Source organism: Mus caroli, unplaced genomic scaffold (assembly GCF_978045245.1).
Source record: "Mus caroli unplaced genomic scaffold, Mus_caroli_1 scaffold_8, whole genome shotgun sequence".
NCBI lineage: Eukaryota > Metazoa > Chordata > Mammalia > Rodentia > Muridae > Mus > Mus caroli.
The window spans coordinates 104,150,062-104,222,150 of NW_028227263.1; the positions used below are offsets into that span (position 1 = coordinate 104,150,062).

Consider the following 72,089-nt stretch of genomic DNA (forward strand, 5'->3'; position numbering starts at 1 on the left):
CTTTTCCTATAGTTCAAGACATAGTATTCTTAGCTACTTAATTCAGCACTATGTCTGCCTAAGTGCCACCATGCTTCCCACCATGATACTAATGAACTCTCTGAATAACTTAAAAACCCAGGATAGCCAAAACTATTCTCAACAATAAAAGAACTTCTGGTGGAATCACCACCCATGACTTCAAGCTGTTATTACAGAGCAATAGTGATAAAAACTGCATGGTATTGGTATAGTGAAATGCAGGTAGATCAATGGAATAGAATTGAAGATCCAGAACTGAACCCACACACCTATGGTCACTTAATCTTTGACAAAGGAGCTAAAACCATCCAGTGGAAAAAAGACAGCATTTTCAACAAATGGTGCTAGTTCAACTGGCAGTCAGTATGTAGAAGAGTACACATCTATTCATTCTTATCTCTTTGTACCAAGCTCAAGTGCAAGTGGATCAAGGACCTCCACTTAAAACCAGATACACTGAACACATGGGCACAGGGGAAATTTTCCTGAACAGAATACTTATACTCTAAGATCAAGAATCAACAAATGGGACCTCATAAAATTGCAAAGCTTCTGTAAGGCAAAGGACACTGTCAACAGGACAAAATGGTAACCCACAGATTGGGAAAAGATCTTTGCCAATCCTAAATCTCATAGGGGGTTAATATCCAATATATACAAAGAACTCAAGAAGGTAGACTCCAAAGAACCAAATAACCCTATTAAAAAAGGAGGTACAGAGCTAAACAAAGAATTCTCAACTGAGGAATACTGAATGGCCAAGAAGCACCTAAAGAAATATTCAACATCCTTAGTCATCATGGAAATACAAATCAAAACAACCCTGATATTCCACCTCACACAAGTCAGAATGGCTAAGATTTAGGACTAGGGTGGGAGCAGATGCTGGCAAGGATGTGCAGAGGGAGAAGTACTCCTCAATTGTTGTGGGATTGTAGTCTAGTGCAACTGCTCTAGAGATTCATCTGGCAGTTCCTCAGTGGACTGGATGTAGAATTGCCACTCCTGGGCATGTACCCAGGAGATGCTCCAACATATTGCAGGGACACATGCTCCACTATGTTCATGGTAACCTTGTTTATAGTGGCCAGAATCTGGAAAGAACCCAGATATCCTTCAACAGAGGAATGGATGCAAAAAAAAAAAATAAATAAATAAAATGGTACATTTACACAATGGAGTACTACTTAGCTATTAAAAACAATGACTTCATGAAATTCCTATGCAAATGCATGGAACTAGAGATTACAACAGTGAGGTAACCCAATCACGAAAGAACACAAATAATAAATGGATGTTAGCTGAGCGTGGTGGTGCATGCCTTTAATCCCAGCACTCAGGAGGCAGAGGCAGGCAGATTTCTGAGTTCAAGGCCAGCCTGGTCTACAGAGTGAGTTCTAGGACAGCCAAGGCTACACAGAGAGACTGTTTTGAGGAAAAAAAAAAGTTATATGATGCTGGTCTGGTTAGAAGTTGTCTTAGGGATTCCATTGTTGTGAGGAGACACAATGATGAAAGACCTTTTTTTAAACAACAGGATTTAATTGGAGCTGCCTTACACTTTCAGAGGTACAGCCAATCATCACCTGTGGTAAGCAAAGTATTGTCCAGGTAGACATGGTGGTAGAGGAGCCAAGAGTTCTACATCTCAATCCAAACGGAGGTAGAAGACCTTTGTGACATAAAGCATACAATAGAGCCTTCATTCATTGTAGAAAGATAATCGTTTTAACTGTGATGTCATCTCTCACCTCATGAGATGAATCTGCATGGAAAAGCAATGCTCTCCAAGTCTCATAACTTGATTAAGGTTCTCAGAACCTCGTATTGTGGAGAGAGATAGGTGTTTGACATACCATATCCTCTGATCTCTATATTATGTGGCATTTCTATCAAAGCAAATAAAAAAATAGATGAATATGATAAAAATTCTGAGCAGAATTACTTTCATGGGCATCTGCAGCTGCCTCCTTGGAATGTCACCAAGCAATCTTAGGAAAAATTATTTTTTAAGGGGAGCCATAATTCAAGATGACATATCTTCCTTCCTTTAAAAGATGTAATATTTCCTCTATCAGTGATTTCCTGATTTGCAAGGGGAGAAAAATCTCATTTCTGTTTAGGATTTCGTTAAGGTCAGTTCATTCATATTGCCAATGGGCTGTCACATGCTCACCTGTGTATGGAAATGCATCATCTCCCAGTCCTCAGGTAATGGAATTGGTTTGTTCTTGTATCTTTAATCCTATTACCGCTGCCTTTTGTATTATGTTCATGTTTTAGTTTTATATTTATTTATTTTCTTTTTTTTTTCAAGACAGGGATTCTCTGTATAGCCTTGGCTGTCCTGGAACTCACTTTGTAAACCAGGCTGGCCTGGAACTCAGAAATGCCCGGCTCAGTTCATGGTATTTTTATAATTGAAAATCAAATCTCAAGCCGAAATTTTTAGTTAACTAACAGTTTCCTCTTCATACGTGGAATAGACTGAGTAATGAAAGTGACACCAGCTGCAAGGCTGTCAAGATTGGGAATTTTAAGCATAGCATGTGGGGTAGTTTGATTAAAATGTTGCCCATAGGTCCATGTATTTAAATTCTTAGTTATCAAAGTGGCAATATTTGAAAAGATTAAAAGGATATGGAGTTGTAACCCTATTAGAGGATGTGTGTCACTTGGGGTAGGCTGTGAAGTTTGAAAATCACACAGCAGATGACGTTATTCTGTGTGTGTATCTGTCTGTCTGTCTCTGCCTCTATCTCTCTGTCTTTCTCTCTCTCTCCCCTTTCTTTTCCTATAGTTCAAGACATAGTATTCTTAGCTACTTAATTCAGCACTATGTCTGCCTAAGTGCCACCATGCTTCCCACCATGATACTAATGAACTCTCTGAATAACTTAAAAACCCAGGATAGCCAAAACTATTCTCAACAATAAAAGAACTTCTGGTGGAATCACCATCCATGACTTCAAGCTGTTATTACAGAGCAATAGTGATAAAAACTGCATGGTATTGGTATAGTGAAATGCAGGTAGATCAATGGAATAGAATTGAAGATCCAGAACTGAACCCACACACCTATGGTCACTTAATCTTTGACAAAGGAGCTAAAACCATCCAGTGGAAAAAAGACAGCATTTTCAACAAATGGTGCTAGTTCAACTGGCAGTCAGTATGTAGAAGAGTACACATCTATTCATTCTTATCTCTTTGTACCAAGCTCAAGTGCAAGTGGATCAAGGACCTCCACTTAAAACCAGATACACTGAACACATGGGCACAGGGGAAATTTTCCTGAACAGAATACTTATACTCTAAGATCAAGAATCAACAAATGGGACCTCATAAAATTGCAAAGCTTCTGTAAGGCAAAGGACACTGTCAACAGGACAAAATGGTAACCCACAGATTGGGAAAAGATCTTTGCCAATCCTAAATCTCATAGGGGGTTAATATCCAATATATACAAAGAACTCAAGAAGGTAGACTCCAAAGAACCAAATAACCCTATTAAAAAAGGAGGTACAGAGCTAAACAAAGAATTCTCAACTGAGGAATACTGAATGGCCAAGAAGCACCTAAAGAAATATTCAACATCCTTAGTCATCATGGAAATACAAATCAAAACAACCCTGATATTCCACCTCACACAAGTCAGAATGGCTAAGATTTAGGACTAGGGTGGGAGCAGATGCTGGCAAGGATGTGCAGAGGGAGAAGTACTCCTCAATTGTTGTGGGATTGTAGTCTAGTGCAACTGCTCTAGAGATTCATCTGGCAGTTCCTCAGTGGACTGGATGTAGAATTGCCACTCCTGGGCATGTACCCAGGAGATGCTCCAACATATTGCAGGGACACATGCTCCACTATGTTCATGGTAACCTTGTTTATAGTGGCCAGAATCTGGAAAGAACCCAGATATCCTTCAACAGAGGAATGGATGCAAAAAAAAAAAATAAATAAATAAAATGGTACATTTACACAATGGAGTACTACTTAGCTATTAAAAACAATGACTTCATGAAATTCCTATGCAAATGCATGGAACTAGAGATTACAACAGTGAGGTAACCCAATCACGAAAGAACACAAATAATAAATGGATGTTAGCTGAGCGTGGTGGTGCATGCCTTTAATCCCAGCACTCAGGAGGCAGAGGCAGGCAGATTTCTGAGTTCAAGGCCAGCCTGGTCTACAGAGTGAGTTCCAGGACAGCCAGGGCTACACAGAGAAACCCTGTCTCAAAAAACCAAAAAAAAAAAAAAAAAAAGTGGATGTTGGCCCCAAAGCTGGGAATGCCCAGGATACCATTCACAGACCAAGTGAGGCTCAGGAAGAAGGAGGACTAAAGTGTGGATGCTTCAGTCCTTCTTAGAAGAGGAAACAAAATACAGAGACAACATGTGGAGCAGAGACTGAAGGAATGGCCATCCAGAGATTGCCCTACCTGAGGATCCATCCCATAAACAGTCACCAAACCCAACACTTCCCAGGCTGGGAAGTGCTTGTTGACTGGGGCCTGATATATCTGTCTCCTGAGAGGCTGTCAGGATCTGAAAAATACAGAGGCTGAAACTCACAGCCAACCATTGGACTGAGCTCAGGGTCCCCAATGGAGGAGTTGGAGAGAAGACTGAAGGAGATAATGGGCTTTGCAGCCCCCTGTGAGGAACAGCAGTGTCAAACAACCAGAATCCCCAGAGCATAAACATGGAGAAACTCATGGCTCCAGCCACATGGGTAGCTTTATTTGGCATCAGTGGGAAGAAAGGTGCTTGTTCCTGTGAAGGCTTGAGGTCCCAGTGTAGGGGAATGCTGGGTACATGGCATAGAGGGTTTCAGGGGGTGGAAGTGGTGGGAAGGGAACCAGGAAAGGGGATAACATTTGAAATGTAAATGGAGAAAATAGCCAGTAAAAAAATAAAATAAAGTTAAAAAAAAGAACGAATGAAAGAAAGAACGAGCGAACAAACGAAATGAAAGAGTTAAGGAAGGAAAAAAAAAGAGAGAATATCATGTTTTATATTTATACTATGTCCTGGAGGGGAAGGGGATAACATGCATGAAGTCAGCAGACAGTATTACACAGTGGGATAAACTCGAGGAGTCTAAAACAGTGCTGCACAATTTAATATTGGACTGCTCCCCAAGACAAGAGGTGACGTTTACAACTTTTTCATATTAACTACAAATATTTCTCACTTCACAAAGTTAAAACAAAGTGCAGAACCTTAAGAAGATACTGTAGAAACTAAGCATTTCTGTGTTTACCATCTTGCCAAGAAGGTTTCAACACACAAGCCCATGCTCCAAATACTTGTGCAAATGCAGCCCCAGAGCAAAGTTACTCAGAGGTCACCTCCATGCTTTCTCTGGGAGCAGCTAAGCCCACACCCAACCTCACCAGTGGCCCTGTGGAGCTGTGGTGCACTGTTCACACCCGGTCCCAGGGAGGACTCACCATACTCGCTCCAGTTGTTCAATCGCCTGCCCCTTCCCATTGGAAGCAGCTGCCATATACTCACCATGTCGAGAGGTCAGAGCTCGCCTAAATTCCCCTCACAGCACCCAGCAGTAGCACAGAGAGCAGGACACACAAACCTCTCAAGCCTCCTCAACTACAGCATGGAACCAGCAGCACAGTACCAGGAAGCACCCGCCTCCACTTCTGACTGGCAGGTCAGACTGAAGTCCTTGATTGGCCAGCGAGTCTCGAGTGACATAAGCAACTCCCTTCAGGTTAGAGTGTGATGAAGGGATATGTTATAATGATTCCTGGCCCATGGCCAACCCTTTTCCAGATAAGTAGGGTGAGAGTTCACTGAAGGGATAAGGCAAGGTGGTTGCTGTACCAGGCTTCCATTCCAGAGCTAGACCTTTTCCAGATCTGGAGAGACTTGCATTTCAGTAGCACACGTGACTTCCTTCTAACCCCCTATCCTTCTTGCTTCCAGCACTTCCCCTTCTCCCTCCTGTAATCAAGGCAGATAGCTTGTAGGGCCCATTATTTAACTTGCAGTGAAATAAACAATCCAGCCCATAGGGGAAGGGCGCCTAGAATATTAACAATTGAGGAGATTTTTAGGAAACACTAAGATTTTTGTTCTGTGGTTTCATGGTCAGGTCAGGTAAACTGCAGCTTTGTTTCACCTGGTAGGCATCAGACTTTACACAGCCCCGGGAGAAAAGCAGGAAACTGAAGACAAACTCTACACAACACTATTGCTATCCAGCACATCTTCCTTAGTGGGAAGAGGAAAAAACCCACAGCTGTATTAATAAAGGTATCCTAATGGACAAAACTGATAGAACGGATCTCTCCATATATGTAGTAAGTGGAGTAATTGGAATGGCTTGCAAGGTGTGTCCAAGTAGTCCAACAATGGCTGCCTGCAAATGGACAGATGTAGAATACCTTTGTGCTTCAGTCCATGTGGCTGGATGTCTTGGCTGGTCTTCAGTATATACCAGAATTAGGAAGAAGTAGGCTCTAATGCAGGTTTTAAAAAAGTGAACTTGTAGCCGGGCGTGGTGGCGCACGCCTTTAATCCCAGCACTCGGGAGGCAGAGGCAGGCGGATTTCTGAGTTCGAGGCCAGCCTGGGCTACAGAGTGAGTTCCAGGACAGCCACGACTACACAGAGAAACCCTGTCTCGAAAAGCCAAAAAAAAAAAAAAAAGTGAACTTGCTAGCCAGAGGTAGGATAGCCAATTAAGTCCCGTTTAGAGCATTCCCCTGTGTTCCAAATCCAAAGTTCCCAAATTCTTCCAAACAAAAGCATGGTCAGGCCTATCACTGCAATACCCCAGCCCCTGGTACCAACTTCTGTCTTAGGGTTTTACTGCTGTGAATAGGCAACAAGACCAAGGCAACCATTATAAGGACATTTAATTGGGGCTGGCTTACAGGTTCAGTCCATTATCATCAAGGCAGGGACATTTACCAACATCCAAGTGTGCACAGGAGACTCTGGGACTTGCCTTTACTAGGTGTGATGGTTTGTATATGCTTGGGCCAGGGAGTGGTACTATTGGAAGTTGTGGCTGTGTTGAAGTAGGTGTCTCACTGTGGGGGATGGGCTATAAGACCCTCATCCAAGCTGTCTGGAAGTAGGTATTCTGCTAGCAGCCTTAGATGAAGATGTAGAACTCTCAGCTGCACCTGCAACATACCTGCCTCCAAATAATACCAGATACACTGAATCTAATAGAAGAGAATGTGGGAAATAGCCTCAAACAGATTGGCACAGGAGAAAATTATCTGACGAGACCACCAATAGCTCAGGTCCTAAGATCAATGGTTGACATATGGAACCTCATGAAACTGAAAAGTTTCTGTAAGGCAAAAGAGACTGTCAACATGACACAATATCAACAGATAGATTGGGAAAATATCTTTACTAACCCTACATCTGATAGAGGTTTAATATCCAAAATAGGTAAAGAACGTATGATGTTAGACTGCAAAAACATAAATAACTCAATTGAAAAATAGGGTACAGGACTAAACAGAGAAATCTCAACAGAGGAATCTGGAACTGTCAAGAAGAAGCACCTAACATTCTTAGTCATCGGGGAAATGCAAATCAAAACCATTCTCTAAGATTCTCTGCCTTATACCAATAAGAATGGCTAAGATCAAAAACTCAAATGACAGCATATGCTGGCTAGGATGTAGAGAAAGAGTAATACTCGTCCTTTGCTAGTGGAATTGCTAACTGGTACAACCACTCTGGAAATCAATCTGGTGGTTCCTCAGAAGATTGGAAATAATTCTACCTAAAGAACCAGTCATACAGCTTCTAGGGATATATCCAAAAGATGCTCCACCATACACCAGGACGCATGTTCTATTCTGTTCATAGCACCCTTATTTGAAATAACCAGAAGCTGGAAACTACCCAGATGTCTGTCAACTGAAGAATGGATACAGAAAATGTGGTTATAATAATAATATATCTTTGGGCTGGAGTGAGCGGGGACTGAGCAAGCTGAGCTGATTGGAGTGAGTGGGGCTAGCCAGAGCGAGCAGGGTTGACTGTAGCAAGCAGAAGTTCTAAATTAAATCCCCAACAACCACATGAAGGCTCACAACCATCGTTATAGCTACACTGTACTCACATACATAAAATAAATAAATAAATAAATAATCTAAAAAAAAAAAAAGAAACAATCCTATTTATTCACTGAAACAACTCTACCATTCATTTGTAGTTCTGAGGAAGTGTTCTGAACAAGTGTTTGGTCCTTAGAATAACACAATCCAAAAAAGAAAAATAATAGCAGTATATATAGCGGGGTGTGGTGGTACACACCTTTAATCCCAGCACTCGGGAGTCAGAGGCAGGCGGATTTCTGAGTTCGAGGCCAGCCTGGTCTACAAAGTGAGCTCCAGGACAGCCAGGGCTATACAGAGAAACCCTGTCTCGAAAAACCAAATAAATAAATAAATAAATAAATAAATAAATAAATAAATAAATCATAGCAGATTCTACATCAACTGATGACATGTGGTAAAGCTGCTCATCTAACCATGGTTCACCTTTGCCCCCAAAGGAGAAACCAGCTCACCCTTGACAAGCCTTTAATATCCATCATCGACTTTAAGGAAGGGTTCTGATATGGGTGAGGACTGCAGCTTCAGAGATGGAACAGCTATCCCAGAATGGATTTCCTTCCTTCCTTCCCTCCTTCCTTCCTTCCTTCTCTCCTTCCTTCCTTTCTAACTTTCTTCCTTTCTTTCTTTCTTTCTTTCTTTCTTTCTTTCTTTCTTTCTTTCTTTCTTTCTTTCTTTCTTTCTAGATTTATTTTATTAATATGAGTATACTGTAGCTATTTCCAGTATGCACACCAGAAGAGGGCATCAGATCTCCTTACTGATGGTTGTGAGCCACTTTGCTGGGAATTGAAGTCATGACCTTTGGAAGAGCAGTCAGTGCTTTATCCACTGAGCTGTCTCTCCAGCACCCGGGTGTTCTTCTTCTTTTTTTTTTTTTTATTGTAAATTTGAGACGTATGTAAGTGTGATTTCAAACCATAATTCGTGTTGTAAATCAGAGTCCAGCCGTTTTTGTTGTATGATTTTGGTTTTTGTGAAATGTAATTGTCCTTGTACAAAGTGCTCATTTTTAATAATGAACTCCTTTAAAATCACTATCAGTGATAAAGGAAATTTGCCTTGATGTGTGACATACACACACATACACACACACAAAGTATCTAGGTAATAATATATATATGAGAATGTGGCTATTGTAGGTTTTCTAGCAGGCTTGTACTGCCATCCTGCTATCTAGTATTAAGGTAACACTTCAGGCTTCAGATCAAGTGTCTTTGATCTATCTCAAGAAAGTTACTTAGTTTTAATTAAGTTACTCTCTATTTTTTTGTTCTACTGCTTTTAATCTAGCATTCCTCCTCACCATAGTCTCCTTATCTAAGTCTCTTTTATGTGAATTAAGAGAGAAAGACAGGGGGCTGGAGAGATGGCTCAGCGGTTAAGAGCACTGACTGTTCTTCTGAAGGTTCTGAGTTCAAATCCCAGCAACCACATGGTGTTTCACAACCATCTGTAATGAGATCTTGATGGCTTCTTCTGGTGTGTGTGAAGACAGCTACAGTGTACTTAGATATAATAGTAAATAAATCTAAAAAAGAGAAAGACAAAAATAATTTCTACTTTCTTCTTTATGCTAATTTTTCAAAGAGAGTACATAGTCATTACTGAGCACATTATAATTCTGTGTGATAATTAAAGCAAAATTATACAAGATACAAATGCTCTGCTACAGTATTTTCCTTTTTATTTTTAAACACAGAAAGTATTTTTTAAAATCTTACTCTTTGACCGGCTTGGTGGCACACGCCTTTAATCCCAGCACTTGGGAGGCAGAGGCACGCAGATTTATGAGTTCGAGGCCAGCCTGGTCTACAAAGTGAGTTCCAAGACAGCCAGGGATATACAGAGAAACCCTGTCTCGAAAAACCAAAACCAAACCAAACCAAACCAAACCAAACCAAACCAAACCAAACCAAACCAAACCAAAACAACCCCTTCCTCTTCTTACTCTTTATTTCCTTTAGAGGCTTCACTTTATTATGCCCCTTTACAAGCCACTTCTACTTATTCCTCTTTACCACTCCTACACATAATTTTTATTCCTTTGACAAACATTTTTGTTGTTGTTGTTTTTCAAGACAGAGTTTCTCTGTGTAGCCTTGGCGGTCCTGGAACTCACTCTATAGACCAGGCTGGCCTGGAACTCCGAAGTCTGCCTGTCTCTGCCTCCCAAGTGCTGGGATTAAAGGCTTGTGCCACCACTGTCCAGCCAAAGTTTAAAACTCTGTTCTCTGGGGAATACAATGTTATGAGCATGTATTATAAACTCTGAGGTCTAGAATTTCAGCTTCTCTGACGCTGCCATTCTGCTGCACACTTCTGAGGCTGGGATGGTGCTATGCCTGGATTCTCTCATGCAGCTCCCACTTCTGGAAATCGTGGAGAATCTTGATCTCGTGCCTAAGGTTGTACCTCAAGCCTAAGCTGGATCTCAGGGCTAAGCCTGTATTTCAAGCTTTATGTTTGTACGCCAAATATTGGGAGAATTTTGCGATCCCATTTGAGGGTAAATTAAGACATGGCGACATCAATATATTTTTAAAACTGTTGCCCTTCTGCTGGGGTAGTCTCTCAGCTAAATTGACTTCCCAAATGTGCGCGCGCTTTCTCTCTCCCCCTCACCCCCAATCCCCGCATGGTTCTCACTACCTAACAACCTACTCCATTCTGTCTCCCTTCCTTCTCCTTTTCTATCAATCTGTATCTCCATTTGTCTTCCTGCATCTCTCTGTGTATCTTGTTCTGCCTGAAAAGCCTGGCTGTATTTCCTGCCCCAGCTCCAGATGCCAGCTCTTTATTACGCAAAAAGCCACATTCCTTCATTTTACAGGCAGGTAAGGAGGTGCCAATCATATCCTGCTAGCTAAGTACTTTTAGGTGCTGTTTCTTTGTTACCAAATCTGGGCTAGTGAAACAAAGTATACATATATTCAAAGAGAACTCTTGGCGCCTCTGTGCAAGTTATTTGCTGGAACACTTCAATCCCCTAGTACTCAAACTTTTTGTGGCTTGTCTTCTCTCTATTCTTGTGCTTATTGGCTATCAGAACTTGTCACTAGACAGGTGTTAACTGCTAATAATAGGAAGGGACATTGCTGTGTTTTCCCACAGGACTAGCCTAAGCCTATTTGGGAGCTGGGGGCCCACAGTGGGCATGGGGGAATAAAGGGAGTGAGAGAAAACCCACAACCCTCCAGAGTTCCAGTGCTCTGGGCGGTTGGACTCCGAAGACTGCTGCACGCTTTCCACAGGGCCCTGGGTGGGGTGTCTGGCTGTGGAATGCTACAGACAAGGGGCAGTCCTAGGTCTCTGGGCCTCAGAGGTCAGAGATAACAAGTTCTCAGTCTCAGGCATCCCTGACACCGCTGGACACCTCAGATGAGCTGAGAACAAAATGGGGGTCCCGGGGGCAGCTCAGTCATCCCCAGGGCCTAAGGAAGGAGAGAGCAGGAAAGCCTTCCGGTGGGAGTTTAGACGCTGCTCTTTAGGGGAACGCCTATCCCATCTTTTAAGCATGATGGTCCTGAAAAACCCACAACCTGAGGACTCCCCCACGTTCTGACTCAGGAAAAGCGACACCCCAAATCACTCACGATACCTTTTCTGGGGTGTGATGAGCGTCAGCATCGGGCGCCATAAAACCAGCGTTCGGTTCATCTCGCAGCGCCACTTGTGCTTACTAAAAGTGGCCCACTAGGCACTCGCATTCCACGCCCGGCTCCACGCCCGGGAGCCGGGCTTCTTACCCATTTAAAGTTTGAGAATAGGTTGAGATCGTTTCGGCCCCAAGACCTCTAATCATTCACTTTACCGGATAAAACTGAGTGTGTCGGGAAGAGCGAGAGGCCAGCTATCCTGAGGGAAACTTCAGAGGGAACCAGCTACTAGATGGTTCGATTTAGTCTTTCGCCCCTATACCCAGGTCGGACGACCGATTTGCACGTCAGGACCTCTACGGACCTCCACCAGAGTTTCCTCTAGCTTCGCCCTGCCCAGGCATAGTTCACCATCTTTCGGGTCCTAATGCACTTATCGTGAGTGATTAATGCAAACTGCAAGAGGACTTTTTATTCCAGACCCGCTCTGGACCCCACAGTAGTACACTATGACAGAGGTGGAGGTCCGTGGACCAAATGTGGAATTGGGACAGCTTTTATGGGGTTACAACAAAGCCGGAGATTTGCAAAGCTATCATGTCATAGCATCAAGAGCCAGTCGATTCGAACCACTCCATAGTTTCAAGGCCAACCATTTTAAATCATAAAGCCTGCACTCCAGGGGCCAATCAGTTTCCTAAAGCCTGGGAGGTCCACATTTACAAGGGTTCCTGGGCAGGTTGGCAAAACGCACTTTCAGTGTGTAGTATTTCCTTCTATGGTGCAAGCGGTTTACAGAAACTAGATAAGCAGTTAGTCAACTAATCTCCTGTTATCTTACTAGGCCAGGATCATGTATTCACAGCGGGGCCCTGGAGCAGCAAGAAGTGTGACCTTTTACCTATACTCTGGCTGGGAGCAGGGTCTGGAATTTGTGGTATTTAGGGCTTCTTAGGAGGCTGGAGTTGGGGCTGTATTTTCTATCCTTTCAGGCCTTGATGAGCAGAGACAGTCTATGGTTTTAGAGCTTTATTGTAGAAGGGCAGGAAGAAAGAAAGAAGGTAGAAAGAGGGAGAGGCCGGCCACGACCACGTGGAAAGTGGGGGGAAGGGAGAGAGAGAAGGAGGGCTAGAGATGAGAGTAAAAATGGTGAGAGCTTAAAGAAAGAGAGGAAGGGCCAAGTAGCCCCTTCTATACTGGGCTGGGCTACCTTGATGTTGCTAGGTAACTGTGGGGCGGAGCATACCTGGCTATAGTCAGGTAACTGTGGGTGTGGAATCTAGCCAGAATGCCAGGAGCTTAGGGCTTTATCTGTGTGACAGTCACAGAATTATGGAGTTGGGGGCTCTGTGGTGTCAGGCACCTGTCTCTGGGAATGTGGCTCACTGTTCCATCCCTTGTAGAGTTTTCTACTGGGTCTCTACTGGGTCATTGGAATAAGCCTCATTCAACCAAATCAGGCTGCTTTCATGGCCCCATATTTGGGTTCCTTCCACGAATGTCTGACTCCACCCCACTGACTGGAAAGATGGCCCAACTCTTATTGATTAGTCAAGGATGGAAAAGAGAAGTGTAGTGGTGAGTTTAGCTACCCTGCTTTGGCTCCTGGTGGGTCGTACTCCCAGCCATCCACCCAGGATCTCTTTGGATTTGAGAATGAAAGACACACACACACACACACACACACACACACACACACACACACACACGTCAATTTATGATGTGCCATGACTAGCTCAAAGACTGGGTACTCTTAAACCTTCCCCTGCTAGCAAATGCTCTTCTCCAGTACTACGGAGACTCCTAAACCTTCCCCTGCTATCCCATGTCCAGTCAGGGAAGTGACCAATGGCCACTTACCCAAATTCTTACATGGCTGGTTGACTTTCTCTCCTGAAGCTCTTATATCCCATCCTTCTCCCAGGAGTCATGGTGATTCTCTGTCTTCCTTCATCCCAGTTCCTAGCCAATGCAAATCTGGAGGTCCCACCTCAGTCTACCTGCCAACTATTGGCTGCTGGCTCTTTATTGAGTGATCAAACCAAGTAGGGAAAAGGACCTTCAGCATTTGGACACACAGATTCCCAATTTTGGGGGCTGGATTAATTCAACGTGTTGGAGCCAATCCCCAACACAGAAGAGATGGCATTACCAATGAAACAAGAAGATCTTCTAGAAGGAGATCCATAACCTAATGGCAGCTGCCCAGGACATGTGCCTCACTACAGGCTTTCCTTTTCTCTTTTCCTATCACTGTCTTTGTTATCCTTCATTCTAACTCTGCTTCTGCTCAGCCTCTTCCTATCCCTCCCACTACCCACTGGAGATGATTTGCTAGGTTCACTTACAATGAACCCAATAAAATAATAGGAACCCAAGACTTCCCAATGGAAGAATGTTGGACCAGGATTGAGATTCTCCTATAACCAGAATCCATCACAATTCTTAACACTTTCCTCCATTTTCTTAACAAAACATAGGTGATGCCTCCAAAAGGCCTCTACCTCTGCAGGTTGCAGGTATTGGAGTTGCAGAATTATACCACTAAACACAGTGGCACCATGCCTGCCAACCTTAAAACTTATTTTCAGCTTTTTATCAATTATTCATAGGAAGAGTGATGGCAGATAGGAGTTGTAGGAGTAGTGGCAGAGTAGCAGGTGAATTGGATATTCCTGGTTGTCAACTTGACTGTATCTGGAATGAACTAAAATTCAGAACTGGAGGGCTCACTTGTGATCCATATCTTGAGTCTGGAAGACACAAGATTCTGATCCAGATCGTGGCATGGAGATCTTCAGGCATAGGGGCCAAGAAAAATTTAGGCCTAGGCAAGGTAGTACATGCCGTTAATCCCAGGAGACTGAGGCAAGGAGATCTCAGAGTTCAAGGTTAGCCTGTGACAAAACAAGTCCCAGATTCAGGCATTGGAAGAAGGAAGACTCACTCTTTGTTGTCTGGTTGAACTTACTTGGAAGCACATCTGTTGGAACCCACCTCTTCAGGATTCCAAGTCATATAGAAGACAAAGTCAAACAAGCCACATGAGATTAAGCAACTACTAGATTCTTGGATTTCCCATTCACAGCTGATCATTGTTGGGTCAGTTGTACTATAGACTGTAAGTCATCACAATAAATTCCCTCAATACACAGAGACATTCCATAAGTTCTGTGACTCTAGAGAACCTTGACTAATACAGCAGACTTACACATCATGTGACATCTTGTCTCCACCTCCAAACCAATCTTTACTCACATTAATATTCTTCAACAGGAAACTCAAACTCAGATAGAGGTTTAAACCACCCCTTGCTGATAACAATACCTCCACTAGACAGTTAACCTCCTTTCCTAACTACCCACCCTAACTCCTCCCGATGTTTGTGCATTTCTCTCTCTTGTTCATTGTTGGTAGGTGCTGCCATTAACATCCCACTTCACAAAACCCATGGGTCCTTACCTATGAGGAAATTACAAAATGAGTCCTTTCCTCAGCCTACCATTCCCCTTTGTCTTGAATGGCCCTCATCAAGATTTCACCCTAAATATTCACATAATATCACTGTCACTAAGCCAGTATGTGCTAACCCTCGTACACTTCTGTGGTGCCAAACACTATCAGTTCCTGCATCAAACGCCCTTTTCAAGGTTTCTGTACTCCTGTGCTAATTATTCCCCAGCTTTATCTCTATGAGATTGAAGCTGGGAGGAGACCAAGGAAAATGAGAGATCTTCATCCCTCTACACTGCAGACTAGGTGTTCCAGTCTCACTGGGTGCTACTGCAACTGCTGGATCTGCACTCATCCAAACACACCATTTGCCCAGTGACTTCCAATACAAAATTGGCCAGTTGATGGACTCCACTAAGAACATTCTTGAATCCTTTAAATGACAGATAACCTCCATAGTGGGGTTTGCAATCCAGGACTCGAGGGCCCTGGACTAAGATACTGCTGAACATGGAGGGACTTGTGTTTTGTTGGGGGAGGAATGTTGTTTCTTTGTTCTATCTGGGCTAGTGGAACATTATATATGTATCCTCAAAGACCTCTGATAGGATCCAAGGAATGCTACTTGTCCCACACCTCAACACCCTGGTACTTAAATATTTTTTGTTTTGGCTTCTAACCCTCCTTGTTCTTATATTGGCCATATGAGACCTGCTGCTCCTGGCATACTGCCTTGTCAAATTTTTTAAATGGCAGATAAATAACATTGCAAAAATCATTGACAATCAGGTTCTTTTTCAATATCAGATGGCCCTAGCATAGAGGCAGAGGAATATGGTGATACCTCATCATTATAAAATAAAACAGAAGGAAATGTCAGCAGGCTCTGCTGCTATGGGCAAAGTCTGACATTATCAGAAAGCCTAGAGCTCAGTGAAAAATAGTGAACTCCCTTGTTCAGCAAGGCATCCTCTTATCAAACCGGGGGATCCAGGACTCTACTCCCTCCCCATTCTAAGGAGGTATTTCAATAGCTTAGCCTTCAGCCAATGACCTTTGTCCACCATGAGCATTCCTAGACCCTTTTCCCCAAATTATAAAACTCTTGATCCACCCTGAAAAAAGTTGATTTTCTCCTTGAAGCTGATCCCATTCTATCATTTCCATTGGTACTCACAGGGCCTCTGAACCCCAAGTCTTTTGGCCCTACTCCATTTGCCCTGGTGACCTGATATTCATCAATGATCCCCGGGGGCAGGGGGACCATGGTTGGATTCAAACAACAATTAAAAGATCAAAGCTAAGAATAATAGGAATGAGAAGAGCAGTGGTGGCACACGCCTTTAATCCCAGCACTTGGGAGGCAGAGGCAGATGGATTTCTGAGTTCGAGGCCAGCCTGGTCTACAGAGTGATTTCCAGGACAACCAGAACTGCACAGAGAAGACTTGTCTCGAAAAAACAAAACAAAACAAAACAAAACAAACAAAACAAAACCCAACAACAACAACAAAAACTAAAAGAATAATAGGAAGGAAAGACTATGAAGAATGCCAGATAAAACACTGAGAAAGTATTTAACAAAATCATAGAAGAACATTTTCCTAATCTTAAGAACATGCTCTTAATCTTAAGAAGAAAGCTTTCTTCTTTCTTTCTCTCTCACTTTCCCTCTCTCTGTCTTGCTCTCTCTCTCTCTCTCTGTTTTATGAGATAGGGTTTCTATGTGTAGCCCTGGCTATCCTGGAACTCACGAAGTAGACCAGGCTAGCCTCGAACTCAGAAATCTGCCTGCCTCTGCCTGCCAAGTGCTGAGATTAAAAGCGTGTACCACCACTGCCCAGCTTCAAAGCTTTTTTCTTACAAACATGGGTTTAATTCATTTAGCACTAAAAGGGTAGAAGCCTTTACTTTTTCATTTTGTTTTTTGTTTGTTTGTTTGTTTTTTGTTTTTTTTTCAAGACAAGGTTTCTCTGTATAGCCCTGGGTGTCCTAGAACTCACTTTGTAGACCAGGCTGACCTCGAACTCAGAAATCTGCCTGCCTCTGACTCCCAAGTGCTGGGATTAAAGGCGGGTGCCACCACCGCCTTTTCTTTTTCTATGTAATAAAGATTCAAGCTCATTTTTCATCCAGAATGAGTGAGTTCTTTTTGCACCAGTGCTTGGTATTTTGCTCCATATGCACATGTAAGTATGGGTGTGTGTGTAAGTATTAAATTGTGAGAATGTATGCATGTGTTGTGTATGTGTGTGTGTGGAAATTGTGAAAATGCATGCAAGCTGGGCCCAACTGAGTATGAATGGAAATGTATAAATGAATAAATGAGCATGCATGAATTTGTATATGAATTTATGTGAGATTATGATATTTGCTTATGTAAAAGTTTTTCCTTCTTCAAATGTTGTTCTCTTCTCCTGGTTCAATAGAAGTTTTTCAAACTTCCCCCTAGCCTGACCAGCAAGAGGCACCTGGACAATAGGGAAAAGGCTCTAGCAATTAATCCTTTACTTAATCTCCTGCTGTTTTAGGATGAAGTGCTAAATGCTTGAGAGTGCAGTCTCTGGCCTCAGAGAAACACAGAAGGCAGATTTGCTACAATAGCATAGTCACTTAAACTTAAATAAGTAGACTTTTTATTATACAGCAACCCTAAATTTCTCCTAAGACAAAGTCTTACCCTCCACCTAAACTCTTTCCCTTCCGCGGCTTCAAGAAGAACAAAGAAAGAAGAACCACCCCACCCCACCCCACCCCTGCTCAGGCTGGCCCAAGGAAAGGAAGTTAAGTACTCCTTGCATCTCCATACACAATTGCGATCAAATGCTAGGCTTTAGGCGCTGAGACACCAATCTTTAGGCGCTGAGACACAAAGAATGGTGTGGCAATGATTTCATCCATTATATTTAATTAACATGGATTAATTTTAACATTTAAATAAAATTTAAATGACTACTCTTCTGAAATGTATTTTGTGCCTGATGTCAAGACATGAGTTCTTATCTGGCCTTAACAAAATTATGTAGCACTTGGGGGCAAATATCAAAACAAGGAGTGCTATACTGGAAGCCAAGACACAGAAGACTTCCATAGCCACCACGACCTTCCCCTTTGTGCTATGATAGACAGGGAGGAATGTGATCCAAACACAGAAGAATACCTGCATGCTGAATGACAGGAACTTGGCCTCATTGAATGTGTCAGGCAGATTCCTAGATAAGAAGGCCATGGTGTAGCTCCCAAGTGCTAAGGAGCAGAGGTATCCCAGGACACAGTGGAAAGCCGCTGCAGAACCCTTGTTGCACATAATGATGATGTGACCATGTTCAACATGAGCATTTTGATCAATAAAAGGTGGAGAGGTAGCCAGCCATATTCCACAGATAATAAGTTGGATCAGTGTGCAGATGGGAATAATGAAATTTGGGGCCCCTGATACTATTAACCACCTCACCATTCTAGCTGGAGAAGTGACCTTGAATGCAGTAACCACTACAATAGCTTTGGCTAACACTGTGGAGAGAGCCACAGTGAACAAAGTTCCAAATGCTGTTTGCTGCAAGATGCAGGTAGCTGTGTTGGGCTGTCCTATGTAGAGCAAGCAACTGAGAAAACAGATTATGAGTGTCAATAGCAGGGTGTAGCTGAGAACCCGATTATTGGCCTTGACAATGGGTGTGTCTCTGTGCTTCACAAAGACTACAAGAACCAGAGCTGTGAGTACAGAGAAGCACAGGGCTGTAATGGTGAGTGCCATTCCCAGGGGTTCTTCATAAGCCAAAAAGCTCACAGATTTCTGGAGGCAGTGGTTCTTCTCTGAGTTTGCATAGTGACTTTCTGGACACTGCACACACTGATCCATATCTGTTCAGAAGGGGAAGTGACTGTAAATTAATTTGCAGGTGTCACCTCCCCCCTAAGCTATTAATTATCCCCATCTCATTGATATGCTTCCTGGATAACCTTCCTTTCTTTTCTGAAACAAATACTTATGTTCTCTGTGAATCATTTCCAACCTATGCAGCCTTCTTTACCTATTGTGACCAAATCAGAGGAGTCCAATGCTTTCCTGCTTTTGTCTGCTGTCCCTTAATTTGTGACTCTGTTGCATGTAGTTTATAGGTCATAAGATTACAGAATAATACTGTATAAAACGACTTGGATTCTGACATGACCTTAGAAAAATCTCTAATTTGTGGATTAGTAATTTGTTTAATGTGGACCATGTTCTTTGATGAACCTTCTTAGAGGCAAAGGGGGGAGCAGTATGTGGGGGTTCTTGGAGCAGAGATGAGGAAAAGGGATAACATTTGAAATGTAAACAACTAGATGATTAACTTACAAAAAGAATTTCATTTCTTTATTTCTTTTTTTTTAAACAGATTTATTTATTTATTTTATATATGTAAGTACACTGTTGCTACTACCTTCGGCCAGACGTGAAGAGGGCATCAGATCCATTACAGATGGTTGTAAGCCACCATGTGGTTGCTAGGATTTTAGCTCAGGACCTCTGGAAGAGCAGTCAATGATTTTAAACACTGAGCCATCTTTCCAGCACAAGAATTTAATTTGTTAGTGTGTTTAATACACAGAGTTCTAAATTAATTATTTCACTTAATTACATTCAAAATGTGGACCCTGACCTGGTACTCCCTCCCCGAGTTTCCCACTCCATCCCCCCTTCCCTTTGCCTCCCAATGGGTACCCCCACTGTGCATCCTCATTCTCCAGGGCATCAAGTCTCTACAGGAATAACCACATCCCCTCCTACTGGAGACAGAAAAGTCAGTCAGCCCTTTGCAACATGAGTTGAGGATCTCAGACCAGCCCATGTACACTCTTTGGTTGGTTGCTTAGTCTTCTGGGAACTCCCAGCATCTAATTAAGTTGACATTGATAGTCTTCTTATGGGATTGCCATCCACTTTAGTTCCCTCAATCCCTCCCCTAACTCTTCCATAGGGTTCTGCAACCTCAGTGCAATGGTTTGCTCTAAGTACTCTCATCTATTTCAGTTATATTAACCTGTTTTCATTAAATCCCCTGGATACTCCGATTTGGTTAAAAACATGAATGATTTTCAATTAATAAATACAATTGCATTCTTTGAGCTTAAATACTTCACTATTAATGTTGTTACAATTCATTACAACATTGTTTTTCAATGTTTAAGGAGAAAATTATTGAAATATGTTTAGATATGCAAAAGAGGAGTTTTGAATATTCTGCATCTAAATACTTCTGATTTTCCTTGACCTAAAAAATGTTTTATACCAAAAGGAACCGGCATGTTTAGAGAACATTTCATCCAACACAAAAGAATGTATCTTCCTCTCAATATCTTATCAATCTTTCTCCAAAACTGACCAGATACCCAGACACTAAGCAAGTCACAACAGAAGAAATTTGAAATACTCCCTGCATGTGATAAGAATACCACTGATCAAAGCTAGACATCAACAACAACAGACACAATAGAAATCATACAAATTCATGGGAACTGAACAACTATCTCAACTGTCTAATAAACGAAAAAAATGCCTTAAGGCAGAAAGAAAGAAAGCAATTGAAGACTTTCTAGAATTCAATGGAAATAAATACAGAGATTCCCAATTTTGGGACACAATAAAAATGATCCAAAAAAAAGTTCATAAATCTTGGAACCTACATTTAAAATTGGAACTAAAAAGTATCATCTTGAGTGAGGAAACTTAAATCCAAAGGACATGCATGGCATGTATTCACTTATAAGTAGATATGAGACATAAAATTCTAGATACCCACAGTATATCCCCCAGACCCAACAAAGTTAAACAAGAAAGAAGGCCCAAGTTAGGATGCTTGAACCTTACTGTGAATGGGGAAAAATAGTGATAAGAGGAAGATGGTGGGAGGTGACTGTGTGGGAGAGGGGATGAGGATGGGAATGGGGGCATTCAGGGTTAGGTGTGAGAAGAGAAGGGAGATAGGGCCAGAGGGCCAGAAGAATGAATGGAAATGCGAAGCTGCTTTAGGGGTGGGTTGAGGGCATCTCTAGGACATGCCAGAGACCTGGAATGGGAGAGGCTCCTAGAAGTTTATGGAAGTAACTTTAGCAGATGGATGGAGGAAATTGGATGAGAGAAAGAATGGGTGGGAGAGTAAGGAGGTGAGGTGTAGGAAAAGATAGAGAGATAGGGCTGGGAGAATGAACAGAAATTGGCTGGGGGTGGGAGACATTCTTTGTACATGACAGAGATCTGGGATGTAGGAGGACCCAGGGAATTTATGAGGGTGACTCTAGCTGAGAAACATAGCTGTGGGGAATATCGAGCCTGAAGTGACCCCTTTCTATAGCCAGGCAGAACCCCCGGTGGAGGAATAATGACTACACCCTACAGAAAAAAACGTTCAACCCAAAGTTTGTTCTGTCTACAGGAAATTCAGGGACACTGATGGAGCAGAGAACCAAGGAATGGCCAACAAATTGCCTTTCCAACTTGAGACACAATCCATAGGAAAGCATGAATCCATGACACTATTAACGATACTTGGTTATACTTACAGACAGGAGCTTAGCATATATGTCCTCTGAGAGGCTACACCAAGCAGCTGACTGACACAGATGCAAAGACCCACAGGCAAACATTCGATGGAACTCGGGAGTCTCTTGGAAGAGTTAGGGGAAGGATTGCAGGGCCCAGAGAGGCTAGAAAGCTGACAGGAAGACCAACAGAGTCAAATAACCTGAACCCTTGACTGCTCTCAGAGACTAAATCATCAATCAAAGAGGATACCAGGGCAGGACCTAGGACCCATGTATGCACATACAAAACTATGTCAGTCTTCAGGTGGGTTCCTCAAAACGAGTGGGGACTGTCCCTGACTCTGTTGCCTTCCTGTGGACACCATTCCCCTAACTGGATGCTTTGTCTTCCCACAATGGTAGAGAATTGCCTAACCCAGCAGAGAGTCAATATGCCAGGGTGTTGGAGATACCCAGGGGGAGCCTCCATCCTCTCAGAGGAGAAGGGGAGCGTGAAACTGACTTGTGAGATGAGGAATAGGAGCAGAGGAGGTACTGATCAGGAAGTAAACTGAATAAAAATAGAAATTAATAGAAAAAATTTGAGCTCATCTTTTACTAAGAACTTACCAGCACACCTGAAAAGTCTAAAACAAAAAAGTAATCACACCTAAGAGGAGTAGATGGCAAGAAATAATAAAACTAGTGTCTCATAACAATAAAATAGAAATAAAGAAAAAATACAAAGAATCAATGAAACAAAGAGTAGTTTTCTTGAGAAAATCAATAATATTGAGAAATCTTAATCCAAATTCACTAAAACAGTAGCCCTCTTATATGCAAATGACAAATGGACTATGAAAGACATCAGAAAAACACCATTTTTGTTACCCTCAAATCATATTAAATATCTTGGTGCAACTCTAACAAAGCAATTTAAAGTCTTCAGTGATAAAATCTTCAAATGTTTGAAGAAAGAAATTGAAGGAAATATGAGAAGATGGAAAATTCTTCCATGCTCTTGCGTTGACTGGGTTAACATATTAAAAATGGCCAACCTGTCAAAAGCAATCTACAAATCCAATGCAATCCCCTTAAAAATTCCAACACAATTCCTTATAGAACTTGACAAAGCAACTCTCAATTTCCTGTGGGAAAATAAAATATCTAGCATACCTAAGCAATATTGAGCAATAAAATAACTACTAGAGATATTACCATCACTGATCCCAAGTAGTACTACAGAGATATAGTAATAAAAACTATGTGGCATTAAATGAGACATATTGATGAATGGAATTGAATTGAAACCCAAGATAAACCTCTAAACACTCATCGGCACCTGATTTTGGATAAAGAGTCCAAAAAATGCATATTTTTTAAAAGACAGGCTCTTCATCAAATGGTGATGGTAAAATAAATTTCTGAATGAATAAGGATGCAAATAATTGCACACTCACAGTTTTGCACAAAATTGACCTCCCAGTGCATATAAGACCTCAACAGAAAAGAAGACACACTGAAACTGATAGAAGATGAAGTGGGAATGACCATGAATTCGCTGGAATAGGCAAAGACATTATGAACAAAATAATGATAATACAGGCTCTAAGGTCAACAATTAATGGGGTTTCATGGAACTGAAAACTTTTTGTAAGTCGAAGGACACAACCATTTACACAATGCAGGTAGGAATGAATGAGAAGTTATTTTTACCAACTCCATATCTTATAGAACATTAATGTCCAGAATGTATAGAGAACTCAAGAAAGTACACACACCACACACACACACACACACACACAATCCAACTGAAAATAATTGTGCAGATCTAAACAGAGAATGCTCAATAGAGGTATCTCAAATGGCTGAGAAAGATTTAAAGAAACAGTCAACATTCTTAGCCATCAGGGAAATCTAATGTAAATCAAAACTAGCTTGAGATTGCATGTTACACCTGTCAGAATGCATAAGATCAATAGCACAAGTGACATCCCATTCTGGTAAGAATATGGAGCAAGGAGAACACATCTCCATTGTTGGTAAAACTGCCAATTTGTGTATCCAACTTGGAAATCAAATAGCAGTGCTGAAGAAAGTTGGGAAATGATCTATTACAAGTTCTAGCTCTACAACTCTTGAGCACATACACAAAGGACACCTCATTCTATCACAAACACTTGTTCAAACATGTTTATTGAGGGTGTATTCATTACAACCAGAAACTGGTAATAAGCTAGGTGCTCCTCAACAGAAGAATCAAGTAATATGTCACACATATTGGAGTATTACTCAGCCTTTAAAAATTACATCAGGAAATGTGCAGGCAAATGGATGGAACTAGAAAAAAAATCTTATTCTCAGTGAGATAACCCAGACCCTGAAAGAGAAATACAGTATAACTTACAAATGGGTATTAGCCCTTATGTTAATGATAACAATTCTACAATCCATTGACCAAGAGAGATTATGTTTCTGAACCTTTCTAAAGATGAGACCCTTTAGTACAGTTCCTCATGTTGTGGGGAATCACAGTCATAATTTTTTTGCAGGAAGTTTATAAGAGTAAGATGAAAGGCAGCAAGAGATGAAGGCCCTCTGAGTTAAATAACCAAGGTGCACACATGCTCACAGAGACGGAAGCAGCAAGCACAGGGACTACATGAACTACATCATGTCCTTTATATACACTTTAGCTGTCAGATTAGAATTATGAGACTTCTAACTAGTATTAGAGAATGAGTGTAACACTAACATTTTGGCATCTTTTTGGAACACTGTTTGTTGTGTTGAGTTGCTGTGTCCAACTGCAATAGGATAATTTTTTCTTATATTTTACTTTTTCATTTTTGGTAGTTGTATCTTAGAAGCATTTTCCTTTCTAATGAGAAACAAAATAGGGATAACTGAATAGAGGAATAATACTGGGAAGAACTGAGAAGGGTCAAGGGAAGCAAAACTATAATCAGGATATATTGCATGAAAAATTGTTTTCAATAAAAGTAAGAAATGAATTAAAAATAAATAATTGATTTGAAATAAAGCAAGCATTGATTTGTGGCAGGACTTGAAGGGAGAAAAAGGAGAGATTTAATGCAATCCCATCAAAATTCTATTCAAATTTTTATACACCTTGAAAGAGCAATTCTCATCTTCCCATGGAAAAACAAAACAAAACAAAACAAAACAACAGAATAGCCAAAATCATCCTGAACAATGGGAACTTCAGGAAGAATCACTATCAATTGTGATTAAAAAGTGCATAGTAGTCATACAGAAACAAATGTTTCAATTACTGGAATCAAATCAAAGACTCAGAAATAAACCCACACACTTTATCTTTTATAAATAAGCCAAAACCATAACATGGAAAAAATAAAAGCATCTTCAACGAATAGTGCTGGACTAACTGGATGCCAATATGTAGATAAATTAAAAATATATCCATAATTATTACCCTGCATGTAACAGAAGTCTAAATGGATCAAGGACCTTAACATAAATAGATACAGCAAATCTCATAGAAGAAAAAATGGGAAATACCCTTGAATGCATTGGTACAGGACACAATTTCCTGAAGAGAACACTAATGGCTTTGGCTCTAAGACTAAAAATTGATAAATGGGCTCTCATGAACCCACAAAGCTTCTCTAAAGCATGTGTACTGTCAATAGGACAAATTGGACACCTACAGATTGAGAAAGGATCTCCACCAACCCACTATCTGACACAGGGTTAATATCCAAACTTAATAAAGAACTGAAGAAGTTAGACATAACAACCCATATAGCCCCATTAATGCATGGGGTGCAAAACTAAACAGAGAAATACCAACAGAAGAATATCAAGGGGACAAGAAACACTTAAAGATATGCTCAAATTCCTTAGTCATCAGGGAAATGCAAATCAAACCAGCTCTATGAACAGGGGAAGGCCAATGAGCAAGATGTAAAGTGACTAGGTAAACAAACAAACATCTTTAATTTGTCATCTTAAACCCAGTAGAATGGTTAAGATCAAATTTTATATTATAATCCATTTGAAGCCTGCTTGTTTCTAATGAGAGACAGAAAGGAAATAGATCTGGATGGGAGAGACGGTGGAGAGGAACTTGGAAAAACAGAGGAAAGGGAAACTGTAATCAGGATATATTATGTGAGAAAAATATATTTTCAATTCTTAAATATATTTTCTATTTTTTATTATTTTTATTGGTTGTTCTATTTATTTACATTTCAAATGTTATCCCCTCTCCCGTTGTTCCCTCTGCAAACCACCTATCTCCTCTCCCTTTTCCCTGCTTCTATGAGGGTGCTCCCCCACCCACCTATCCGCTCCTGCCTCATAAACCTAGAATTCCCCTAAGCTGGAGCATCAAGCTGCAGGACCAAGAACCTCCCCTCCCATTGATGCCAGATATGTCGATCCTCTGGAACATGTGCAGCTGGAGCCATAGGTTTCTCCAATATGTACTTTTTGGTTGGTGGTTTAGTCCTTGGGAGCTCTGGGGGGTTGGGGAGGGGTCTGGCTCTTTGATATTGCTATTCTTTGTATGGGGTTGCCATCCCCTTCAGCTCCTTTAGTCCTTTCCTTAACTCCTCCATTGGGGTCTCCATGCTCAGTGGAATGGTTGGCTGCTTTGCATCGGCATCTGTATTGTTTAGGTTCTGGCAGAGCCTCTCATGGGAAAACTATATGAGGCTCCTGTCAGCAAGTGCTTCTTGTTATCAGCAATAGAATCTGGGTTTGGTGTCTGCAGATGGAATGGATCCCTAAGTAAGATAGTCTCTGGATGTCCTTTCTGCTCCACTCATTGTCTCTACATTTCGTTTAGACAGGAGCCATTCTGGGTTAATATTTTTGAGATGCTTGGGTGGCCCCATCTCTCAACTGAGGGCCATACCTAACCTTTGGATATAGTCTTTACATGTTTTCTCTCCCCTATGTTGAGTAGTTCTGCTAATGTCATCCCCGTTGGGTCCTGGGAGCCTCATGCTTTCCTGGCATCTACAACTTTCTAGTGGTTACCCCCAGTGCTACACCTCCATTCAATTTCCTGACCCTCTATATTTCTCCCACATCCATGAGTCTGGAGGTTCCTCAGAAAATTATATGCTTGAAGACTCAGCTATACCACTCCTAGGCATATACCCAAAAGATGCTCCAACATATAACAAGGATACATGCTCCACTATGTTCATAGTAGCCTTATTTATAATAGCCAGAAGCTGAAAAGAAGCCAGATGTCCCTCAACAGAGGAATGAATACAGAAAATGTGGTACATTTACACAATGGAGAACTACTCAGCTATTAAAAACAATGACTTCATGAAATTCACAGGCTAATGGATGGAAGTAGAAAATATCCTGAGTGAGGTAACCCAATCATAAAAGAAAAAACATGGTGTGTCCTCACTGATATGTGGATAATAGGAAAAAAGCTCAGAATACCTATGGTACAACTCCCAGACCATATGAAGCTCAAGAAGAAGGAAGACCAAAGTGTAGATCCTGCAGTCCTACTTAGAAGAGGGGACAAAATAATCAGAGGAGGTAGAGAGAGTGAAGGATGTGGGAGGAAGAGAGAGGGGGAGGGAAAACGGGGCAGGATCAGGTAAGAAAAATATATTTTAAATAAAAGAAAAAATAGATGTTCATTTTACTCAATATGAATCAGTCAATAATTATTAAAAAAATGAGAAAACAAAACATAGCTTGAAGGCTTTCCAACATTTTTTTCTAGGACATGATTACTGGAGTTGTAACGGTCAAGGCAGAAGGACAATGAGAGTCAGTTGTAACACTGAATCACTGAACCCACAATAGCAGTTTGTCATATCCATTGTAATATTATGTTATCAAAAACCCTCTGTTTGTTTAAAACAAAATTATTCAAAACAAAAACCAACCAACCAAACAAGCAAAAACAAACAAACAAAAAAAATCTGAAGAGATAGCACATGGTGGCAAGGATGTGGAGCAAGGGGAATATTTCTTCATTCCTGGCAAAGTGCAAACTTGTACAACCACTTTGGACATCCACTTAGCAGTTTCTCAGAAAACTGGAACAGTTCTACCTCAAGATGCAGCCATACCATCTCTTGCATACAGTCAAAGTATGCTTCAGAATTACATAAAGACACTTGCTCAACTATGTTTATAGTAGTTTTATTCATAATAGTAAGAAAATGGAAAAAAAAACTCAACATCCCTCAATTGAAGAATGGAAAAGAATATGTGGTACATCTAGTCAATAGAATACTAAAAACAAGGGTATCATGAAGTTTGCAGGCAAATGGACGGAACTTGAGAATATCATCCAGAATGTGGTAACCCAGTCACAGTCAAACAGGATGGAGGTTGGAGACTCTTGAGGAAGAATAGGAGGAAGGATTGAGACCTCACAGGAAGACCAATGGTGTCAACTAACCTGGATCCTTTTGGCTCTCAGAGTCTGAACTACCATCTAAAGAATATACACAGGCCGGGCATGGTGGTGCATGCCTTTAATCCCAGCACTCGGGAGGCAGAGGCAGGCGGATTTCTGAGTTCGAGACCAGCCTGGCCTACAAAGTGAGTTCCAGGACAGCCAGGGCTGTACAGAGAAACCCTGTCTTGAAAAAAAAAAAACCAAAAACCAAAACCAAAACCAAAACAAACAGACAAACAAAAAAAGAATATACACAGGCTGGACCTAGGCCTCCCTGCATATATGTATCAGATGTGCAGCTTGATCTTCATGTCAGTCTTGAACAGCTGGAATGATGGGTATCCCCAAAGTGGTTGTCTTGTATGTAGGATATATGCTTCTAGCTGGGCAGCCTTTTGTAGCTTCAGTGGGAATGGTAGTACATATTGTCACAGAGACTTAAAGTGCCAGTGGGGGGGAATACTGAGTTGGCCCCCACCAAACCAGAGGAGAAGAGGATGGGGGCTGGGGGGAAGATTATAGAGGGTGGGAACAGGAGGGGAGGCAGAAAGCAGGATGTAAGTTGTATAATTAAAAAAGAAAAAATTAAATAAAAATATTTTATGTCCCTTCCCAACTGTAATACAAATGGAGAATTACAAGAAAAAACAAATTCTAACAAATTAAAAGGGGATGTTTATAAATTGTTAATGGTCTTGATCAGGAAAGAATCCACATATAGGGGATTAGACTTAGAAAGTTATCTCTTTCCTTTTCGTTCCTATGCTTTTCTTTCTTTCTTATCTAACAAGAGGAAAAGGGGGAAAGAAGGGATGAAAAGGAAAAGGGTGTATAGGAGTAATATAGGAATACTAGTTTAAAAGGGTAGATTATTGAATCTACACTTAAACTATAGTACTACTACAAAACAGAAATCTTACATTGGTATTGATCTTTGTATACTGATACAAAATTGAGGTTATATTTTACTATACTATTCTATGTATATAGGTTTTTAACTTTTATTTGAGTTATATTACTTATGTAGTTCCTAAAAATGTAAAATAACATTCTAGTCCTTTTGAAAGCTGGGATTAGAAATTGTTAAGAGTAAATAAGAAGTGCAAGTTTTAGTCAGGCAATCCAACTCAAGATTATGTTAGATATTAGTCTGGCTAAATCAAGTAAGATGTTTTCAAGCTTATTCATATAGTGAATAGTAAGAACAATGTTTGACAATTCAGATATACTACAGGTGTACAGATGGTCTTCACAAACCTTGGAGATTTATAGAATATGTCATTTAAAGTAGTTTTATTACTAAGAGATAATCTTTGACATTGAGACAAATATGTTCCTAACATACCCTCAGTCCTATTCAAAGAAGATGATGAGCATCAAAGAATCTCCATATGGAGTTTTCTTAAAGTGTGGCAAACTGCCACTAAGCAGAAAACCGCCTCTGCTTCAACTGTAGACAAAATGATGCCAAAAAGAATAAGCAGATGCAGGAAATTTGACTGTCATAAAGGACAAGCAGATGCATGGAAGTCGATTGTTGAGCTTTGCCAAGACAAGTTAAGCAGGACTTCATAATTTCTGCTCCAGAAAAGATCTGATATTTATATTAGGCCAGAAGGCTGAAGATGAATGCTCAAATTTTATAGAGACAGTTTGGAGTTCAGGCAGCCAAGTATGTCTGTCATTTTATAATTTTGAAAGCTGCTTTCTCTGCATATCCTGTATACTCTGGTAATATTTATTCCTTCTCAAGTCTCTGGTGGGAATGTAAAATAGATAGTTATAGTCTCACATAAAAATTTAAGTTGTTTTCCTTTAAAATGATGTTTTGGTTTAGTAATGCAACTTATGATAGAAAATAATCTAGACACAGAACACTTAACTGAGTATTAGATAGATAATAGAGTATTTTATCCAAAATTGTCACTGTATATGGACTAGCCATTATAATGTAAATCTTACTTGATGGTCTTCATAATTGTTATTATTGTATATAGATTATTATTGTAAGACAAAGAGCCTTTTATTGGGCCAAAAAAGGGAAATCTAAGCACAATGTTTTGTGCACTGTGGAAATATTATTATTTTGTTATTTAAATGTTGATTTCTATGTCCTCATATTTTGTTTCAATTTAGACATGCCACTGTAATGCTCATGTCAAGAATATCCTGTCAAGCCAGGTGTGGTGGCGCACACCTTTAATCCCAGCACTCGGGAGGCAGAGGCAGGCGGATTTCTGAGTTCGAGGCCAGCCTGGTCTACAAAGTGAGTTCCAGGACAGCCAGGGCTATACAGAGAAACCCTGTCTCGAAAAACCAAAAAAAAAAAAAGAATATCCTGTCCAAAGTTTGTACAATGATTGGTCTTTTATTTTCTACCTTGTCAATAAAAGCTGATCAGTCAATGACTGGCTAGAAGAAAGAGTAGGGTGGGACTTCTGGTAGACAGGGAAGGGGGAAAATTAGAAAAATGAGACAGATTCAGCTATGAAGGAGGAGAGGAGACATTATGGTAAAATATACCTGAAGCCCAAAGGGCCAGACCAACACTAAAGTGCTAGTGTCTCAGGAATTTTGGCTTGGAGTTAGCTAGATTAATTTAGAGGATTAAAACAGGTCAATGACTGTCCAAGTATTTCAGTAAAGTTTGATTAAATAAATAGTGTTCTCTCTGTGTCATTACTGGGGAGTTAAGATAAACAAAGTTTACAAGTTAATTGCCTGAATATATTTATAATAATATTAACTGTTGCAAGGGGAAATATTGAAATCTAATGCAAAAAACCATTCTATTTATTTGAAGGTGACCCTTATAATGTCTGCCAATAAGGAAGGAGACAGAAATCCAACTGGCCATCTATTACCAACAAAGCAATTGGTCCAGTAATAGGACTACTTTTTAAGAATTTGAATCATTGGCTAAAATACTGCATGGAAATGCCCCAAACAAGCTTTTGTCTAGACAATATGTTGTTCTGCCAAAAGTGTCAGCAAGGCCCCACTGCTGAAGCAAATAACTCTTTGAATATGGAGAGGTGAGAATGATTCTTAATAGACCCTTCACCTCCAGGTTTCACCATCTGTGACTGAGAAAGGTAGTCTGTAGGCTGACAAAAGATGAGCACAAGAAACAACACAACTACAAAAAAAAAAATGGTTTAAAAGAAGTTCTTCCCGAAAAATATGGCACAAACCTTGAGAGAGTAACCAACCTACCTATGATTTGACTCAAGGACCACTCTATGAGATGAATCCCATTTTTTGAGGACTGCTTGAGCAACAAACAAATAGAAATTAAATAGCCAAGAGGTTTTGAGTAAAACCAATATTGTCTGGAAAAAATGATGCTTATTTATATTCTCCCATAATCATAGATCAGTGATGTATTCAGACATCATTAGAGATATAAATACAGAGAGGGGGATGGAGGAAGAGAGAGAGAGAGAGACAGACAGAGAGAGAGAGAGAGAGAGAGAGAGACAGAGACAGAGACAGAGAGAGAGAGAGGCAGGCCTTGGTACAACAGCTTTAAGTGAGATGTCCCCATCAATTACTTCCTCTTAGAGCTTGGGGAAAACCCATGGAAGATGTAGCAGAAGAAGTAGGCAAGATAGAGAGGATAGAAGAAAGCAGGAAAACAAGTCTTTCTATAACAACTAAGCAACAGATATATGAACACCCTAAGGTAAAGCAGGAATCATGGGACCTACACAGGTCTATACTAGGTATCTTCATGTAGACAATACCTTTCAGTTTAGAACTTTTATAGGACTTTTATTTTTACATGTAAACAAGTGAGTCTCTGATTGTTATGCCCTCTCTTGGGGCTTTTTAACTTTCTGTTGTCTTATATTCTCAAACTTTGATATGCTTGGCATTGCTTTATTATATTTATTTTGTTATGTTTTGTTGTTATCTAAGAGAAAATCAGAAGTAGATATAGATTGGGTAAGAGGTGGGTAGGAACTAGGAGAAGTGGAGGGAAAGAAGATTCTATTTAGACTATATTGAGTAAGAAAGGAGTCTATGTTTGATAAAAGAGAAGCAAAATTTTAAAAGATCAAATTATTTGAAATAATGTATTTTCAGTAAAACAAAGAGACTCAGTATATATATCTCCATCTCTATCTATCTATCTATCTATCTATCTATCTATCTATCTATCTATCTATCTATGGGAAACTAACTCTCCTGTCACATGTGTGTTTAAAAACTCATCTACTGAAAATAATAAAGAGAATAATTAATAAAGGGTTATATTAAGTCAATCCTACATATGACTGAGCATTAAAAGCATAATCAGGAGGGAGAGATCTGGGTGGGAAAGGGGACAGAAAGGGATGGGGGGGGGCATGATCAGGTATTTGGTAGGAGGAACAGTACTGAAGTCCTGAGGGCCAGTAAAAAGTATGAAAACAGGCAACTTTGGGAGGTGGGAGGTGGGTAGGACCTTCAAAAATGTACCAGAGACCTGAGAGGTGGGAGACTTTCAGGACTCAAAGGGAGGAACCATAGATGAAATTCCTATATTCAGTGGGGAGAGGGAACTTGTAGAGCTCACCTCCAGCAGAAAGACAGGGCATCAAGTGAGAGAAGGGGTTGCCATCCCACAGCCAAAAACTCTGACTTATAATTGTTCTGGTCTGAAAGAACTGCAGGGACAAAAATGGAGAAGAGTTTGAGGATAAGGAAGTCCAGCAACAGGCCCAAACTGGGATCCAGCTCATGGGAAGGCCCCAAGGCCTGACACTATTACTGAGGCTGTGGTGTGCTAACGAAAATGGGCCCATCATGATTGCCCTCCAAAAGACCCAACAGACAGCTGACAGAATCAGATGCAGATATTTACACCCAACAAATGGACAGAAGCTGCTGGCTCTTGTGGTTGAATTAGGAAAAGCTGGAAAAAGCTGAGGAGGAGGGCAACCCTGGGGGAGGACCAGCAGTCTCAACTAACATGGACCCCGTGATCTCTCAGACACTGGGCCACCAACCAGGCAGTGTTCATCAGCTGATATGAGGCCCCTAACACATATGCAGTAAAGGACTGCCGGGTCTCCACTCAGTCTGAGAACCCTCAAGAGATTGGAAGCCCCAGGGCTAGGGGAGTTCTGGTGAGATGGGGTGTATAGGAATGGTCACATCCTTGTGGAGACAGGTGGTGGAGGGGGGGGGTAGGTATGGGATGTGGAACAGTCAGACGGTGGACTGAGAGGGGGGAAATATCTGGACTGTAAAAAAGGATTAAATAAAATTTAAAAAAATCTAAAAACGATGCTAAAAACACTGTTTCCATGGTGTAATGAAAGGGACTGTGTATTTGTGGGAAAAGTGAGTATTCAGGGGGAAGATATGTGCAATGGCTCAGCAATGTAAGTTGAGGATGTTTTCAATGTCTAGGGTCTGTGATGTCAAACAGAAATCATCTAGCCTTAGGCTCCTCTGTGCAGATTTCAGGTGATGCACTTCTCCCTGGCAAGATCATTTCACGGTGTGAATCGCCTCTGGATGCCAGTGCAAGAAATTTATGTCAAAGTGGCCATAAGACTGTTACTAAGAGACAGACAAATGTATTCCCATGTTTACTGCTAGAAGACAAAGCTTTGTGAGAAATCTTGAATTTATGATGTGAAAGTGTATACTTGTCTGTCCTTTCCTTGATATCTTTCCTGAACGTCAGGGGACTAAGCCCCTGGGATATTTATTTCATGGTTAATTTTTACTACACCCATGAACTTATACTCCTATTGTATAATCATTTCATAGTGCATGCTGGCTTTACCTTCCCTTTTCTTCCCCTGGTACATACATACATACATACATACACACACACACACACACACACATACACACACACAGAAACAACAACAACAACAACAACAACAACAACAACAAACCTAAAAACAAAACAAAAAATAAACCAAGCAAAAAAAAAAAAACAAATAGCAATGTTTAAATTTCTAACTACTGGGCAAGAATTTATCTCTTACTTCTCTCCAGTCCTTTCCTGTTTGCTTAGGTATTGCAGACTCCTGTGGACAAGTTGGAAACATCTCTGTAAGCCTTTATTTATTTACCTGTCTCATTGGAAATCTCATTGTCTGCACAGGGAGTACAATCAAAGCAGCAGACAGCCTTCCCCTCCTGGGCAGCTTTCCTGAATCCAGGCCTACAGCTCTCACTGCACACAGACTTAGGAATCTAGGAGGAATGAAATCTATTAGCAAATGCCTGGACTTTTTGAAAAATCCAAATTTTTGGACTATTTCTGAGTATCATTGAAGAGTTACTTTGTAAATGCTTCCAATAAAAGTTGAAGATAATGACTTTGGAATTACTAATTTTGGTTCCTTTTGCATGAGATCATCCACATGTTTACATGTTGGGCCAATACTGTCCAGCTGTTGTAAAGAGTACCTCATTAAAGTAGTATTGGAGAATGTCATGGTACGACTTCAAAGTTAATGTGTCTCAAGCTTACTGGCTACTAGGTGGAGCTTTTGTATCCAATGTGAGTATAAATCTTGATTGAGAACTTTACAGGGCTTGGTTTTTTAATGGAAACAAATCTTACGCAGTTCTGGGAGGAATTTTATAGAGACATTTACCTGAGATGGGAAGAGCCACCACATAATCGGTGTCAGCATTTTATTGTCCACTGTCTCAGACAAAAATGAAATATAGATAGAAGGTAAGCAACCACATTCTTTGATTTCTGATTCTGATCTGTGAATATGATGTCATCACATCTTCTGGCACCTAAAACACTCTTTTTCTACCATATCATACATGCCCAGAGTGTCAGTTAAAAGAAACCCATACTTCCTTCAGTCAACTTTTCTTGACTCTTTATGTGAAGCACCAAACAAAAATAACACACACACACGTACATACACACACACACACACCACACTGGCCTGTCATGATATTTTACCTTTTCAGAAGCTGAAAAATAGAATTTCATCTTAGCTCTCTCACTGAAATTTCAACTTCTTTTCGTTTGTTTGTTTGTTTTGTGTTTTTGAGACAGGGTTTCTCTGTGTAACCCTGGCTGTCCTGGAACTCACTTTGTAGACCAGGCTGGCCTTTAACTCAGAAATCCGCCCGCCTCTGCCTCCCAAGTGCTGGGATTAAAGGCATGTGCCACCACTGCCCGAAATTTCAACTTCTTTCAAATAAAGAAATTTCAACTTCTTTCAAATAAAGAAATTTCAACTTCTTTCAAATAAACTCAATCAGTGTTTTGAGGCAGTGGCAGAAATCTTATAGACACTATTTATAAGAAAATGAAGACACTATTGCATATACCAGCAAGATTTGACCTACTCAGCCATCACTGGGAAGAGAGGCCCTTTGGTCTTGCAAACTTTATATGCCAGGTAGAAGAAGCAGGAGTGGGTGGGTTGGGGAGCAGGGTTGGGGGGAGAGGGTATTGGGGAGTTTCAGGATAGCATTTGAAATGTAAATGAAGAAAATATCTAATAAAATTGTTAAAAAAAAAGAAATGTGTGGTTATTTAAAACAACTTTTCCATTAATCAAAGTCAGGGAAATGACAAAATAGTCAAATGTTGGCTGTTACTTATTAGGAGTTAAAGATTGACTGATACTGAATGAGTGTCCAATTAACATTATATCCTGAAAATTACTTTTGTTTTTATAAAAAGGCAAGGCAGTGAGGTAAGTCACAACATACTTTTGTAAACTGTGTAGGCCACTGTATCATTTCCTCAGATAAAGACAACTGGTGACCCTGGGGAGAATTTGGAGAAAAAGTTCCTACTTTCATCTTTAATCCAAGACCTGCTGGGAAATTCCAAAAATTGAAAATGTCATATTCTGAATATAAGTTTTTCCTCTCATCTATTACAGATCGACTGCTTAGATGTTTTTTAAGTAGGGTGATCTTTAGAAAAGGGAGGATCTAGAAGAGATGCAGAGATGTATACTGAAATCTGAGATACTAAAAATATTTTAAAAAATATAATACAAATAATCTCAGTGTCTTTTATTCCATCTGATGAAAAGCAACTATAAAGGAGGCATCAAAATGGTTGAGTAAATAAAATATACTTGAATTGAAATGTATTCAGTTTCAAAAATCACTCTGTTCAGGAGAAATCATTCAATTAAATATAGCTAAGAAAACACGTTATGTGGATTCAGTTCATTCAAAATTCTTTGAACAGCTAGCCACAAGTGTTAACTTTTAGAATATATTCAGATCTTCCATGTGTAAAATGAAGACTCTCAAGTTGAAAGTTCAATTTAAAGTGATCCTTAACTCTATAATCCTGTGTTACTAGTCAGAAACATTTTAATTCTTAAGGATCTATTGTGCCAGTGTCTGCTCTGAGGAATATACATGGGAATTCTCAACTTCTCATATTGAAGATATTATGAAAAAGCCTGTAATGCAACTTGTTATATGAATTTAGGATTAGTTTAATATGTTTTTTCCTCTGTTCCTGGCACACAATTTATAAAGATACTTAACTCGAGATTTTGCATTGAACATCAGAGTAAAACAGATATTCTCTCGCTTGCTAATTCACAACATATTCTAAAGCCTTTGATGACTAATACTAATCCTCAATAAATAATAAAAAATGTGACATTGCTGATAATACACAGGAAGGGATATTACCTGCCAGGGCAAGAATGCAATTCCTTCTCCATTGGCATATGGTTGTGTCTGTATTTGTTGAACAGTCATCTCATGGAGGCTGTGAGCAAGAGCATACACAGCATTGTATATGTTGTAGCTCTCTTCACTCATGGCTGGGTCAATAATGTGTCTGGGCAGTAAGTCCAAAGATGCATTGGGTTGGCAGTTTTCCAAAAGTTGGCAATCAAACTCAGAAAAAGGGCAATTGAAGAAAAAACCCCAAAATTTAGGAAGATAATCATCTCCTGGGTATGTGTAGGGATTAACTGTTTGAACAAAATCCACAAACTCAACCATCTCTTCATGATGGTGTGAAAAAATGAGACTCCCATGAAAGGATTCTATCATAAAATAATCAGAATAGTAGTCAATATCCCATTGAGAGTTCAAGACCCAGACTTTCCATGTCACTAACAGTTGTGCAATGTGTCGCATTAAACCTTGTAAAGAAACAATGTCCCCATAAATAACAATCACATTTGCTGATGATTCCTGGATCTTCTCCATATTTTTCCATATTGCATCAGAATATGAATTCCAGGTGCCAGGAATCATTTTCACAAAGGCTATGCAGATCCTATTACTTTCCATAATGTCTCTAAAGTCTGATAGAATCTGAGTCCCTCTGGGGTCATTTGGGACAATCAGACCCACCCAGGACCAGCTGAAATGAAGCATCAAAGACACTAAGGCCAGTGACAGATATGTGTCTTCGGGGGCCACCTGATAGAGAGTTTTAAACTGACTTTGGTCATTCATGTTAGAATCAAAATGTCCAAAAGTGAGCTGTACAAAACAAAATTGAAAACAAGAGAAAGAATATTGGCATCGAACACAGTCTCAATCCTGAATCAACAGAAGCCAAGATGAAGATGACTTTGTCATATTTTGAAAAGCCAACTCATCACAGAGTTTTCAACAAAAAGCACTGACAGTTCTCTATTTTAAATAACATAGCTAGACCTATTCACCTCTCCTTCCATTCTATTTCAGGTAATGGAAATGTGGATCAGTCATCAAGTACCTTCATACTTTACTTTGGTTCTTTTTTTTTTTTTTTTTTTTTTTTTTTTTTTTGGTTTTTCGAGACAGGGTTTCTCTGTGTAGCCCTGGCTGTCCTGGCACTCACTTCGTAGACCAGGATGGCCTCGAACTCAGAAATCCGCCTGCCTCTGCCTCCCGAGTGCTGGGATTAAAGGCATGCGCCACCACGCCCGGCATTTACTTTGGTTCTTGTTTAATTCAAGTACCCATAGTTTACATTTTCAGAAAGCTGTAATGCTAAAAAATGATATCTGACTCCAGTTCCCACATCCTACTGCTCACCTGAGGTATTTTGTAGAGTTGTAGCAGTGTCCCAATATGGGCAGATATCGCCCATGATGTTCCAGTCAGTGCTGCAGGTAAATTCCTCTTCTGGCCACAGTTATAATTCACTAGCTGATTGCTCAACCCTGCGAGCCAAAGAAAGGGACCAAGAAGAATATTCTTTTCAGAAAATTTAATGTTATGATGCTCAAATCCAAGAGTTGTGTTGGGTAGAAGATGAGGATTTCTGTTGATCTCCTCAATGGTAAATACCAGGGCCAGAAGAAACTGGTAGTTCATAAAATTATACCTGCAAAGATTTCATAAAATTACATGGAAGAAAGACATAAACCATACAATCTTCATACTTTTTGAAATAGCTTTTTCATTCAAATGGCAATGTTTCTATAAAATTCTTGTTTTAATATCTTTTCATGAATTGTTTACAATTAGAATGGGCATTTTAAGTATGTAGTATTAGGTAAGATCTGACAGCATTAACATTCATTAATCATGGTCTCAGGGACTCTTACTATATTGATTTATTTATCTTGTATGTGTGGAGAAAATGGTGCACAGATAAGTAATTATGTTCTGACAAATCATAAGAACATTTAATGCTTAAATCTTGGCTTATCAGTGTCTACAGTAATAAAATGACAATATACCTTGACCCAGTCACCCAAGTTTTTGTGACAATATCCCATTTAAAGAATATCACAAAGATAATTTAAGTCATATATTGCTATAGTTGTCATTTTGTGGGTTTTTTTTTTTGTTTTGTTTTTTGTTTTTGTTTTTGCTTTTTGGTTTTTTGTTTGTTTGTTTGTTTGTTTTTTGTTTTTTGGTTTTTTGAGACATGGTTTCTCTGTATAGCCCTGGCAGTCCTGGAACTCACTTTGTAGACCAGGCTGGCCTCAAACTCAGAAATCTGCCTGCCTCGGATTCCCGAGTGCTGGGTTGTGCTATTTTTAATAGGGTGGTCCAGGGTGGATTGAACTCATGGGGATCTCTCTTCCTCTGCTTTTAAGCTTTGGGGAGTAATTCATGTGTATCCACATCCAAATTTATTTTATATTTATTGTTTTTATAAGCTGTGTGCATCACTTATCGGGATATGAGTCCCTGTGAGGGTAGAGGTCCATGAGTCTTAATAACAATAATTGCCTGGAAGAGAAGAACTTCAACAGCCAGTCTAAGCTACCCACACATTATTTCACAGAATCTCTTAATCAATTGTTTAATTATTGACTAACTGACTGAGTTATTGGATGAAGTGTGCTGTTCACAATGCTGTTTCCTAAGTTTATATTTGTAAATATTTTTTTTCAGTTGGATATACATAATTCATATTAAGCTATTTTTCAGAGTTTCATAGGTAAACAGTATTACTTTTGTATATTTTGGAAAGATATATAGGGAAGGAGATTAAATTTATATTAAACATACATATTGAAAAAAGAAAAAAAGGTATATTAAATGTATTTTTTTTCCGTAGAATTCTGGCCTTATAGTCACATACTTATTTTTATTTATTCAACTCTCATTTTTCTGCTTCTCTATTTCTTTTCCAAAACTTTTTTTTCCTTTAACACAGATGGTTATCTGCCATATATCTGACATTAATGCTGTCTCAAAGAACACTGGATACTCAATAGAACATCCTCTATACTTCTTTTCTGGGATGCTGCTGAGATTTACAGTTTGCATGCCCTGAGTTTCATTTCTTTTAAATGTAATGGATTTGCCTAGAAACTTCACATGAAATCAAACAAAAGACTTTGCATATATCATAATTCTAAAATAATTAATAAGGATGAAAATGTATGTAGCAGAGTAAAATCATGAAATAAAAAAACCCTTATGAGTAATGTTCTGGCAGCAAAGACTAAAGTAGTTTTTATCAAGTTGACATACAACTAGTCAGAAAAAAAAAGAAATATGAAGCAAAAAAAAATCTACAAATGCTTTAGACAACATGTAAATGTTAAGAAATTGTTAATAGCAGTTTAATAATTGATAGGAGTATGAATGAACAAAAATAATCTTAAAAATGGTTATTAACATAATGATAGTAAAAAATCCTGTAGACAAATCAGTAGGAAAGATAAGAAATCAGGAAATTTTTTCGTATTATTTCTAAATGTCTACTACATCAGGTAATTTACTTAAAAAATCAAAGAATACTTCATAAGTTATTTACATACTTAACTAGAGCAGATAACATTGAAACAACATACAACTCAATAATATCTTAATACTTTAAAAGAAAATTAATCTATAAAGGTCTGAATTCACATTTCTTCCTTTAAGTAGGCGTTAGAGATAAGTGGTAGTACAGTCCTCACAGTGCTGGCAATGACAGGCATCAGCACTCACTTCAGCCAGACCCTGACAAAATTCTTTACATCAGACAGGTTGATGTACATTTCATGGCCTGCTTGTACTTGTGTTCCTGGTTGGGCAGGAAAATGCCCCTGTATATTACATCTTCCTTCACAACTGCCCTGAGGATAGGGGAGCAAGAAAACACAACCATAGAGCCGAGTAAAAAACAATACTTAGATGAAGAAAGATAAGTAGATACAGAAGAGCAGACATCATAGTTGTACTTTGCAAGTAAATTAATGCAGGACACATACATCCTAGAACTCGATGAAAGGATTCAGAGGACACTCAGTTGCCATTATTCAATTGTGTGCAAAGAAAAGACCACAAGTCTGCAATTCAAAGAAAATGAGACCTCAATTATAAAGCCACAGGTAAGAGTACAGGAATGTGCTTGGGACCAACATACTTAGGGATGGAATAGTTTTCACTGCTAATACTCATAAGGATAAAAATGGAGAAGCAGCTGGGCAGTGGTGGTGCACACCCTTAATCCCAGCACTTGGGAGGCAGAGGCAGGCAGATTTCTGAGTTCGAGGCCAGCCTGGTCTACAGAGTGAGTTCCAGGACAGCCAGGGCTACACAGAGAAACCCTGTCTCAAAAAACCAAAAAAAAAAAAAAAAAAAAAAATGGAGAAAGCAGTCTGGAATAATTGATAGGCACCAGAGCAATGTCCTAGAAAACTAGAAGTTACTTCATTTTTTTTTTATTGTGGAAAAAATAATACAAAAATTAAGTATATTAAGAAATATTTATTTTGGAATTGCATAGTATAAGACAAGATAGTTAATATTTTATATTAAAAATACTGTTTTTCTGTCATGAACTAATTTGATTGAATTTCTGATTGCATAAAAGGTTGAGGAATTTTACAAGATATAATTGTCTCATTAGCATGAATAAGCTAGATACTATCGCTCATATAACTGAAAGTATAGCCTTTTCACATATGGGCATGTTGCTGCATAATATACAGAAAAACACATACAGATGTACATTGTTGCATGAGCTGCTGAAAGGAGAGAGCAGAGGGAATAGACAGTAAGAAGGGGAATTAGTTATGATGAAGAACATGTGGCTCCAGTCAGCATCTAATTCCCTTAGTTGGTTAGGCATATTAGACAAATTTCTGGGTTTATTTGAGAATCAATGTAATCCTAAAGAAATTAAATCTATCTCAGTTACTACATCAAGGAACTATTACATGTATATATAAAATTTTTGATCTATTGGTATCTAAGGTATGCTAGTTTCAAACTAAATGAGTCACCACCCCAAATATGATATTTTATATTTGAAAATATTTACTTCTCCACTGTTCTCAATGGTTTACTGAAAATCCCACCAATGTGTTAAGAAATACACAGTAATTATTGTTACTGAGCACAATTATTGTTCAGTACTATATTTTATTTTGTAGATTTTAAAAATAGATTTACAAACTCTATTGGTATAGTTTAGGGTATTTTTTAATTGATCCATAGAGATATAAGATAAGCACACTTTACTTCCTCTCTAAAGAGACACACTTTAATATTCTTCATCAATTTTTCTAAGGAATTCAGATTTTTCTTACATTACTCCTTAATCTTGCAGATTTCAGAAGAGCTAAAAAGTGGTCCTAAATGGCCACCCTCAAAGCAAGAGTATCTTGATAAGCACATCCATATACATGAAGGAAAGCACTGGAAACATATAGGGCGAAAGGTAAACATTTAGAATAAAATTAAAATTAAAAAGTTTAGCAAAGAAACTCTGAAATGCAAATCACACACACACACACACACACAGAAAGAGAGAGAGAGAGAGAGAGAGAGAGAGAGAGAGAGAGAGAGAGAGAGAGAGAGAGAGAGTTATGTGTAGGAGAACGGTGCTCCCAAAATTTAATTTTGACAGTCCCAAAGTCAGGTGCATGTGAAAATAGCAAGTTAGCAAGTCTTGTCACTCAATATTTAGAAGTCTCGTATTCATTGACATCTTCTATCCTCAGAAGAGCACATCTGGACTTTAAGAAAGCTCAGAAGTACCAGGTCATACTTAGATTAAATTATCCATATTTTGAAATCATGACACTGAAAATATTCAATTCATCTGGCATTACAAGCATAAAAAATTGCATGAAGTTCCAATATGATATAAGGAAAGCAAAATGAATAACATCAAAATGATCACTTTTCCTTTGAAAGAGAAAAAGAAGTGCAAATGAAACTATAACTTCAGAGATTTGAGAGTGGAAAACAGTGATTGTGAAAAACTCACGAATGTTTTAATCCATATATCCTTTATTTCACAAGCATTCTGAACTTTTACAAGGAATAATTGTACTTACTCTATGTAAATATCCTGGAAATAGTGTAGTTCAATTTCATGGGGAACATGGTCACGTGTGTAGTAACTATGAAGAGGAAAAAATGCACCAATTGTCACATCTCCTTCATGGTAAGTATATTCCTTGATTGTTCCATAGCACTTATCACCAGTTAAGGCACATACAAAATTGGGAATATACAAAACCCCAAAGATAAAAATCCAGAACATCCTATTAACACACATATATATGCCCATCCATAAGACTGATGGATACAGATCTAATGATCCAGCAGGTATATATTGGCGTCAAGTGTTTGTGAACATGTGTGTTTCTAACTTTGCTAACGAGAGCAGATGTCACAACACCTTTCTCAAGTTCCTATTGACACTTCTGCCACTGTTATTCAGAGTTCTGAATTCCCTTAGGCACTGCATCTGAGCCCCTGTGTTCTGCTTGAAAACAAGTTGGAAAACATGTCTTAGATTTTCTTCTCTAGATACAGGCACCATGATTTCAGCCAAGAAGACAGACAGCTCTAGGAACAACTTCCTGTTGGGCTGTTTTGGCCAAATTTGAAGCAAAAAACTTTTTATTATGACAACAACTTTAGCTGACAAAAGCATGCTAAATCATAGGTTGCCAGACTAGGTGAATTAGGAGCAGGCATGGAAATACACTCATGAGCAAAATATTGGAATATGTTTTTCCAACTCATCAACAGCAAGTTTAGTCTACACTTCCTACTGACTATAGGTATCTAAAAAATTTCTTTTATGATACATTTGTATGTGCCAAACAATATGATGTCTGGACTTAAACCTATTCAGCTTATTTCTCATTTTAAAGAAGCCAATAGTCTGTGACATTTCTTACTTATAAATTACCTACTTAAATTCAATGCAAATGTTGTTTTACCTCTTTCCATTGTGAGATATGAACTTCTCCATCCTGGGATTATCATTGAGTTGAATTGTCCTTGTGATACATCCCTGCATCTAAAGCTGTGTATTTCCTTCTTACTCTACTAACAAAATAAAACAGTGTGTGAGAAATCCATCTCCTTTCTGTAAAAGTGTAATTTAAAGTCATCACAGTGTGTCTTTTCACCTAATATGCTTAGGGAAGCTCTCTTGAGTGGAGATCTATATCCAGGCCAACAAGACTTTAGGGCAGTTGAATGCACTCTTTTTTTCTTTTTTGTGGCATGGAAAGAATGTCCCCTCCATAAATTGACTCCTCTAAGCAAGGATTGTTGAGTAGAGCGAATGAAAACCAAAATGAAACAATAATATACAGCAATAAGGAATGAAACAGGCCAAGCTGTAGCTTATTGAGACTTTCTTTTTTATGCAGATTAAGAATGTGCAAGGCATACCTATTATATAGATCCTGACTCTTACAAGACTGTATGGACCAGGTGGTGGTGGGGCACACCTTTAATCCCAGCATTTGGGAGGCAGAGGCAGGAGGATTTCTGAGTACGAGTCCAGCCTGGTCTATAAAGTGAGTTCCAGGACAGCCGGGGCTACTCAGAGAAACCCTGTCTGAATATATATATATATATATATATATATATATATATATATATATATATATAATTTTAAAAAGATTGTATGCAATGAAAAGGCATGGGCATACCTGATTCTCAGTAAATCACAGTTCAGTGCAATCCTGTGTAGTACTGCAAACCTATATAACAATCAATCCAAAGATATTCCTCACTTAGACACATGGTACTAAATCTTTGTATTAAGAAGCTTATTGAGGGGTTGGTGAGATGGCTCAGCGGTTAAGAGCACCGACTGCTCTTCCAAAGGTCTTGAGTTCAAATCTCAGCAACCTCATGGTGGCTCACAACCATCCATAATGAAATCTGATGCCCTCTTCTGGAATCTCTGAAGACAGCTACAGTGTACTTACAAATAATAAATGAATAAATAAATATTTTTAAAAAGAAGCTTATTGACACCTGTCTATAGGAACTGTAGGAACAAAAACTGGAGAAGAGCCTGAGAGAAAGGAAGTCCACTGGCAGGTCCAAATTGGGATCCAACACAAGGGGAGGTCTGAGGCCTGACACTGTTACTGAGGCTGTAGTATGCTTGCAGACAGAAGCCTAGCATGACTGTCCTTTGAGGGGCCCAACAAGCAGCTGAGATAGGCAGATGCAGATACTAGCACCAATCAATCAGAAGACATGGACCCCTGTGGTTGAATTGGGAGAAGCTGGAAGAAGCCAAAGGGAAGTGGAGCCTAATAGGAATGAAAGACCCCTGAAGGGAGACCCTCACTCAAGTCTCGGGACAGCCGCGAACCCAAGAAGACACTGAGACTGAACTCAGAGTATAGGAAGGAAGATTTAATAAAGGCACAACGAGTAAGCACATGAACCAGAGCTCTGGGGTCGAAACTCATACACCAAGCATGGTGTAGAGGAGAATCGACCACGACCCAAATTTTTCACAGGCTTATATAGGAAAAAGCCAAGGGGGGAGCAGGGTAGGAAAAGTACAAGTTTGCTTAACTGAGGGGTTTTTGCCAAGGGAGTTTCCAAGGGGTTTTCCAAGGGGCTTTCCGTAACCAAGGGGTCGTGTCCTATATTTTGGCAATGTACCCGATCTATTGGAACATTCTGGGGTTGTACCGGGAGGCCCTTATCTCAAAAATGTTCTTGGGGTTGTTCCAGGAAGCCTTTATCTAAAAAATGTTCTTGGAACAGTCTTCAGTTGGGAGGGGGTCGGACTCTGGGGTGAAAAGTTCAGGAATGTACTCTGGGGTGAAGAGTTCAGGAGTGTTCCGGGAACAATCTCCAGATGGGAGGGGTAGGACTCTGAGTTGAAGAGTTCAGGTCTTCAGTAATTTTCCTCTTTCATTCCCCACTCCTTCTAGTAAGTAGCTCTAATCTTAGAGCGAGTTTTTGGCCTCTTGGAGGACCCGATATTGTTGCCTTAGTACCATAACCTGTACTGCATTTATTCTTTCTCTAATAAAAGCTACTAACTTATTGAGGATGCAGGGGCCAAAAGTAAGCAAAAGCATAAGTGTAATTAAGGGTCCTACTCTGGTGGAGAGGAGAGTGGTGAACCAAGGGGACTTAGACCAGCTTTCGAACCATCCTTGTTGGCTTTCTCTTTCTCTTTTACGTATATCTAGGCGTGCTCTAAGTTTGGCCATAGAATCTTTGATTACTCCTGAATGGTCAACATAAAAACAACATTCTTCTTTTAGGGCAGCACAGAGTCCTCCTTCTTTAAGGAATAATAAGTCTAATCCCCTCCTGTTTTGTAACACTACTTCGGACAGGGAAGTCAAAGATTCTTCTAATTTGGTTATAGACTGTTCTATAGTTCTAAGATCAACATCCATAGCTGTACGTAATTCTTCATAGTACTGGGGGGTCTTAATTAAGGCAGCGGTCCCTGTACCCACTCCTGCTGCTACTCCTAATCCTAAAAGTACTGCCAAAGTTAAGGTAACGGGTTCTCTTTTCCAGCGGACCCGGTGATCAAATTTGTCTAAAAAGGAGCTATCATCATGATACAGGAGTCTAGGAATGAGTTGAACTAAAATGTAGAAATCTTTGGAACTATTAAAAACAGACATAGATACACAAGGAGTGAGACCGGTATTGCAAGCCCATACTGTGTCTATGGGGGGCACTAGATACTGACCACTTTTGTTAGGCTGGATGTTCTGGGTCTGATTACAGAGGTGCCCTTTATCTTGAGGTACCTGGCCTAAACAAAGCCCACTTCCTGAAACCGCTGCCAGAGTCAACTTTCTGTTTTCTCCCCAAAGGCATAGAGAATGATCTGAAGTAGTATTATAAGTCCTGATCTGAGCAATTCCTTCATAATAAGGGGGCCTAGAGGCATAGCATAACCAACATGATTGAGTTATATTAGGATTAGTCCTATTTAAAACTAAAAAAGCTCCTTGGACTAGTCTGACCAGACGGCTCTCTGTATCTAGGGGCGGTGGGGAAGCTAAGGTTGGCTTTATGAGGGGAGTATTAGTCCCTAGGGAGGGTCCCACTGTGTTAGACTGTGGAGTTAGTGGAGCTGGTACGACCGGGACTTCTGGGGGAGCCGGTGCGACTGGGGGGCCCTGTTCCATAAGGACATTGTTGGGCCCTACGGGTGTTACCACCAGGTCCCTCACCGTCAGTCTAATTGTAAAAATGAACCCAGGGTCTCTTGGTGGAATGTATACTCGCCAACCCCACCTATTTCCTTTAAGCCAACTCAAACGATTTTGTTTCCCTTTTTCAGTGAATTTTATAAGTAGAGGGTTGCAGTATTTACCTTTGCATGGCCCTGGGGGACTGTTTTTAAGAGCGCACCCATTTTCTGGATATTTATGGGGGGTTCTTTCTCCTTGGTTGGGCCTGTCATAACCACTACCTCGTTTTACCGTGATTAGGTCCCAATCAGAGGAAGGCTTCCAATAGGCTTCCCCTGTCGTTTCACATGTCCATTTACCACAAAAATAATCTGATGCCCCTCCACATTCTTGTTGAAGCCTTCCGCTCCGACCCTGACCGGGGCAAACATAAAAATGTGCAGCTCTAAGATTAGCTCGGTAGAACTGCCCCGAACACCCATACGTGTTCCCTATTCCATTCGGAACACACCGCTGTTCAGGGGGTGGGTTACTAAGATCAGTATGATCGGGGAGGTCCCAATTGGGAGATCCTGCTGCTAACTTACAGATGTCAGGTGTGAGATCAGGCCACCAAGTCCAAGGGGGATGGACTGCAGTGACTGCCCATACAATGTTTCCCTCCTCATTAAGCACTTCCCAAGACTGTTGAATTGGAGCATGAGGGTTGTGGTTCCCTAGGCTTAGGGTGGCACCTGCGACACAAGCGAAGTTTAAGAGGATTATCAGTAGCTGCCACCATCCAGTTGTCTTCATGGTTGCCTCTTCCCTGGCTAGGAGCCTTCTTGACATGGGAGGCGTGGATCCAGGCGGCGATTCCGTCTACCTTTACTGCCATGGGAGTTGTTAACAGCACCAGATATGGTCCTTTCCACCGAGGCTCAAGAGTGCCAGTGCGATGTCGTCTGACAAGGACCGAATCTCCAACCTGGAACCCGTGGGGCACTGCCGTAGTCCCCGGTGCATAAGCTTCTTTGATCTGGTCCCAGATCTGTGTTCTGACAACTTCTAAGGCCTTTAAATGGGTAAACAGAGCAGAGGGTGAGGAAGAGTCAACACAGGGATCCAATATCCTGCCAGACTCGGTCAAGGGGGGCGGTCCCCCATGTAGAATTTCATAAGGGGTAAGGCCGAAACGTCCAGGTGTGTTTCGGACTCTAAGAAGCGCAAAGGGAAGGAGGGTCACCCAGTCTTTACCGCCGGTCTCAATAGCTAATTTAGTTAGGGTCTCTTTTAGAGTCCTGTTCATTCTTTCTACCTGCCCTGAGCTCTGGGGTCTATAAGCACAATGTAACTTCCAATCAGTCCCCAATTGTGAGGCCAATCCCTGACTTACCTGGGCAACAAATGCGGGCCCGTTGTCTGAGCCAATTACCTTGGGGATCCCAAACCTGGGTAGGATTTCTTCAAGGATCTTCTTGGTCACCACCTGAGCGGTTTCAGACTTAGTGGGAAAAGCCTCTACCCATCCAGAAAAGGTGTCTATAAACACCAGCAGGTACTTGTTGCCATACATTCCTGGTTTAATTTCAGTGAAGTCCACTTCCCAGTAAACTCCGGGGCGATCTCCTCGTTGTCTCTTTCCTTGTTCTTTGTAAGGTCGGGCAGCATTGGTGAGAGCACAAGCCTGGCAGGAGTCAATTACCTGTTGTACCACTGAGTTGAGTTTTAAAATATAATAATCGGAACTCTTGATCAGCTGTAGGAGTTTATCAGATCCCAGATGAGTCAGTTGATGTAATTTTTGGACATAGTCTATTCCTTCTTTTGTAGGTAAAATAATACGCCCATCTACAGTCCACGCTAGCCCCCTAAAATTGAATTCCTGCGCCTGTTTGTGACAAACCATGGAATCTAATAGTTTAAAATCTTCATCAGAGTAAGTATAATTAGGACTGGTTGCCGGTGAGGGCTCTGGCAGGGGCCTGCCTTTTTCTACCATGATTGTTACCCCCTGAGCTGCCTGCTTTGCTGCTACATCAGCCATCTGGTTTCCTCGGGCCACAGGATCCTGTCCTTTTTGGTGGCCTGGACAATGGATAATAGCCACTTTCTTTGGCATATGTATAGCCTCTAGGAGGGCCAGAATTTCTTCTTTGTTTTTAATGTCTCTACCTGCCGAGGTAAGTAGCCCCCTCTGTTGGTAGATGGCCCCATGGATATGGGCTGTGGCGAAAGCATAGCGGCTGTCAGTGTAAATGTTGATTGCCTTACCTTCGGCCAACCGCAGGGCTTGGGTTAGCGCCAGGAGTTCAGCCTTCTGAGCCGAAGTTCCTTCTGGAAGACCACTCGCCCAAATTACCTGTTTTCCATCTACTACTGCCGCTCCTGCTCTTCTTCTTCCCTCTATCACAAAGCTGCTACCATCTGTGTACCAGGCAGGCACACCTGGCCAAGGCTGATCAGTCAGATCCCTCCTCGTTCCAGTTTCTTCAGCCAGGACATCAGCACATTGATGTACAGGAGTGGAGTCATCCGTCAAGGGGAGGAGGGTGGCAGGATTGAGGATGGCAGGTGGAGCAAAAGTTACTCGATCATTTAGCAACAAACTCTGGTAGTGGGTCATCCGGGCATTAGTCATCCACCGGTCAGGGGGCTGTCGTACAATACTCTCCAGAGCATGGGGAGCGATTATAGTCACATGCTGACCCAGAGTAAGCTTGTCAGCGTCTTTAACAAGCAGGGCTACTGCAGCAATGGCTTTCAGGCAGGAGGGCCAACCGCTGGTGACTGGGTCGAGCTTTTTAGATAGGTAGGACACTGGCCGCTTCCAGGGCCCCAGAGTCTGAGTCAAGACCCCGCGGGCTACTCCAGCTCGCTCATCAACATACAGGGTAAAAGGCTTAGTCAAATCTGGCAAGGCCAGAGCGGGGGCTGCAAGCAGGGCTGCCTTTATGCTGTCAAAGGCTTTTTGGTGTTCTTCAGTCCAGGTGAATGGGACTTTTTCCTTAGTAAGTGGATATAGAGGGGCCGCCAGTGTTGCGAACCCTGGTATCCAGAGTCTGCAAAAACCTGCCGTCCCCAGAAACTCACGTACTTGGCGCGGGGTGGTAGGGGTTGGGATCAGCATCACAGTCTTTTTTCTGGCCTCGGTGAGCCACCGCTTTCCATCTCGGAGGGTGTATCCTAGGTAGGTCACCTCGGTACGACATAGCTGAGCTTTCTTGGCTGATACCCGGTACCCCAACTCACCCAGTTCATTCAGGAGCTTCTTGGTTCCTTCAAGGCACAGTTCCTGGGTTGAGGCTGCCACCAGTAAGTCATCTACATACTGTAAGAGAGAGATCTGAGGGTTTTGCGCTCTAAAAGGCGCAAGGTCACGGTGGAGCGCTTCGTCAAAAAGAGTAGGGGAGTTCTTGAATCCTTGGGGCAACCTCGTCCAGGTTAGCTGGCCCGTGTGTCCTTCTGGGTCCCTCCACTCAAAAGCAAACAGTGGCTGGCTATTAGGGTGTAATCGAAGGCAGAAAAAGGCATCTTTTAAGTCTAAAAGAGTGTACCAAGTCCGCTCTGGCGGGAGGGAACTTAGTAGGTTGTAAGGATTTGGAACGGTAGGGTGAATGTCCTGCACCCTCTTGTTAACTTCTCTTAAATCTTGCACTGGTCGATAATCATTAGTCCCAGGCTTCCGTACTGGCAGGAGAGGTGTGTTCCAAGGGGATTGGCAAGGCACTAGAATTCCTTGCTCTATCAATCTCTGAATATGTGGCCGGATGCCTTCTTTAGCTTCCCTACTCATAGGGTATTGTCTGACCGAGACGGGGGAGGCATCGGCTTTTAACTCTACCACGACCGGTGGTACTTGTTTAGCTAATCCCATTCCTGCTTGCTCAGCCCAGACTCCAGAAAAAGCGGATAGCCATTCAGGGTCTGGCAATTGTTTGGGACCCTGCTCATGGAGGCGATATTCTTCTTCTAAATTTAAAACCAAACACGCTATAGGGGTCTCTCCCCAGGTAACTTCTGGTCCCTTTGAGGTGAACTGAACTTGAGCTTTAAGTTTGGTCAACAAGTCTCGTCCCAGAAGGGGCGCAGGGCACTCAGGAATCACAAGAAAAGAGTGAGTTACTTGACTCTTTCCTATTTCTAAAACTCGCTCAGTGGTCCAGGGGTAAAATTTACTGCCAGTGGCTCCCATCACCATAGTCTTTTTGTTTCCTAATTGTCCTAACGGTTTAGTCAAGACTGAATGCTCTGCTCCTGTGTCTATTAAAAAATTAACAGGAGTCCCCTCCACTGAAAGTGTTACCCTGGGCTCGGGGAGGGGATTCGAGCCCCAACTCCTCTAGTCTTCTTTCATAGTCAACACCTTGGATTCTCTTGACTTCTTTTTGGGGCAACTTCTGGCCCAATGTCCCTTCTCTTTACAGTATGCACACTGGTCTTTTTCAAGTGGAAGTTTCTGTTCTCCTGGAGGTCTTCTTGCCCTGTTGCCCAGGTACCCTGACTGTCCTTTTTCTGCCCTTTTTTCACCTACTACTATGGCCAAAATTCTAGTTAAGTTTCTCTCTTGGCGGCGATCACGCCGATTCTCTCTCTCTTCCATCTCTTTCTTTTCTCTCTCTTGCTTCTCTTCCTCTGTCTCCCTTTTATGATACACTTTTTCAGCTTCCCTTACTAGATCCTGTAAAGTATAATCTTGGAGCCCTTCTAGTCTCTGTAACCTTTTCTTGATATCAGAGGCGGAATGACCAATGAAAGCCATAGCCACGGCTGCTTTTTGACCCTCTGAAGAGGGATCAAACGGTGTATACCTCCTGTAAGCCTCCATTAGTCGTTCTAAGAAAACAGAGGGCGGCTCCACTGGACTCTGAAGGACCTCTCTTACCTTGGCCAGATTAGTAGGTCGCCGTGCGGCCCCTTTGAGCCCCACCACTAGAGTCTGGCGGTAGACCGTGAGACGCTCCCTACCTTCCGCAGTGTTGTAGTCCCAATTAGGACGAGTCAAAGGGAAGGATTCATTTATGAGATTGGGGAGATTAGTGGGGGTCCCATCTTGTCCTAGGACATTCTTCCTGGCTTCCAGCAGTATCCTTTCTCTCTCCTCCGTGGTGAAGAGGACCTGCAAGAGTTGCTGACAATCATCCCAAGTGGGTTGATGGGAGAACATAAGTGATTCAAGGAGCCCAATAAGCCCAGAGGGGTTTTCTGAGAAGGGAGAGTGGTTAGTTTTCCAATTATACAAATCAGAAGAGGAAAAAGGCCAGTACTGCAAAGGAATGAGATCATTAGGTCCTGGCGCTGGCCCTCCCACATGTGCTCTAAGCGGCAAGGCGACTGTTGAATCTGGTCCCCCTTCCTCCCCAGGGCTTCGGCCTTGGCGGCTCCTAGTCCCCCCCGCCGGTCCCTGAGCCCCTCTCGCTATTGGTCCCTGTGGCAGGGCGGCCACAGGCAGCTGCTGGGGCAGGGGGTAAGGGGGAGGTTGGGAGTCCATCCAGAGGAGGTCGTCAACCTCTGGATAAATCTTGGGGGGTGCTGAGGGACCGGATTTTCCGGCTGCATCGGACTGGACAATCGCGACCGTCAGTTTCGAAGGATTTGGGATCCAAGGCTTGACCCACGGAGGTGGGAACTGAACAAGATTCTGCCAAGTCACAATGTAGGGGATCTGATCAGGGTGACCTATTTTTTCCTGGAAAACAATTTGCCTGATGGCGGCGATTAGTGACAAGTCAAAAGCACCCTCCGGTGGCCAACCCACTCCAAATGTCGGCCACTCGGAGGTGCAGAAGGTCCGCCAAGGACCTTTTCTAACTTCCACTGACTGGTTGTGAGCTCTGACCCTCACCTCTCCCCAATGCTCCAGAGTTAGAGACAGGGGAGAGGAGGCAGATTGTCCCATTTCTAGAATAATAGCAGACACAACAAGAGCGGACACGAGACTGAGACAAAAAAGAAACCAAAAACAGCGGCGACTTCGCGTCGACCACAGGCAACTTACAGAATCAGATGGCCTCTCCAAGGCCGGCCGATTTAGACCTTCCACCAAAGTGATGGTCTAGTACTATGTCCAATTTTCTGAGGAACTTTGTCTCTGTAACTCCTTCCATGTGTGTTTTGTTCCCAATTCTAAGAAGGGGCAAAGTGTCCACACTTTGATCTTCGTTCTTCTTGAGTTTCATGTGTTTAGCAAATTGTATCTTATAGCTTGGGTATTCTAAGTTTCTGGACTAATATCCACTTATCACTGACTACATATTATTTGAGTTCTTTTGTGATTGAGTTACATCACTCAGGATGATGCCCTCCAGGTCCATCCATTTGCTGAAGAATTTCATAAATTCATTCATTTTATTACCTGAGTAGTACTCCATTGTGTAAATGTACCACATTTTTTGTATCCATTCCTCTGTTGAGGGGCATCTGGGTTCTTTCCAGCTTCTGGCAATTATAAATAAGGCTGCTATGAACATAGTGGAGAATGTGACCTTCTTACCGGTTGGGACATCTGGATATGTGCCCAGGAGAGGTATTGTGTGGTCCTCCGGTAGTACTATGTCCAATTTTCTGAGGAACTGCCAGACTGATTTCCAGAGTGGTTGTACAAGCTTGCAATCCCACCGACAATGGAGGAGTGTTCCTCTTTCTCCACATCCTCGCCAGCATCTGCTGTCACCTGAATTTTTGATCTTAGCCATTCTGACTGGTGTGAGATGGAATCTCAGGGGTGTTTTGAGTTGCATTTCCCTAATGATTAAGGATGCTGAACAATTTTTCAGGTGCTTCTCAGCCATTAGGTATTCCTCAGGTGAGAATTCTTTGTTTTGCTCTGAGCCCCATTTTTTAATGGGGTTATTTGATTTTCTGGTGTCCACCTTCTTGAGTTCTTTATATATATTGGATATTAGTCCCCTATCTGATTTAAGATAGGTAAAGATCCTTTCCCAATCTGTTGGTGGAATTTTTGTCTTATTGACGGTGTCTTTTGCCTTACAGAAGCTTTGCAGTTTTATGAGGTCCCATTTGTCAATTCTCGATCTTACAGCACAAGCCATTGCTGTTCTATTCAGGAAATTTTCCCCTGTACCCATATCTTTGAGGCTTTTCCCCACTTTCTCCTCTATTAGTTTCAGTGTCTCTGGTTTTATGTAGAGTTCCTTGATTCACTAGATTTGACTTAGTACAAGGAGATAGAAATGGATCAATTCGCATTCTTCTACATGATAAACACCAGTTGTGCCAGCACCATTTGTTGAAAATGCTGTCTTTTTTCCAATGGATGGTTTTAGCTCCCTTGTCAAAGATCAAGTGACTATAGGTGTGTGGGTTCATTTCTGGGTCTTCAATTCTTATCCATTGGTCTACTTGTCTGTCACTATACCAGTACCATGCAGTTTGTTTTTTTTTTTTTTTTTTATCACAATTGCTCTGTAGTACAGCTTTAGGTCAGGCATGGTGATTCCTCCAGAGGTTCTTTTATCCTTGAGAAGAGTTTTTGCTATCCTAGGTTTTTTGTTATTCCAGATGAATTTGTAGATTGCTCTTTCAAATTCGTTGAAGAATTGAGTTTGAATTTTGATGGGGATTGCATTGAATCTGTAGATCGCTTTTGGCAAGGTAGCCATTTTTACAATGTTGATCCTGCCAATCCATGAGCATGGGAGATCTTTCTATCTTCTGAGATCTTCTTTAATTTCTTTCTCAGAGACTTGAAGTTATTATCATACACATCTTTCACTTCCTTAGTTAGAATTACGCCAAGGTATTTTATATTATTTGTGACTATTGAGAAGTGTGTTGTTTCCCTAATTTCTATCTCTCTTGTTTATTCTTTGTGTAGAGAAAGGCCATTGACTTGTTTGAGTTAATTTTATATCCAAAAAAAAAAAAAAAATTTATATCCAGCTACTTCACCAAAGCTGTTTATAAGGATTAGGAGTTCTCTGGTTGAATTTTTAGGGTCACTTATATATACTATCATATTATCCTCAAAAAGTGATATTTTGACTTCTTCCTTTCCAATTAGTATCCCCTTGATCCCCTTTTGTTGTCGAATTGTTCTGGCTAGGACTTCAAGTTCAACGTTGAATAGGCAGGGAGAAAGTGGGCAGCCTTGTCTAGTCCATGATTTTAGTGGGATTGCTTCATGATTCTCACCATTTAGTTTGATGTTGGCTACTGGTTTCCTGTAGATTGCTTATATAATGTTTAGGTATGGGCCTTAAATTCCTGATCTTTCTAAGACTTTTATCATGATTGCATGTTGAATTTTGTCAAATGCTTTCTCTGCGTCTAAGGAGATGATCATATGTTTTTTGTCTTTGAGTTTGTTTATATAATGGATTACATTGATGAATTTCTGTATATTGAACCATCCCTGCATCCCTGGTATGAAACCTACTTGGTCAGGATGGATGATTGTTTTGATGTGTTCTTGGATTCGGTTAGCAAGAATTTTATTGAGGGGCTGGTGAGATGGCTCAGTGGGTAAGAGCACCCGACTGCTCTTCTGAAGGTCCAGAGTTCAAATCCCAGCAACCACATGGTGGCTCACAACCATCCGTAACAAAATCTGACTCCCTCTTCTGGTGTGTCTGAAGACAGCTACAGTGTACTTATATATAATAAATCAATAAATTAAAAAATAAAAGACCAAGGAGCTAAAGGGATCTGCAACCCTATAGTTGGAAAAACATGATGAACTAACCAGTACCCCGGAGCTCTTGTCTCTAGCTGCATATGTATCGAAAGATGGCCTAGTCGGCCATCACTGGAAAGAGAGGCCCATTGGACTTGCAAACTTTATATGCCCCAATATAGGGGAATGCCAGGGCCAAAAGAATGGGAATGGGTGGGTAGCGAAGTGGGGAAGGGGTACGGGGGACTTTTGGGATAGCACTGGAAATGTAATTGAGGAAAATATGTAATAAAAAAATATTAAAAATTAACAAAAGAAAAAAAAAGAATTTTATTGAGTATATTTGCATCGATATTCATAAGGGAAATTGGTCTGAAGTTCTCTATCTTTGTTGGATATTTCTGTGATTTAGGTGTCAGAGTAATTGTGGCTTCATAGAATGAGTTTGGTAGAGTACCTTCTACTTCTATTTTGTGGAATAGATTGTGCAGAACTAGAATTAGATCTTCTTTGAAGGTCTGATAGAACTCAGCACTAAACCCATCTGGTCCTGGGCTGTTTTTGGCTGGGAGACTATTAATGACTGCTTCTATTCCTTTAGGGGATATGGGACTGTTTAGATCGTTAACTTGATTCTAATTTAACTTGGTACCTGGTATCTGTCTAGAAATTTGTCCATTTCATCCAGGTTTTCCAGTTTTGTTGAGTATAGCTTTTGTAGAAGGATCTGATGGTGTTTTGGATTTCGTCAGAATCTGTTGTTATGTCTCCCTTTTCATTTCTGATTTTGTTTATTAGAATGCTGTCCCTGTGCCCTCTCATGAGTCTGGCTAAGGGTTTATGTATCTTGTTGATTTTCTCAAGGAACCAGCTCCTCGTTTGGTTGATTCTTTGAATATTTCTTCTTTCCACTTGGTTGATTTCACCCCTAAGTTTTATTATTTCCTGCCGTCTACTCCTCTTGGGTGAATTTGCTTCCTTTTTTTCTAGAGCTTTTAGGTGTGTTGTCAAGGTCCTAGTTTGAGTTCTTTCTAGTTTCTTTTTGGAGGCACTCATAGCTCTGAGTTTCCCTCTTAGAAATGCTTTCATTGTGTCCCATAAGTTTGGGTATGTTACGGCTTCATTTTCATTAAACTCTAAAAAGTCTTTAATTTATTTCTTTATTCCTTCCTTGACCAAGGTATCATTGAGATGAATGTTGTTCAGTTTCCACGTGAATGTTGGCTTTCCATTATTTATGTTGCTATTGAAGATCAGCGTTAGTCCATGGTGGTCTGACAGGATGCATGGGACAATTTCAATATTTTTGTATCTGTTGAGGCCTGATTCGTTACAAATTATATGGTCAATTTTTTAAAAGGTACCATGAGATGCTGAGAAGAAGGTATATCCTTTTGTTTTAGGATAAAATGTTCTGTAGATATCTGTTAGGTCCATTTGTTTCATAACTTCTGTTAGTTTCACTGTGTCTCTGTTTAGTTTCTGTTTCCACAATCTGTCCATTGATGAAAGTGGGGTGCTGAAGTCTTCCACTATTATTGTGTGAGGTGCAATGTGTGCTTTGAGCTTTACTAAAGTGGCTTTAATGAATGTGGCTGCCCTTGCATTTGGAGCACAGATATTCAGAATTGAGAGTTCCTCTTGGAGGATTTTACCTTTGATGAGTATGAAGTGTCCCTCCTTGTCTTTTTTTGATAACTTTATCAAAGACGATTTTATTCAATATTAGAATGGCTACACCAACTTGTTTCTTCAGATTATTTGCATGGAAAATTGTTTTCCAACCTTTCACTCTGAGGTAGTGTCTGTCTTTTTCCCTGAGATGGGTTTCCTGTAAGCAGCAGAATGTTTGGTCCTGTTTGTGTAGCCAGTCTTTTAGTCTATGTCTTTTTAGGGGGAATTGAGTGCATTGACATTAAGAGATATTAAGGAAAAGTAATTGTTGCTTCCTTTTATTTTTGTTGTTAGAGTTGGCATTCTGTTCTTGTGGCTGTCTTCTTTTTGGTTTGTTGAGGGATTACTTTCTTGCTTTTTCTACGGTTGATTTCCGTCGTTGTATTGTTTTTTTTTTTTTTTTTTTTTTTTTTTTTTTTTTTTTTTTTTTTTAATATTTTTATTACATAATTTCCTCAATTACATTTCCAATACTATCCCAAAAGTCCCCCATAGCGCCCCCCACTTCCCTACCCACCCATTCCCATTCTTTTGGCCCTGGCATTCCCCTATATTGGGGCATATAAAGTTTGCAAGTCCAATGGGCCTCTCTTTCCATTGATGGCCGACTAGGCCATCTTTCGATACATATGCAGCTAGAGACAAGAGCTCCAGGGTTCCGGTTAGTACATCATGTTGTTCCAACAATAGGGTTGCAGATCCCTTTAGCTCCTTGGGTACTTTCTCTAGCTTCTCCATTGGGAGCCCTGTGATACATCCAATAGCTGACTGTGAACATCCACTCCTGTGTTTGCTAGGCCCCGGCATCGTCTCACAAGAGACAGCTATATTAGGGTCCTTTCAGCAAGATCTTGCTAGTGTATGCAATGGTGTCAGCGTTTAGAAGCTGATTATGGGACGGATCCCTGGATACAGCAGTCTCTAAATGGTCCATCCTTTCATCACAGCTACGAACTTTGTCTCTGTAGCTCCTTCCCTGGGTGTTTTGTTCCCAATTCTAAGAAGGTGCACAGTGTCCACACTTTGGTCTTCATTCTTCTTGAGTTTCATGCGTTTATCAAATTGTATCTTATATCTTGGGTATCCTAAGTTTTGGGCTAATATCCACTTATCAATGAATACATATTGTGTGAGTTCTTTTGTGATTGTGTTACTTCACTCAAGATGATGCCCTCCAGGTCCATCCATTTGGCTAGGAATTTCATAAATTCATTCTTTTTAATAGCTGAGTAGTACTCCATTGTGTAAATGTACCACATTTTCTGTATCCATTCCTCTGTTGAGGGACATCTGGGTTCTTTCCAGCTTCTGGCTATTATAAATAGGGCTGCTATGAACATAGTGGAGCATGTGTCCTTTTTACCGGTTGGGACATCTTCTGGATATATGCCCAGGAGAGGTATTGCTGGATCCTCCGGTAGTACTATGTCCAATTTTCTGAGGAACCGCCAGACTGATTTCCAGAGTGGTTGTACAAGCTTGCAATCCCACCAACAATGGAGGAGTGTTCCTCTTTCTCCACATCCTCGCCAGCATCTGCTGTCACCTGAATTTTTGATCTTAGCCATTCTGACTGGTGTGAGGTGGAATCTCAGGGTTGTTTTGATTTGCATTTCCCTGATGATTAAGGATGTTGAACATTTTTTCAGGTGCTTCTCTGCCATTCGGTATTCCTCAGGTGAGAATTCTTTGTTCAGTTCTGAGCCCCATTTTTTAATGGGGTTATTTGACTTTCTGGAGTCCACCTTCTTGAGTTCTTTATATATATTGGATATTAGTCCCTTATCTGATTTAGGATAGGTGAAGATCCTTTCCCAATCTGTTGGTGGTTTTTTTGTCTTATTGATGGTGTCTTTAGCCTTGCAGAAGCTTTGTAGTTTCATGAGGTCCCACTTGTCAATTCTCGATCTTACAGCACAAGCCATTACTGTTCTATTCAGGAATTTTTCCCCTGTGCCCATATCTTCAAGGCTTTTCCCCACTTTCTCCTCTATAAGTTTCAGTGTCTCTGGTTTTATGTGAAGTTCCTTGATCCACTTAGACTTGACCTTAGTACAAGGAGATAGGAATGGATCGATTCGCATTCTTCTACATGTTAACAACCAGTTGTGCCAGCACCATTTGTTGAAAATGCTGTCTTTCTTCCACTGGATGTTTTTAGCTCCCTTGTCGAAGATCAAGTGACCATAGGTGTGTGGGTTCATTTCTGGGTCTTCAATTCTATTCCATTGGTCTATTTGTCTGTCACTATACCAGTACCATGCAGTTTTTATCACAATTGCTCTGTAGTAGAGCTTTAGGTCCGGCATGGTGATTCCACCAGAGGTTCTTTTATCCTTGAGAAGAGTTTTTGCTATCCTAGGTTTTTTGTTATTCCAGATGAATTTGCAGATTGCACTTTCTAATTCGTTGAAGAATTGATTTGGAATTTTGATGGGGATTGCATTGAATCTGTAGATTGCTTTTGGCAAGATAGCCATTTTTACAATGTTGATCCTGCCAATCCATGAGCATGGGAGATCTTTCCATCTTCTGAGATCTTCTATAATTTCTTTCTTCAGAGACTTGAAGTTTTTATTATACAGATCTTTCACTTCCTTAGTTAGAGTCACGCCAAGATATTTTATATTATTTGTGACTATTGAGAAGGGTGTTGTTTCCCTAATTTCTTTCTCAGCCTGTTTATTCTTTGTGTAGAGAAAGGCCATTGATTTGTTTGAGTTAATTTTATATCCAGCTACTTCACCGAAGCTGTTTATCAGGCTTAGGAGTTCTCTGGTGGAATTTTTAGGGTCACTTATATATACTATCATATCATCTGCAAACAGTGATATTTTGACTTCCTCTTTTCCAATTTGTATCCCTTTGATCTCCTTTTGTTGTCGAATTGCTCTGGCTAGGACTTCAAGTACAATGTTGAATAGGTATGGAGAAAGTGGACAGCCTTGTCTAGTCCCTGATTTTAGAGGGATTGCTTCAAGCTTCTCACCATTTACTTTGATGTTGGCTACTGGTTTGCTGTAGATTGCTTTTATCATGTTTAGGTATGGGCCTTGAATTCCTGATCTTTCCAAGACTTTTATCATGAATGGGTGTTGGATCTTGTCAAATGCTTTTTCCGCATCTAAGGAGATGACCATGTGGTTTTTATCTTTGAGTTTGTTTATATACTGGATTACGTTGATGGATTTCCGTATATTGAACCATCCCTGCATCCCTGGGATGAAACCTACTTGGTCAGGATGGATGATTGTTTTGATGTGTTCTTGGATTCGGTTAGCAAGAACTTTATTGAGGATTTTTGCATCAATATTCATAAGGGATATTGGTCTGAAGTTTTCTATCTTTGTTGGGTCTTTTTGTGGTTTAGGTATCAGAGTAATTGTGGCTTCATAGAATGAGTTGGGTAGAGTACCTTCTGTTTCTATTTTGTGGAATAGTTTGTGAAGAACTGGGATTAGATCTTCTTTGAAGGTCTGATAGAACTCTGCACTAAACCCATCTGGTCCTGGGCTTTTTTTAGTTGGGAGACTATTAATGACTGCTTCTATTTCTTTGGGGGATATAGGGCTGTTTAGATCATTAACCTGATCTTGATTCAACTTTGGTACCTGGTATCTGTCTAGGAACTTGTCCATTTCATCCAGGTTCTCCAGTTTTGTTGAGTATAGCCTTTGGTAGAAGGATCTGATGGTGTTTTGGATGTCTTCAGGATCTGTTGTTATGTCTCCTTTTTCATTTCTGATTTTGTTAATTAGGATGCTTTCCCTGTGCCCTCTAGTGAGTCTGGCTAAGGGTTTATCTATCTTGTTGATTTTCTCAAAGAACCAGCTCCTTGATTGGTTGATTCTTTGAATAGTTTTTCTTGTTTCCACTTGGTTGATTTCACCCCTGAGTTTGATTATTTCCTGCCGTCTACTCCTCTTGGGTGAATTTGCTTCCTTTTGTTCTAGTGCTTTTAGGTGTGTTGTCAAGCTGCTAATGTGTGCTCTCTCTAGTTTCCTTTTGGAGGCACTCAGAGCTATGAGTTTTCCTCTTAAAAATGCTTTCATTGCGTCCCATAAGTTTGGGTATGTTGTGGCTTCATTTTCATTGAACTCTAAAAAGTCCTTAATTTCTTTCTTTATTCCTTCCTTGACCAAGGTATCATTGAGAAGAGTGTTGTTCAGTTTCCACGTGAAGGTTGGCTTTCTATTATTTATTTTGTTATTGAAGATCAGCCTTAGTCCATGGTGATCTGATAGGATGCATGGGACAATTTCAATATTTTTATATCTGTTGAGGCCTGTTTTGTGACCAATTATGTGGTCAATTTTGGAGAAGGTACCATGAGGTGCTGAGAAGAAGGTATATCCTTTTGTTTTAGGATAGAATGTTCTGTAGATATCTGCCAGATCCATTTGATTCATAATTTCTGTTAGTTTCACTGTGTCCCTGTTTAGTTTCTGTTTCCATGATCTGTCCATTGGTGAAAGTGGTGTGTTGAAGTCTCCCACTATTATTGTATGAGGTGCAATGTGTGCTTTGAGATTTACTAAAGTTTCTTTAATGAATGTGGCTGCCTTTGTATTTGGAGCATAGATATTCAGGATTGATAGTTCCTCTTGGAGGATTTTACCTTTGATGAGTATGAAGTGTCCCTCCCTGTCTTTTTTAATGACTTTGGGTTGGAAGTCAATCTTATCAGATATTAGAATGGCTACTCCAGCTTGTTTCTTCATGCCATTTGCTTGGAGAATTGTTTTCCAGCCTTTCATTCTGAGGTAGTGTCTATCCTTTTCTCTGAGATGAGTTTCCTGTAAGCAGCAAAATGTTGGGTCTTGTTTGTGTAGCCAGTTTGTTAGTCTATGTCTTTTTATCGGGGAGTTGAGTCCATTGATATTAAGAGATATTAAGGAAAAGAAATTGGTGTTTCCTGTTATTTTTGATGTTAAAGTTGGCATTTTGTTCTTGTGGCTGTCTTCTTTTAGGTTTGTTGAGGGATTACCTTCTTGTTGTTTCTAGGGCGTGGTTCCTGTCCTTGTATTGGTTTTTTTCTGTTATTATCCTTTGAAGGGCTGGATTCGTGGAGAGATAATGTGTGAATTTGGTTTTGTCGTGGAATACTTTGGTTTCTCCATCTATGTTAATTGAGAGTTTGGCTGGGTATAGTAGCCTGGGCTGGAATTTGTGTTCTTTTAGTGTCTGTATAACATCTGTCCAGGATCTTCTGGCTTTCATAGTCTCTGGTGAAAAATCTGGTGTAATTCTGATAGGCTTGCCTTTATATGTTACTTGGCCTTTTTCTCTTACTGCTTTTAGTATTCTATCTTTATTTAGAGCATTTGTTGCTCTGATTATTATGTGTCGGGAGGTATTTCTTTTCTGATCCAGTCTATTTGGAGTTCTGTAGGCTTCTTGTATGTTCATGGGCATCTCTTTCTTTAGATTTGGGAAGTTTTCTTCTATAATTTTGTTGAAGATGTTTGCTGGTCCTTTGAGTTGAAAATCTTCATTCTCATCCACTCCTATTATCCGTAGGTTTGGTCTTCTCATTATGTCCTGTATTTCTTGGATGTTTTGAGTTAGGATCTTTTTGCATTTTACATTTTCCTTGATTGTTGTGTCGATGTTCTCTATGGAATCTTCTGCACCTGAGATTCTCTCTTCCATCTCTTGTATTCTGTTGCTGATGCTTGCATCTATGGTTCCAGATTTCTTTCCTAGGGTTTCTATCTCCAGTGTTGCCTCATTTTGGGTTTTCTTTATTGTGTCTACTTCCCTTTTTAGGTCTAGTATGGTTTTGTTCATTTCCATCATCTGTTTGGATGTGTTTTCCTGTTTTTCTGTAAGGACTTCTACCTGTTTGATTATGTTATCATGTTTTTCTTTAAGGATTTGTAACTCTTTAGCAGTGTTCTCCTGCAATTCTTTAAGGGATTTTTGTGCTTCCTCTTTATTGTCTTCTTCCTTTTTAGCAGTGTTCTCCTGCATTTCTTTAAGTGTGTTATTAACGTCCTTCTTGAAGTCCTCTATCATCATCAGGAGATATGCTTTTAAATCCGTGTCTAGCTTTTCCGGTGTGTTGGGGTGCCCTGGACTGGGTGAAGTGGGGGTGCTGGGTTCTGATGATGGTGAGTGGTCTTGGTTTCTGTTAGTAAGATTATTACGTTTACCTTTCGCCATCTGGTAATCTCTGGGGTTAGTTGTTATCGTTGTCACTATTTAAAGATTGGAGCAGAAGCTGTGTTCCACTCACCAGCAGTCCCAAAATCCTGCGGCGGGGGTCGTGGGTAGCTGGCGGGTGTCAGGCAACCCTGCGCTCCCGCTACCCTGGCGCTGATCCGGCCGGGTGAGGCCTGTGGCCCTACTCAGGCTGGTTTCTGCTTCCCTAACTAATGCAGTCTCAGGTCCCGCGCAATTGGATTGGAGCAGAAGCTGTGCTCCCCTCACCAGAAGTCTTAAGATCCTGTGGCGGGTGTTGTGGGCAGTTGGCGAGTGTCAGCAGACCCTGCGCCCCAGCTGCTCAGGTGCTTTTCTGACCGGAAGAGGCTTGTGGCCCTGTGTGGGCCGGATTTCTCTCTCCCCAACCAGAGCAGTCTCAGGTCCCGCGTGATTGGACTGGAGCAGAAGCTGTGTTCCACTCACCAGCAGTCCCAAAATCCTGCGGCGGGGGTCGTGGGTAGCTGGCGGGTGTCAGGCAACCCTGCGCTCCCGCTACCCTGGCGCTGATCCGGCCGGGTGAGGCCTGTGGCCCTACTCAGGCCGGTTTCTGCTTCCCTAACTAATGCAGTCTCAGGTCCCGCGCAATTGGATTGGAGCAGAAGCTCTGTTCCACTCACCAGCAGTCCCAAAATCCTGCGGCGGGGGTCGTGGGTAGCTGGCGGGTGTCAGGCAACCCTGCGCTCCCGCTACCCCGGCGCTGATCCAGCCGGATGAGGCCTGTGGTCCTACTCAGGCCGGTTTCTGCTTCCCTAACTAATGCAGTCTCAGGTCCCGCGCGATTGGGTTGGAGCAGAAGCTGTGCTCCCCTCACCAGAAGTCTTAAGATCCTGTGGCGGGTGTTGTGGGCAGTTGGCGAGTGTCAGCAGACCCTGCGCCCCAGCTGCTCAGGTGCTTTTCTGACCGGAAGAGGGTTGTGGCCCTGTGTGGGCCGGATTTCTCTCTCCCCAACCAGAGCAGTCTCAGGTCCCGCGTGATTGGACTGGAGCAGAAGCTGTGTTCCACTCACCAGCAGTCCCAAAATCCTGCGGCGGGGGTCGTGGGTAGCTGGCGGGTGTCAGGCAACCCTGCGCTCCCGCTACCCTGGCGCTGATCCGGCCGGGTGAGGCCTGTGGCCCTACTCAGGCCGGTTTCTGCTTCCCTAACTAATGCAGTCTCAGGTCCCGAGCGATTGGATTGGAGCAGAAGCTGTGCTCCCCTCACCAGAAGTCTTAAGATCCTGTGGCGGGTGTTGTGGGCAGTTGGCGAGTGTCAGCAGACCCTGCGCCCCAGCTGCTCAGGTGCTTTTCTGACCGGAAGAGGCTTGTGGCCCTGTGTGGGCCGGATTTCTCTCTCCCCAACCAGAGCAGTCTCAGGTCCCGCGTGATTGGACTGGAGCAGAAGCTGTGTTCCACTCACCAGCAGTCCCAAAATCCTGCGGCGGGGGTCGTGGGTAGCTGGCGGGTGTCAGGCAACCCTGCGCTCCCGCTACCCTGGCGCTGATCCGGCCGGGTGAAGCCTGTGGCCCTACTCAGGCCGGTTTCTGCTTCCCTAACTAATGCAGTCTCAGGTCCCGCGCAATTGGATTGGAGCAGAAGCTCTGTTCCACTCACCAGCAGTCCCAAAATCCTGCGGCGGGGGTCGTGGGTAGCTGGCGGGTGTCAGGCAACCCTGCGCTCCCGCTACCCTGGCGCTGATCCAGCCGGATGAGGCCTGTTTTTTTTTTTTTTTTTTTTTTTTTTTTTTTCTGTTATTATCCTTTGAAGGGCTGGATTCATGGAAATATAAGGTGTGAATTTTGTTTTGTCGTGGAATACTTTGGTTTCTTCATCTATGGTAATTGAGAGTTTGGCCGGGCATAGTAGCCTGGGACGGCATTTGTGTTCTCTTAGTGTCTGTATAACATCTATCCAGGCTCTTCTGGCTTTCATAGCCTCTGGTGAAAAAAGTCTGGTGTAATTCTGATAGGCCTGCCTTCATATGTTCCTTGACATTTCTCCTTTACTGCTTTTAATATTCTCTCTTTATTTAGTGCATTTGTTGTTCTGATTACTATGTGTCGGGAGGAATTTCTTTTTCTGGTCCAGTCTATTTGGAGTTCTGTAGGCTTCTTGTATGTTCATGGGCATCTATTCCTTTAGGTTTGGGAAGTTTTCTTCTATAATTTTGTTGAAGATATTTGCTGGCCCTTTAAATTGAAAATCTTCATTCTGATCTACTCCTATTATCTGTAGGTTTGGTCTTCTCATTGTGTCCTGGATTTCCTGGATGTTTTGAGTTAGGATCTTTTTGCATTTTGTATTTTCTTTGATTGTTGTGTGGATGTTCTCTATGGAATCTTCTGCACCTGAGATTCTCTCTTCCATATCTTGTATTCTGTTGCTGATGCTCGCATCTATGGTTCCAGATTTCTTTCCTAGAGTTTCTTTCTCCAGCGTTGTCTCACTTTGGGTTTTCTTTATTGTGTCTACTTCCCTTTTTAGGTCTTGGATGGTTTTATTCAATTCCATCACCTGTTTGGTCGTGTTTTCCTGCAGTTCTTTAAGGGATTTTTGTGTGTTCTCCTTAAGGTCTTCTACCTGTTTATTTGTGTTCTCCTGTATTTCTTTAAGTGAGTTATTAATGTCCTTCTTTATGTCCTCTACCATCATCATGAGATATGTTTTTAAATCCGGGTCTAGCTTTTCGGGTGTGTTGGGGTGCCCAGGACTAGGTGAGGTGGGAGTGCTGCGTTCTGATGATGGTGAGTGGTCTTGATTTCTGTTAGTAGGATTCTTAAGCTTGTCTTTTGCCATCTGGTAATCTCTGGAGCTAGTTCTTATAGTTGTCTCTAGTTAGAGCTTATTCCTCACATGATTCTGTTAGCCTCTATCAGCAGATCTGCCTGACTAGCTCTCTCCTTAGTTTCAGTGGTCAGAGTACTCTCTGCAGGCATTCTCTCCTCTTGCAGGGAAGGTGCCCAGATACCTGGTGTTAGAACCTGCTTCCTGGCAGAAGTTGTGTTCCACTCACCAGAGGTCTTAAGATCTGGTGAGGGATCCTGTGGGGGTCCTTGCGGGTTTCCGGAGACTCCACGGTCAAGGAAACCCGGTGTTGGCGTGGACCGGAAGGGAATTGTCCACAGCAACATTCTTAATTCATATAAACTTCCCCTCTCAATAACTTAGCAAATTTAAGACAAGCATATGAGTAACAGCAGTTTTAACACACACACACACACAACCTATTCAGTGTGTGTACACTTTGCAATATCTGAGTGGTGTGGAAGTACATGGAATGTCAGTGCTACAGTGTAGATCTAATAGTGATGTGGTTCATATAGTTATATCTGTAAGCAATACTGTGATAGAGGAATGTCTTTCAAGAACATATCAGCTGCCAGCATCGAGGTACCTGGCTTTGTGAGAATTTAATAATCAACAACTAAGCTAAAGAGGTGAACATGCATGCTGTTGCTGCTCCTTAAAACTTAGAGAACGAATTAAATATTCTCCAGAAGAACATTAGAATCAGGTTTCACAAAAAATTACCTTCCATATCTTCTATCACTCTGACAATGTTCTTCAATGATATGGTCTTCCCAATTGTAGCCCAAAATATACGACCATAAAGTAAATATTGTTGGAAATTAATCCATAAGCCATTACTTTCAGTGAACCTCAGAACCATGCCTGCTTTATTCACCTCATTCTTCCTCATTCTCATTCAAAATTACATAAGAGCATCAATAAGCAGGAAAGCAGTTGTTCACCTACCTTATTTTAAAACTCAAAGGAATAGTCAGGTTTACCTATAGCAGTGAGGTTCCTGTAGATCTCCAGCATCACATCTTTGTAAAGTCTCTTTCTGAGACAGATCCAGCAAGGACAACTCCTCCCGAGTGAAGTGTACATGCACATCATCAAAGATCAATGCATCCTAAAATATACCATACATGTGTACAATTAGTGATAACATTGCAATGAATACTTCATTGACAATATATTCATATGATCTTGATAATTCCCACACTTAGCCCATGACAGAGAAATTCTGCTATAATCATGAAATTGTTTTAGAAGAAAATCAAATTATGAGGTTCACATGAAAATGCTGTGCCGTTTGAATAGCATATAGCCTAGTAAAAGAAATACCAATTAACAGATAGACAGAGACAAAGGCAGACAGAGACAGACAGACAGACAGAGAGACACAGAGACAGAGAAACAGATTAACACCACTGAAAAATCAGTATAAACATTACGAACTACAAAAATCTATGAGCAAGCTCGATTTATTTGCTCATGCCTTTTATTGCAACATGCACCAAGTACAGGCAGGTGTATCTCATTGACTTGGGTGCCAATCTGGTCTATTAAACAAGTTTCAGGAAATCCAGTGGTACTTGCATGACCCTGTCTCTGTTACAAAAATCAATATAAAAACAAAAAACAAGAACAATAAAAGCACAAAACACACAAAAGCACTCCACACCACCAACAAAAGCAACAAAAAACCCAAAGAAGAAAGATAGAAAGAACCTCAGAGGTTTTCCTTGAACTTCCTACAAAGAATTAAACATTCACTATAGTAAGTGCTGTCTTCGTATTCCAGGAAACTGAAATTCCCTAGTTTAAACTGTAACGTTAATAAGATGTTACTTAAGAGCAATAGATGTTTAAAATTCAAATGAACAAATGAGAACATTATCAATGTAAAAGTTGATCATAAATAAACAACATAGTGCAGGAGAGATGGCTCAGTGCTTAATATCTCTTGCTGGTCTTAGATATAGGACTCACTTGCCAGTACTTACATTGGAAGCTCAGAACTATTCATTACTCCAAGTTCAGGAGTTCCAAGGCTGTCTTTTGACTATAGTGAGGACCAAGCACACAGAAGTGCATATGCGTTCACAGTCATTCAAAAAATTCAAACTATAGACAACATGTAGGAAGAATGTCTCACTCTTACAATCAAATGAATCAGAAGGATCAGACAGTATTAATGTCATGAATACATGCCATCCTGGGAATTAGAATAATACTCTCTGTCAAATTTCATTATTCAAGATGTGGGTGAAGCACAAAATAATAACATATGCTTATCATGTCCAAAAACATCCATTCCAGGCCTTGAAACAATAAAGCCAGGCATGTTGACCCATATATAATCCCAACCCAAAAGAGCCAGACACGTGGATCTCTAAATTTAAGTCCATTCTACCTACATATAGGACATCCAGTGTTTCACAGTGAAACTGTGTCTTCAAAAACAAAAACAACAAAATTAAAATTATGAAAAAAAATTAGGATAGCAAAATCGAGTAGAACTGAGTAGGAATAGCTTCTACACTACTGTAGTTGATTTAGGGATAGTGTTTATAATGGTGACAGCATGACAGCAGGAGAAAGAACCTGAATGATCATTTCAACCACAGAACAGTAGACACAAAGAAGAGGAAATGCATCTATGGACACTCCAATCCTGTCCTCAATAAGGTATTTCATCTAGAAAGACTCCTCTTACAGGAGCCTCAATAAGTTCTCTGCAAATAGTTGTTAAAACAAATGAATGTTCAAAGACATCAGCCCAGATAGGGAAATCATTCAATTGACTGCATTCTGACTCTGGTCACTGTAAGTTCATGGTTATCTCTTGATTAAAATGCTTATAGTCTAACTTTAGTGATTCCCATATTCTGCAACAACTTATACCCTGTTCAAATGTCCAAAGTCTCGTTTGACACTCAAGGCAGTCTCTTGACTGATACATCTTGGAAAAATCACAAAACAATTTATATCTTCCCAGCATACAATGGCACAGAATACATATTCCCATCCCAATAGAAAGGAATGGGTACATAGAGAAGATTAAAACAAAGCAAGACAGAATGCCAGCAGGACAAACACCCAATCCTGTAGTTGTCTCAAACTCCTGCAGATTCAGGTTCAAAGGACTTAGATGGCCCTACCCCTTCAACTTCTCATAAATCTTCCTCTTTGGTTATTTCCACTCCCTACACACAGCTGTCCATGGCAGATGTCTCATCACTTAGATAGATCAGCATCTTGTGGTCTCAAAATGCAACTGAGGCTTCAACCTCACAGTTTCATGCAGGGAAATCTTACAGTCTCCTCAGTGCAGCTCTGATTCTGTCAAACACAGATGGCTGGAATAATAAGTCAGCAACTAAAACCACACACTAAGAATTCATGACATTATCATTTTCATCTTTCCTGTTTCCACAACCAGTACAACATCAGTGATCTTGACAAATTGGCTTCTAAGTTGTGATGATGGACCCTGCCATGCTTGCAACACAGTTGCAAGTGGTTATCTATAAAGTTGTTTCCTAGGATACTGTATCATTTTGTTTACTCATTACATTAATCCAGGTCTTAGCAGTTAAGTGTGACTTTTTGGGCACCTTCCTAGGCTTTCAGTGAAGAGCAAGGGCCTTCTCTTTAATGGTCATAAACTTCTTGAAAACTCCTGCCTGTTTCAGCATTTGACTGTCATCCAAACTACCTAGTGCTGTTTTTTCCTTGAACCACAGACTTTGTTTTTATTTTTCCCAATCGGTTGCTTCCACTCTAGTTGTGGATGAGCCACTTGTAATGACCACACAGCAGATACAATACTCAATCTAAGAAATCAGCCCATCATTATTTTTTAATACTGCCTTATTCAATTTCTCAAGAGTGTGGAAAGAAAAGGAAAGATTTCTGGCCAAATACCACACAAATTACTTCTAGCTTAATTTTTCATGGAGTCTATTTTTCACTTTGACTTTGAAATCCTCTATCTTCATTACTAATAACACTCCAACCTCCCAGGTAAAAAAAGTGTAGCAAAATTGGCCAAGTAAGCTTTGTGCACAACTTTGGCTACAGAAAGTCCTGATATCTTCCACATTCATCAAAAAAGACAAATTCAAGTTCATCAACAAAAATCACCTTTGGGCTACATTTTTTTTGTCCTAATTTGCATCTCTGCTGTTGTGATAAATTTCTAACCAAAAGCATCTCTTGTAATGAATGGGTTTATTTGGCTGATTAGATCATTCAGAGCTCATCACTTTGGGAGCTTAAAATAGAAACTGAAGCTACTAAATGAAGGAACAAAAAAACATGGGCAATGCCTAGTGTGGTGGCTCACGCCCTTAATCCCAGCACTCGGGAGGCAGAGGCAGGTGAATTTCTGAGTTCGTGGCCAGCCTGGTCTACAAAGTGAGTTCCAGGACAGCCAGGGCTACACAGAGAAACCATGTCTCAAAACAAACAAACAAACAAAGAAACAAACATAGGCAAACAATTATCTGGCTTTCTCTGTGGTTTGGTCACTGCCTCAGGCTCAGGTATCTATATAACCCAGTCCAGGACCACTTACTTAGGGATATTTCCACCCTCAGTGGAAGAGCCTTTCAACATCCATCAACAATCAACACTAGCTTACAAACAGCAACCAGTCATTCTGATGGGGATACACTTTCAGTTGAGTCTCCTTTAGGTGAAATGTTGAAAATTGAAGCTAATTAAGACAAAGAGACAATAATATGCAATTAAAAATGTTTTGTTTTTTTTAAAAAAATACACGTGCTGGTGAGATGGCTCAGTGGTTAAGAACACTGACTGCCCTTCCAAAGGTCCTGAGTTCAAATACCAGCAACCACATGGTTGCTCACAACCATCCCTAACAAAAAAATCTGCTGCCCTCTTCTGAAGTGTCTGAAGACAGCTACAGTGTACAATCATATAATAAAAAAAATAAATCTTAAAGAAAAAAAAAACCAATGTGTTTAGCATATCAATGACTTAAATAGCAAAATCTGAAACATTGAAGATATTGGGCCCTCAGGGGCTCAAGTGTTGAAAATGTGACCCCCAGAAACACAGCTTGATGACAGATTGCTGCAATGACAAGAAGTTTTTTATTCTGGGGTTGCTCCACCTCACAGGGAAAGTCAACCCTGATTGTCAAAAGTATAGCTTTTTTATACTCTTTTTTAAAAAGGGGGGCCTCCTTGAAAAAACAAAAACAAAAAAATAATAAAGGGGGGCCTCTCAGTGATATAATTATTGGCTAGCAAAGCAATAGTATATTTTTTATTTTAGTGATCAGCTATTGATGTGTCAGAAAACTTCATCAGCAGGGTTGGAGTAGTATGTGGTTTATCTTGGAATTCAAACTGAGGCAGGGTTTCCAAGGATTCTTATCTGTGGTATAGCTAATTTTTGAGAACAGCTAATCTTGCTCCAGTCAACTGTGGTCATTGTGACCTCTTAGTCAGTCCTCTCAGATGGGGAAGGGGCCAGGTGGTATTGAACTATTGAACTTGTTTATATTGGCAGAGAAATGAAAATTCCTCAAGCAGCAGGGGGAAGGGAAAAGCTACTGCAAACACCTTTGGTGCACATTAGCCAAGCTAAAAACAGTATGTCTTCAAAGACTGTGATAACACAAAAACATAGATGTGCCAAGAAATGAGGAAAGGCAAGCCTTTAGAATCAAGAAGAGTAAACTAAAACTTTCTCTACAGAATGTCCCCAAACCAACAAAAATCCAAGGGACTAATAACATAAATTGCAAATTTTCAAAGTACAAAAATAGGTAAAATTCTCTCATTTTTCAAGAAACAACAATATAATTTAATTATATTTAGTAAAATAACATAACACAGATGGCACCACTGATAAAAGGAAACACAAAGATAGGCCT

General features: G+C 40.9%; 1 protein-coding gene across 1 annotated transcript; it reads right to left on the reverse strand.

Annotated features, from left to right (window-relative positions):
• Positions 1-18,116: 18,116 nt before the first annotated feature.
• On the reverse strand, positions 18,117-43,053 carry LOC110287835 (vomeronasal type-2 receptor 116-like). Its single transcript, XM_085841822.1, has 6 exons — positions 42,818-43,053; positions 38,118-38,409; positions 36,771-37,577; positions 35,820-36,047; positions 34,202-34,325; positions 18,117-19,051 (listed from the first exon to the last, which is right to left on the reverse strand). The coding sequence occupies exons 1-6, from the start codon at positions 43,051-43,053 to the stop codon at positions 18,132-18,134; spliced, it is 2,607 nt and encodes an 868-aa protein (XP_085697948.1). The 3' UTR covers positions 18,117-18,131.
• Between the last annotated feature and the right edge of the window lie 29,036 nt (positions 43,054-72,089).

What these genes read in the sequence shown, in the direction of transcription:
- LOC110287835 (XM_085841822.1), bottom strand. Translation starts at nt 43,053, where the DNA reads ATGGGCATATATATGTGTGTTAATAGGATGTTCTGGATTTTTATCTTT. An exon ending in AACTCTACAAAATACCTCAG is followed by an intron (nt 37,578 to 38,117) that starts GTGAGCAGTAGG and finishes TGTTTTGTACAG; the next exon opens with CTCACTTTTGGACATTTTGA. An exon ending in GGCCTACACAGTTTACAAAA is followed by an intron (nt 34,326 to 35,819) that starts GTATGTTGTGAC and finishes CATTCCTCCTAG; the next exon opens with ATTCCTAAGTCTGTGTGCAG.